The sequence below is a fragment of the Chiloscyllium punctatum genome, chromosome 24 (genome assembly GCF_047496795.1).
Source record: "Chiloscyllium punctatum isolate Juve2018m chromosome 24, sChiPun1.3, whole genome shotgun sequence".
Classification (NCBI taxonomy): Eukaryota; Metazoa; Chordata; class Chondrichthyes; order Orectolobiformes; family Hemiscylliidae; genus Chiloscyllium; species Chiloscyllium punctatum.
In genome coordinates, this window is record NC_092762.1 from 57,484,813 (window position 1) to 57,556,634 (window position 71,822).

Genomic DNA, 71,822 nt, shown 5'->3' on the forward strand with positions numbered 1-71,822 from the left:
GCACTGCTGCATTGGAGGCTAATACAAGGTTAACTTATTTAATTGGTGATCTTTGAGGGATTTTGGGCTTGTTCTACTGGTGTTCTTGTCACAGATGATCTAATTCTTACCACATGGTTATTGGTGGTGTCTTACTGCATGCAGATTGGCTGGTGTGTAGTCAAACATTTCAACAGTGACTGCACATCTAAAAGTCCTCATTGGCTTTCAAGTATCTAGTGCTGAGATTGTGAAAGGTACAGCACAAATACCGATCTTTATGGTTTATCTTGACTGTTCTAAGGATATAATAGGATGGTTTGGCCAATTTGGATCAGTACCAGACTGGATATGTCACTGGGGAGTGTTTTGTTTAGATTTGGATTGTCCAACCTTTTCACAAGGTGAGGCCACTTCTCAGTTTTTCTCTTATCCAGGGAAACAGTGAGCAAATTTCAAAAACACAAGGTTTGACCCAATAGTAAACATGCATTCTGAAAAAAAATGGCAAGTAATATGTCAATAATTTCAGTTAATGAGTAATTAACAAAAATGGCCACTAAAAAGGTGACAAGAAGCAGATCTTTGTTATAAAATCTTTACTTTCCAAACTTGTTTAAAATCAAACAGAGCTAAAGAGAGACAGACTTGGTCCCAAGGTTTGATTCCCAGAGAAGGACTTGGGGATTGGCATAAAGCTAAGGAGTTGGAGTTAACTAACACTGACCTTGAGTTCACCTCTGGTAGCATACGCTTTGAGCTGGTCATGGAAGAATGCATTTGATGATGGGAGATTTCCTCCTCTTCCAGCCTGCTTTTTGGATAGGTGTTTGGGCAGGAGAAGGGGAAGGTTTGTGTCTGGATCTCTCCTGCACATAAAAACACTCCCTCGCTGCCTCCCATGCACCCTAACTTTCATTCAATGCTCCTCACATTCTGTCCCTCTCTTCCACTATTTCTCTGAGATACACACACACTCTTTTTCTCTCTCTCTGCATTTCTCATTTTCACACACACTCACAAGCTTGGGAAACCTGTTCCACTTTCTTGAATGTGGTTCCACAGGGATCTGCGACTATTTTAGAGGAGCTTCCTTGTCCCACAAATTGCCCCCAGCCTCAATCCAGACCACTCTCACCACCTTGAGCTTGATCCCCTATCCTTTCCACTGTTTCCTATGCATTCAATCAGAGGGGCTTCTCTCCTGCATTTACATTTAATGGGCTGAAAAGTGAGAAGATCAGCAATAAGTGTGGAATAAAACAGGTTCTGATTGTCAGAGCGGTTCTACCACATGTTTTCAACAAGCAATGTAAATTTCTGTGTGACCATTTCTGTATCTTAGTTAAGGGTTCTTTCACAAGGCCATGTCAAAAATCTCAGCAAGCTGCCGGGTGGACATGCCTAATTCAAATCTTAGGTCAAATAATCTAAAATCACTTGGCTCAGTCAGTGGCACTCTCACCTCTGAAGATCAGGAGTTCAATGTGCACACCAGGTCTTCAGCATTGTAATCAAAGTTATGCAATATTGAGGGAGGTCTGCATTGTTAATAATGATTTATTGCAGATTTGATACCCTTTCTTAGATGGACCCACAATAATGTGAATCTTCCTGATATCTCAGCCAACAATCCTCTCTTCCTAACTGCACAGTGTGGATACCTTCGCCATATGGACTGTAGTGGTTCAAGAATGTGACTCAGCATCACCTTCTAAAGTGAATTTAAAATGGGCAACAAATGCCAGCTGAACCAGTGATGCCCACATTCTGTGAAAAATAAATAGGACATTGTTGCTTATTGATTCTTCACAAATTGGCTCTAATGCCTGCAAGACAAGAAACTACATCAGAATAATTCTTTGCCTATGACGTGCTGCATAAGTGGAAGCATTTTAATGAAGTTTCTCTTCCTGACTGTAATAATTGCGGTTAGTCTATTCAAATAATTGAAGAAATATATAATCCTCTCAGTTCATATAATGATTAATTAATATCATTTCCTCCCTCCTGTCTCCAGGATATTTTACAGTTTAGAGGCAATTAGATTCCAGTTTTATATTTAGTCCTATTTAAAAGCTAAACCATCCGGAAATTCTGCTCCATCTGTGCCTTTAATTATCTAGCAACCGTGTGGCTGATTTTATCTAGGAAGTGGCTGACAATGCAACACTTTTCTCCATTAAGACCCCTTGGATACTGATGGGTCACATTCCTGGAATCCCTTCAAAATGTAGAATCATCATTCCAGACTGTCACCTTATAATTTGGTTGAGGCACTTGAATAAATTATCTCATCCAAAGTGTCAATTAAGATTAAATAAGGTGAAACTCTTGAAATATGAGTGTTTGTACTGACTATACAAACAAGGAGGAGGCATAAGCACAATGGCCCCATTGTTTAATAAGATCATTCCTGACGTGATTGTAACCTCATATTAGAGCCTGCCTATTCATAATAGCTTTTCATATCCTGGCTTGCCAGGAATTTATTCATCTCTGCCTTTAAAATACTTTGATACAGGGGGAAAAAGGCCTCATTTTATATTAAATGTGTGGATCCTTATTTTTAAACTGTGATTTCTAAATCTAAATTCTCTCATGACAGGAAATGTCCTCTCTACATCTAACCATGTTAAGACTGTATGTTTTCATCAAGTCACCTCTGGGTCTTCTAAACTCCAGCAGACACATGGCCACCATTTCCACGAAAGTTGACCTGTCTATTCCATGTATGAGTCTGATAAACCTTCTCTGATTGTTTCCAATGCATTTACACCCTTCCTTAAATAAAGAGACTAATGATGTACACAGTATGCCACATACAGTACCCCGTGTAATTGAAACATAACCTCTTTATTTTTACATTCAATTATGATACCATGTTATTAGCTTTCCTAATTTCTTACTGTATTTGCATACTAGCATGTTGTGATTCATGCACTAGGACACCCAGATCCCTCTGCATCTCAGAGCTCTTTAACTCTCACCATTTAGATAATATACTCCTTCCTGCCAAAATAGACTATTTCAAATTTTCCCATGTTATTCTACATTTATCAGATCTTCGCTCACTCAATTTAACTCTTGTAAATATTTTTGTAAATTCCTTATGGCCTCTTCAAAATGTTCCTATCTGTGTGTGATCAGCAAATCTGGCATCTATCCCTTCAGTCAGGACATTTATGTAAACAGTTGTGCCCCCAGCACAGATCCTTTTCATCACATCTTGTCAACCTTGCGATGACCTTTTTAGAACTATGTTGTTTCTTGTTAGCTAGCTAATCCAAGATAGCAGTGGTAGGGAGAGTAGCATTTGGCTTCTAAGTGCAGGTTTCTCAGGCTCAAAACAGTGAGTCCAGCTGCAACCATGTGGATTCAACAATGTCTTTCCGTCTCTTGGTTTTGGTTGCCCTGGTGGGAGTTTGGGGCCCCCTGTATCTCCATTCTGTCTTCATCTCAGAAGGCAAAGTTGAAAGATGAGCTAGCACCCTTCAGTTGACTCAGAGCCAGGGCCCATCCGTTGATGTTCAGCATTGGAGGAGAGGTGGGTCGCACGCAGTGTGACCGCCTCCAGCTCGGAGGCAACGATGCCAATGGTGGCAGAACAGGAGCACATTGCCCCCAGGGACGATGTCGGACGGTGGTGACTGGAGGAGTAGAGAGGGTGAAGGCTATAGAGAGGGAAAGATGTAGATTAGATTACTTACAGTGTGGAAACAGGCCCTTCAGCCCAACAAGTCCACACCGCCCCGCCGAAGCGCAACCCACCCATATCCCTACATCTACCCCTTACCTAACACTACGGGCAATTTAGCATGGCCAATTCACCTGACCTGCACATCTTTGGAGTGTGGGAGGAAACCGGAGCACCTGGAGGAAACCCATGCAGACACAGGGAGAATGTGCAAACTCCACACAGTCAGTCGCCTGAGGCGGGAATTGAACCCGGGTCTCTGGCGCTGTGAGGCAGCAGTGCCACCGTGCCGCCCACCGTGTCGCGTACTTTTGAAGCTGTTTCAGTCTCAGTAATATCAATTCAATATTAATTTATTCACGTTTTTACTATTTGTGCAATTGATTCAGTAACTTATTCTGTAATCCAAGATGGCGCCAGAACATGGTGACATTATATACATTTCACTGTACGTAGGTACAAGTGACAATAAATCTAAATCTAATATTCTATCAATATAGCAACCCTGTACGCCATGAGGTTTTGTTTTTCACAATAATCTTCAATATAGTACTTTATTAAATGCCTACTGGAAATCAAAGTACAATACAGCAGGAAGAGGGTGTGGTTGTTTGAGGTAGTTGTCAGCCGTTCCAAGGTTGTAGGGGGTCAAGGAAGGTGTAGTTGTGGGGGGTGATAAGTTAGGGAGTCAGCTTTATATTTACCCAGAGGTTAGACCAGGTTTTTTAGACATCTAATTTACTCTGTTTAACTATCACCTTAATAAAAGTGGCGTCGTTCAAAAAGGTCAGAGGGTTCCATACTCAAGAGAAATGCTCATCAGAATTCCTGGACACTGTCCCCTAGTCTGCTTTGTCTGGGATTCTAAACACACAATTCCAGTCTGAGCTACTCCATTGACAGTCAGGCTTTTGGAATATCTGAGTTGTGATTTTCACTTTCACATACTGACTCTGCCTCAACACCTTGAACGCATCTACATATTCTGGCATTACATCTTTAATGATAACTTCAAAAGCTGTGCTTCTGGCAAATGTTAAGCTAACTGGTTTATAGTTTCCTGTTTTCTATCTCTCTCCCTTTTTGAATAAGGGAGTTACATTCGATGACTTCCAATCTGACAGGCCCTTCCCCAAATCGAGGGAATTTTGGAAACCTTAAAATCATCAACATCTTCGGAGCACTTGTTTTAAGACTGTAGGATGACACCTATCAGGACCCAGGTTTTTGTCAGTTCTCAGCTTTGACAATTTATTCAGTATCACTTTTCTGCTGACTGTAATTTTCCTGAGTTCTTCACCATGGTCCACTCTCATTTCCTGATTTATATTCTCTTCTGAAAGACTGATGGAAAGTACTTGTTCCATTCATCTGCCTTCTCTTTATTTTCCATTATCAATTCACCAGATTTACTTTTTATAGGATCAATTGTCACTTTATTAACTTTGTTGACCACACTGACCTTGCATTACCTGTACTATGACGACACTGACCAGTAGTTAGCCATATAAAAAACAATGTAAACCAAGCACCAGATGAGCCAGAACTGAGCACTTGCTTCCTGTAAGTTTACAAAGCTACAGCAACACAGACAGACTCAAGAAAATGTGAGACCATGTCAAAAATGTAACTATTGCCAGTAAACCTCAATGTCTCAACAACTTTTATCAGAACCTGGCCATGTGTAACTATTACACAAAGGCTCATTCCTCTACTGCTTTATATTCTTCACACCAAGCTACTATAAAGTATTTGCATCATAAGTGAATAAATAAAAGCAATTACAATAAAAAGAATGGGTGGTTAACACTGCTGCCTCACAGCACCAGGGTCCCAGGTTTGATTCCTGCCTCGGATGACTGTCTGTGTGGATTTCCTCCCACTATCCAAAGATGTGCAGGTCAGGTGAATTGGCCACACTAACTTGCCCATAGTGTTAAGTGGATTAGTCAGAGGGAAATGGGTCTGGATGAGTTACTCTTTGGGGGGTTGATGTGGACTTGTCGGACCGAAGGGCTTGTTTCCACACTGTAGGGAATCTAATCTAATCTAAGAAATAAACACAGTTAATGCTGCAAATACTCAACAGGTCAGGTAGCATCTGTTGAGAATGAGTTAATCCAATGTTCCTCACTTTAAAATATATTGTGACCAATTAATGAAAAGTTCTAAGCTTTATTTATTTTATTGAAAGCATACTCATACATTTCCCTTGGTAGGCCTGCATGGGTGGCTGTGGAGGGCACACCAAGTTAAATTCAGTATTGTTAACTCCTGAGTAAAAGAGAAGAGCATGATATTGGAAGTGTCAAGCAAGCTCAACCTCCAAAATACTTTAGTGAAATGATTCCCTGGGATAGTATGAGAAAGATTTGCATCCACATAAACGTCCGTTTCCATATGTGGACATTTTCCAGTCAGCATCCTGGAAACAGACCCTTGGGTACAACTTGTCCATGCCGACTAAATTAGTCCCATATGCCTGTGTTTGGTCCACATCCCTCTACAGCTTTCCTATCCATGAATCTGTCCAAACGTCTTTTAAATGTTGTGACCACCAGCATCCATCACTTCCTCTGGCTGCTTGTTCCATGTAAACATCATTCTTTGTGTGAAAAGTTGTCCCTTATGTCCCTTTTAATTCTTTCCCCTCTCCTTAAAACTATGCCCTCTAGTTTGCAACTGTCCCATCCTGGTAAAAAGACCTATTCACCTTATCTATGCCCCTCATGATTTTATAAACCTCTGTAAGGTCACCTCTCAATCTCCTATGCTCTATGGAAAGAAGTCCCAGTCTATCCTTATAACTCAAACCCTCCAGACTTGGTAGCATTCTTGGAAACCTTTTCTGCATCCACCTCAGTTTAGTAACATCCTTCCTATGCCAGGTCTGAGGGTGGTAAAGGCTTGGAGACACAGGTGACCCCAACCACACTCTGCACTACAGTGCCACTATCGTACTAAACTAGTGCTGTCGCACTACAGGCAAGTGACATCCAGAGTGCACCATTTAGTACCAAACTAAAGATCACAACAGAAAATGGGCTTAATCCATCTTGGCAAATGGCACTCAACAGGAAGCAGAATGGAATATAGTGTGAAGAAGGTACAAGAGAGAAATCTGCTACTCTTCTTCAAATATCACCTTGGGTTCTTTTATGTCCATTTGATTTGTCCTCTTGCCTGAGTGACAGCACCTCCAACAGTGCAGCACTCCCTTAATACTGCACCACTGAAGAGTCAGTTTGAATTAGGTTTCACAAAGATCTGGAATAGGGCTTGAACCTTTAACTTTCTGATTTACAATGCTCCCAACTGAACTAACTCTATATCAATTAATTTTTCAGTGCTAGAATGCACCAGGTACAAAGTTCAAGAGTCAGAGGTGATGCCTTTGGTTTACGAAGCTAATGATGGAATAATTTGTTACTACTTTGATAGCCCCAGGACTTGAAGGTCAAACATTAGATACATCTGTGAGTAAAGCCAGGAGAATAATTATTGTGGTTCCATTATAATTCTGGGTTTCTTTATATTTTCTTTACTAACCTCTGGTTATTAATTATAAACATGCATTCCAATTGGCTGGGAAATGAGACAGTGTCACCAATCAGGTAACCAATTGTGGGTGAAGGAGTTTAGGATGTTTGGAGGCCATTGAATGGCTGTCAGGAACAATTGCCAGCTTGAATTGCATTGCTTGCTGGGCTGTCCAAGGGTTTAGCAACAGCCAATCAGGGTGAGGAAGAGGTACCAGTTGGACAAACATTGACTGTGCCTGGAGGACCATCAACTTTGTGAAAGATGCTCTTTGGTCGATCTGAAAAGAGCAAGGAGTTGATCTTGACTGATTTTCCTGCTCCTTGGATGCTGCCTGACCTGCTGTGCTTTTCCAGCACCACTCTAATCTCGACTGAGTGTTGCAGACTGGCACATTCCAAGCTCATGCTGACAGACGCACTAAAGTTTGGGGCAGCTGCTGTCAAGGTGCAGTGGGGAAAGACAACTGTCTGAGGTCTTTTTGCCAAAATTAAATGAGGGTTCATTCAGTTATTGGACCCTTCCGATGCTTCAGATACATGTAAATATAACCTTGCACATTGAGAAATGCGTTTGGTTTGTTTGTGGGATAGTCACATTCCAATATTTGTTTCTATATATGCTACAGAACTATTTTTATGAATTAAGTATATTTTTGAAAACAAAACTTATTGAGACAGCAAACCAGGTTTGGTTATTATCGCTTTGTTGTTTATGGGAATCTGCATTAATTGGCTGTGTGTTTCCAGTTTTACAGCAGTGACCTCAATTCAAAACTGTAAAGCCCTGTGGGACTCACTGAATTTGCTATAAGGCAGGATGGTTTTATTTCCAGCAGCACCTGTGCTTTTGAACTGAGAGTGTTCCATCTTCTCTGATCTTGATTCCTGTCTAGTTTTGCTTCCAGGATTGGTGATCATCAGTATCACTTGAGCTGAGGGTGGGCTTGGTTCTGAAAACCAATCTCAGGTCATCCCACTGCACGATCCATGGTAAATTCTTATTTGCAGATGGCGATAGGCTCTCCTGAGCTGTCAGCTCCGTCTTGGCTATTTGGTAACTTTTCTGGGCTTAGCACATGTCACTCACTCCATAACGATAAGCTGACCCCGGTATTGAATCTAGCAGGGAGCACTGCACCTATCTATGCAAGCAGCTTATTGCTGTTGATCTCCTGTAAAACATACACTGGCCAAACATCAACGTGTACAGGGCTGAAGGATTGTAGCCACAGTCTACAACAAATTCCATATTATCTACTGTGAGAAGAACAAATAAGTGGGGCTTCCTGTGACAATTCTCCTGATAGAAGTTGGGAGGAACCTCATTTCAAAAAAGAATCATCATATATGTCATTAATTGCCCAATTCTTGCTACTAGTACGAGACAACTCAGATCCAGCCTTAGCTCACCTATTACTAAAACCCACATCCCGCGTTTGCTTATTCTACATTTGACAATTCCAGTGGCCTCCTATTTTTTTATCAAACATAAACTTGCACTCAACAAACATTTTGCCAGAAACGTCAATTTTCCTGCTCCTTGGATGCTGCCTAAACTGCTGTGCTTTTCCAGCACCACTCTAATCCAGAATCTGGTTTCCAGCATCTGCAGTCATTGTTTTTACCTGCTTGGAATTTAATTCAATCCAAATTTCATTCATCCATCATCCCTTTATTAGCTGAATTCATTGGCTCCATGTCTAACAATATCTCAATTGCAAATTCCTCACCCATGTTGAAAGTTCCCCACCTGGCATTGCCCTGTCCAATATGTGTGGCCTTCTCCAGCCTGAGAGATTCATTTCTGTACTCTTGCACATCCCTGACTTAAATCACCTCATATCAGTGGCTGTGTTTTCAGCTAACCTTGACCCTGAGCTTTGCAGTTCCTTCCCCAAACTCCTCCTCTCACCTTTAAATTTCCTCTTTACCAATTTTTTAACCATTCTTGGCTGTTTGTCCTGATTTCTTCTTTGGTAGCTTGGAATAAAAAACCGTCAAAAAATATTTGTCTTGCGATCACTCTTATTAAGCACACCCCAAAATGTTTCACTATGTTAATGGGCTATATCAATCTAACCTGTTGTTGGTATCAGTTGATATGACAACATACAGTCCGGATGGGACCATTCGCCACAGCAGATTCGCCGCTGCCGATTAGCCACTGCCCTTTCACCGCCAAGGATGCTTAGCCACTGCCCATTGGCCACTGAAAACGATTCGCCACCGCAAGTATTTGTAATTCATTTTTATATATAAACCAATAAAATTATATTTATTTTACCTCTTTTTTTTATCAATATGTAGAATGTAGTTGTATAAATAAAGGGGACTGAGAAGTGTGAAAGTACAGGTGGGAGGGAAAACAATCAGTACATATATATATTTCCAGCGGCGAATAGTCTCCAGAGGTCAAACGACCCCAGTGGAGAAACGCTGGTGACGAACCGGCAGTGGCTAATCATTGGCAGCAAATCTGCTGTGGCGAATCATCACCAACCCCGTACGGTCAGATTATTTCAGAAAATGTTATATTACAGAATTAGAATATCATGGAATTTGAATGAAAAACACAAGTATTTTTAATTAATTCTATTTCAATTATTTGTTTTGGCAAATGGTCCTTACACACAATACAAAAACTCCACAATATCAGAATTGCTGCACATTCAGATCAAGACTATTTGAAAGTAAATGTTATACTCAGTAACCATCACAACTTGAGTCCAATGGTACACTGGGTTACAAGAGAATATTCTGTCCACTCTTCTGATCATAGAACACAGAACATTATAGTGCAGTACAGGCCCTTCGGCCCTCGATGTTTCACCAACCTGTGAATCTAATCTAAAGCCCACCTAACCTACATAATTCTATTATCATCCATCTATTTATCCAATGACCATTTAAATGCCCTTAAAGTTGGTGAGTCCACTACTGTTGCAGGCAAGGCATTCCACACCCTTACCACTCTCTGAGTAAAGGACCTACCTCTGACATCTGTCCTATATCTATCACCCCTCAATTTAAAGCTAAATCCCCTCATGCTAGCCATCACCATCCAAGGAAAAAGGCTCTCACTGTCCATCATATCTAATCCTCTGATCATCTTGTATATCTCTACTAAGTCACCTCTTAACCTTCTTCTCTCTAATGAAAAACAGCTTCAAATCCCTCAGCCTTTCCTCATTAGACCTTGCCTCCATACCATCTTGGTCCAACTATGCCCTTCCCTCCTGGTCTTGGAGATTAGAGTCCCCAAGTACAGGTTCCACTGGCATAACCACCCAACCACTTAAAATTATTATCCTCTATGTGATAGCCCGGATAGAGAGTGCAGGAAGGTTATTGAATTGTACGCTGAATTATAATACAGTCCAAACCTATACTCATTTACCGTCCACAGACATATCCTTTCGACCAAGATCTCTTGATTGATATTGATTGTGAGTAAAAACTCTAACTGATTTCAGTTTTTCCTAAATCAGGGCTCAAAGATCAACTGTGCTGCCCCAACACTGCACTGGCAGAGATCAGCTAAATCAGTGTGAGCTGCAGATTAAATCTATTAAATGTGACAGACTCAGTAGTATAGTAAATAGTTGGGGCAGCAAAAGCAGAACTAGTCCCTTAAAGTCAACACACTTTAGAATGAAATCAAGGAAACTATTAGACCTAAGAGATGAAAAGGACACATATAAAATCCCTCAAAGGGTACAGAAGTTGCAGATCATTTTCTTTTTCATTGGCTGAGGTATTTGTCTTGGTCTTGACTGACATTTGAATCTGTGAGTCATGTGCTGGATTCAAGCAGTGCTTGTTGGTGTTCTGTTAGGATTACTCAACAATGCCATTGATAGTAATAGGACTATCCTTCCCTTTATATCCGACAGGTATGAAGCATTGCTGTCCTGTCCTGAGGAAAGAAAATAACAGGACACCTACAGGTTCATTGTCAGAAAGACTGGTTAAAACTGGAAATGGCAAAATACTAAGTACATAGTATACCGTCTCACAAGAAAACAAATGTTTGTATTCATTGTCTTTGAGTTCTACAATCAGTCTCTTGCCCTCACTAATTAATGTGTTAAAGTCTTTCTTTAATAAACTGGTACAAAGTTCTTCAATATTGTTCCTCTTGATGCTTGTGTGTCAACAAGATCAGTGCAAGGAATTCAGAGATTTAAATTGAGCAGTGATCTCCTCAATGGTCTCTTTGGTCATCAGCCCAGTAGCTTCCGCTGACAGTCGGCTCTGGTTCTGCTGCGCCCGGGTGGATTTCTTCCTGTAGCGATATAAACTACTGTAATCCTCAAGGTCATTTAAACTATTGCAGGAATGTAGAGAGGATGGTAACAGGGAGTGAGTGAGGTATGAGTCATGGATTAACAGCTGTGAAGGTTCACTTGCTGAGCTTTGCAATGATCCGTAAATTGAGATGTATTCATTCTGATGCTCTGATCCATGCAGGTTGAGTTTAGACACAAGAGGTTTTCCAATACTGACTACTTTCTTCTCCTCTATGGAATCCTCCATCTCTTTATACTGATATTGAAGGCAGATGGAAAAGCTCAGCTCTTTCTAAACAACAGGGAAGTAAAATTCAGAAAGTTATTAATTTATATGATTTTGTCCCTAGTTTACTCTGACTTGCTTGCCCCTGTGTCTTGTCAGGACTCAATCTCGCCCTCAATATGTATTCAAGTTGCCATTAACACTGTGTGCCTAGATGGTGAATGTCACTGGGCTAACCAGTCTGACAGGGTCATTGCCCACATACAGAGAAACAGGAGCAGGCTGAGCTTGTTCTGCCTTTAAATCAGATTATGGCTGATCTGTGATTTAACGCCATTTTGCCCTATATCCATAGCAATTCATATTTTTTGAATAAAAGTCTATCACACTCAATTTTAAAATTAGCATCATCTCCCAACTACAGAGAACTCCAACCTTTGCATGATTACTGGCTCCTGATTTCATTCCAGAAAGGTCCACTTCTGACTTTTAAGTTTCTGATCCATGACTCCCCAGCCGAAGGAAATATTTTTTCTCTATCAACCCTATCAGTTCCCCAAAACATCTGAAAATATTGTGTGATCGCTTTGCTGAGCACCTTTGGTCTGTACACAGTCAGGTCCCAGACCTTCCCGTGGCTTGCCACTTCCACACACAATCCTGCTCCCATGCCCACATGTCTGTCCTTGGCCTGCTGCAATGTTCCAGTGAAGCTCAACACAAACTGGAGGAACAGCATCTCATCTTCCGACTAGACACGTTACAGCCTGCCGGTCTTAACGTTGAATTCATCAACTTCAGATGATTATCCCATCTCGACCCCTCTGTTTTCATTCTGCTCTGTAATTTTATTTCATTTATTTTATTTATTTATCTTTTTTAAATATATTTTTCACTGTTCTGTACCTCTTATTTCTTGATTGTCTCTTCTTCTCTTGCACCCCACTCTCTCATTACCTTTTTCCTCTCCTCTTCCCCCATTGCTACCTTCCTCCCCTGTTTTCCATTTTGCCTCTACTTCACCTATCTGCTCTCCTCCCCCCTCCCCCCCCCCCCCCCCATATTTTGTCACATAGCACTGGCTTCAGCCTTGGTCATTCACAGCTCCTAATCTCCCGATAATCTCTCTATGCACTGTCATTATCACCTCTTTATTGCTACCTTTGCTTCTGGAGCCATGACTCACCTTCTCTCAGCCTCGTATAAATACCTCCCTATTTCTCCCTTTTTTAAGCTTTGATTAAGGGTCAGTTAGATTCAAAATGTCAGCTCTTTTCTCTCCTTACAGATGCTGTCAGACCTGCTGAGATTTTCCAGCATTTTCTCTTTTGACATCTGAGAATACATACTGCTAAGCCTTCAGTGAATATAACCTTAGTTTTTGTAATCTCTCACCATAAATTAACCCTTGGCACCATTCTCGTAAATTTATGCTGCAGTCCAGTCAAGATCAACATGTCCTTCCTAAATTGAGGTGACCAGATTTGAATATTACTTCAGGTGTGGTCTAGCCAGAACTCTGCGCAGCTATGATTTCTAAGCTCTTGTTTTCTAAGGACTCTAGATGTAAAGCCCAGCACTTCCTCAGAATTTTTGATTCGTCTTTGTACCTGCCCAAACATTTTAATAACTTGAATGTATGGACCCTAAGTTTTTTGGGGCTTTCATTGCTTTCAGAATTTTCACCATTTCGAATGCATTCTGTTCTACTCTGTTTGGATCCAAAGAGGAGTCCTTTTATTCCATCCAGGCCCCTCATAATTTTAGACACCTCAATCAAATTAAATTAATCTCCTCAGCCTCCTCTCTCCAAACAGAAAACATGCCCAGCCTTTCTACTCTTCCTCATGGCTAAAGTTCTCCAGCTCTGATAATGTCCTCATATATCTCCTCCAGTACAAGCACATCCTTCTGTGATCCAAACAGTGAGCTGTACTTTAGCTGTGACCGAACAAACACTTTAAACCTCGCAAACATCCCTGTTCTTATGTTCTATGACTTGGCTAATAAGTTAAAGTACCTTGTATGCCTTCTTAACTATTTCTTTTAATCTGTCCTAATACCTTTATGAAGGGGAAATCATGCCACATAAATTTATTATCGACCTTTGAGAAGATGACAATCAGGATTGATAAGGGGGAATCAATAGATGCATTATATTTGGATTTCCAAAAGGCATTCAATAAGATAATGCAAATTAGGCTACTTAACAAGATAAGAGCCCATGGTGTTGGAGGTAGCATATTAGCATTGCTAGAGGATTGGTTAACTAAAAGGTGATAGAGAGTTAGGATAAAGGAAACAATTTCAGAATGACATCCTGTAACTGATGGAATGCCACAGAGGTTAGTTCCAGGGCCACAATTGTTTGCAAAATATATGATGTACTTGGATGAGGGAAGTGAATGTACTATTGCTACGTTTGTTGACAACACATAAATAGACATAAAGACAAGAGGTGAGGATGACGCAGACTCGACAGAAGGATACAGACAAATTAAGTGATTGGACAAAATCTTGACAGGTAAATTATAATATGTGGAAATGTGAGGTTAAGTATTTTGGCAGGAAGAAAAGAAGAGTTGAATATTATTTAAAAGTGTAACGACAACAGACAGCTGCAGCACAGAGGAATTTGGGGTCCTAGTTTATGAATCACAAGAAGTTAGCATCCAAGTTCAGTGGATAATAGGCAAGATAAATATACTGTTGGCCCTTATTGCAAAGGGAGAAATATGAAAATAGTGAGGTCTTACTATACAGGGCACTAGTCATACTACACCTGGGATACTATGAACATTTTGGTTCCCTTATGTATGGAAAGATATACTAGCATTGGAGGCAGTGCTAAGGTTTACTGGGTTGATTTCAGTTTTGGTGGGATTTTCTTATGAGGAAAAGTTGAGTTTATTAGGCTTATACTCATTGGACTTTAGAAGAATGACCTTACCGAAATATACAAGATTCTTGGGTCGGAGTTGAGACGGGGGGGGTGCAGCAGTGGTGAGTGTTTTGAAAGGTCTCCTCACTGATTTCAGACAGAGATGAGGAGGATTTTTTTTCTCTTAGAGGGTAATGAATCTGTGGAATCCTTCATCACTGAGGACTATAGGGGCTGGGTCATTAAGTATTCTCAAGGCTGTTGTAGGCAGTATTTAACCAGTAAGGAAATTAAGCATTATGGGGATAAGGTAGGAAAGTAGAGTTGAGGATTATCAGATCAGCCACAATCTAACTAAATGGTGGAGCAGACTTGATGGGCCAAAAGGCCTACTTCAGCGACTAGGCCTTACAGTCTCTTTTGATTGAGCTTTATTTACCACTTTGTCCAACGGACCAATCAATTTATGTTTTCCTGAGGCCTGCACCTTTCTTCTTCTATCTAATGGACTGTGATGTTGAACTGGTAATAGTGTTCCTTTGTTTTTCTACCTTATAGTAAGAAGGATTGTAATGTTTAACTTTTTTTAAACTTTATTTTCCTTATTTTCATGCTTTGTATCTAAGATTCTGGACCTTTATACCTTTGTACATAAGACGGTGCCTTATGTGGTGACCTGCAAACTTTTCACTGTACTCATAAGTACATGTGACAATAAATCTAATTTAATTCAATTAATCACTTGACTAAACTGGGACTTTCTTCGTCCATACCGCACTGATGCATTTACTTATTGAGTCAATAGTGGGCAGCGGGCTGCAAAATTATTGGTTTTATGGTTAGCTAATGTATCAGCTTGGCCCCATTGATGGCAGTCTTGAGGCAGGAAGTCATGGGTTCACGACCCACTCAAGAATATAAAGTGCAGTCTAGCCTGGCATTACTGAAAGAGGGCTTAATTAAATATGTAAAGACAACAGACAGATGCAGCACAGAGGGATTTGGTGTCCTGGTGTGTGAATCACAAAAAGTTAGCATCCAAGTTGTGTGGATAATGGGGAAGGCAAATAGAATGTTGGTCTTTATTTCAAAGGGAGAAATATGAAAATGGGGAGGTCTTACTAAAACTATACAGGGCACTAATCATTTGGATGAGATATTAAACTGATATTCTGTCAGCTGTTTCAAGGTACATTAAATATACCATAGGACACAGGAGTGTCCTGCAAAGCAATATTTCCATCCTCCTCCCGTACATTCCCCAAACCGAAACAACTTAGTGAGTCAGGCCTGTCATTCTTTCTTTCTATTGCGACTCTGTATCAATGCTGCTTTGTTCATTGAGACAAGATAACGTGCAATACAATACAATGGGCCTTGCTGATGTTATATAAATGTACATTGGCTGTTTAGAAAGCGACAATGGAGTGATTGCTTACCCTTAGTTTCTGCAGGCTACTCAGCCTGGTGTACAGGCACTTATCTGGATAGTCAAAGTTCTTGATGGTGAAGAGGATGCTGCCTGTTTCCTCAGGGCATTCTTTGTTTGTGTGTTTGAGATCTACGTCCAAGTCCTACAATTCAAATAGTTCAAAAGGAAAATCATTTAGAGCAACAGCACTTTGCCTTTAAATGGGATCATCCCATTAATGTAGCATCAAAACATAGAAATGGCAACATTTCAGATTTGCTATTTATTGCATTTTACTCCCATCATTCTTCTGACAGTGCTGACTCTTTTACTGAGGTACAGTTAATCTGTAACTCTGTTACTTCATGGCTAATCCTCAGGACCTCAGGCACTATATTTTACTGTCAATGGGATCAATGGATAGCAAAGAGGGGCAGAAACTCAGTCACATATTTTCTCTGTCTAATCCAAAAGCATTGAAATCAACAATAATCTCAGTCTGCTCCAACGGAGCAGCTACCTCAGCATAGACTATGGATCAACCCTGAACGTGGTTATCTGTGCAGCCAGGAACTATGTACCTGTTAGGATCCTGGGAGAATGAGGAAAGTACAAGCTTCCTAAAAAAGACAGGGACTGAGGGCAAATTTTCAGACTGGTAATTGTCTTTAGTCCCTCTGTACTCTGGTTCATCTCTCAGTAGCACCAAGGTAAAAAGAGGTAAAGGTCACCTCTAAATAATTATTATAGTAATTGTGCACACCTGAAAGTTGGATGCATAAGTTGTCACAAACTGTGAATACGACATGATCATTCTGGGTATGGAAACCTACCTCCTCACCAATATTGGAGTAACGTCCATTCTCCAAATCACCCATAACCAACAACAAAATATTTGATTTGAGCTGCCTCTTAATTCCTTCCACAGAACTGAAGCCCCCAAACTTCAAAGACACAAGTATAATGTGAAAAGGGATCATTGTCTACTGACCCTGGATGCACCCCGTCCATGTTGTACTTACAATCCACAAGTTCAGCATCAATGCAAAGTTTTGTTCCAGTGCTAATCTTGGAGCTTGCACTGGGTTTGAAAGGTGCTGGGAAAACACAGCAGGCCAGGCAGCATCCGAGGAGCAGGAGAATTGACGTTTTGGGCATAAGCCCTTCTTCAGGAATGAGGCTGGTGTGCCAAGCGGGCTGAGATAAAAGGTAGGGGGGGAGGCAATTTGGGGGAGGGGTGCTGGGAATACGATAGGTGGAAGGAGGTGAGGGTGAGGGTGATAGGCCGGAGAGGGGGTGGGGGCGGAAAGGTCGGGAAAAAGATTGCAGGTCAAGAGGGCGGTGCTGAATCCAGGAGTTGGGACTGAGATAAGGTGGGGGGAGGGGAAATGAGGAAGCTGGAGAAATCTACATTCATCCCATGTGGTTGGAGGGTTCCTAGGTGGAAGGTGAGGCACTCTTCCTCCAGCCGTCGTGTGGTCAGGGTCTGGCGATGGATGAGGCCAAGAACTTGCATGTCCTTGGCAGAGTGGGAGGGGGAATTAAAGTGTTCAGCCATGGGGCAGTTGGTTTGGTTGGTGCGGGTGTCCCTGAAATGTTCCGCAAGTAGGCGGCCTGTCTCCCCAACGTAGAGGAGGCCACATCGGGTGCAGCGGATGCAGTAAATGATGTGTGTGGAGGTGCAGGTGAGTTTGCGACGGATACGGAAGGATCCATTGGGGCCTTGGAGGGAGGTGAGGGGGGAGGTGTGGACGCAAGTTTTGCACCTCCGGGTGCCGGGAGTGGAGGTTGGGTTGGTGGGGGGTGTGGATCTGACGAGGGAGTCACGGAGGGAGTGGTCTCTCCGGAATGCTGATAGGGGTGGGTAGGGAAATATATCCCCGGTGGTGGGGTCTGTTTGGAGGTGACGGAAATGACGGAGGATGAAAGGATGTATCTGAAGGTTGGTGGGGTGGAAGGTGAGGTCCAGTGGGGTTCTGTCCTGGTGGCGATTGGAGGGGCGGGGTTCAAGAGCGGAGGTGTGGGAAGTGGAAGAGATGCGGTGGAGAGCATCATCGACCATGTCGGAGGGGAAATTGCGGTCTTTGATTTTAGCTCTTCACCTTTCCCAAATTCCCTCCCCCCTACCTTTTATCTCAGCCCACTTGGCACACCAGCCTCATTCCTGAAGAAGGGCTTATGCCCGAAACGTCAATTTTCCTGCTCCTCGGATGCTGCCTGGCCTGCTGTGTTTTTCCAGCAACACATTTTTCAACTCTGGTCTCCAGCATCTGCAGTCTTCACTTTCTCCTGATTTTGAAAGGCTAAACTAACTGAAGAAAAATGGAACAAGACTCCCTGCTACTCGAGTCTGACTCTGCTTCATTCTAATACCAGGTCAGAACCTAGTGTTAGATTTAGGTCACATTTACATTATTATTGGCTCATCAGTAAGAAACAAAATCATTTCACACTAAAAGAGTAATTGCATTGTGAATGACCTCATAAAACAGTGCTGTGGAGTGTCCTGTAAAGTTCCTTACCTCTGAAAAATCAGCCAATCGAGCTTCACATTTAGTGATGTCCTTCTGAGTTTGCTCTATTCTGGTATAAATAATCATAATGTTTGAAAATTCAGCTGCAAATCCCAGACGAACTGTGACTCCACATTCAAAATGCACATACCTGCTCTCAGGAAGAGCTGGAAAGAGCAGAACGATAGCATAATGAACATTCTGATCTCATTTAGATGACATTATTTCTCCTAAATCCTCAACCTCACCCCTTGATATCTCCCTTTGGCATTGAGACTTATTGTAATGACATCACATACATCCAACTCTTCACCTTTCCCAAACTGAGCATCTGAGGACAGGATATTGGGGAATAAATGCTTCTTGATAGTACTGTCAACAACACCTTCCATTATTCTGAAGATGTTTAAGAGTAGGTTTGTGGGGCAGTAACTGGATTTGTCCTGCTGGGCAATGGACATACCTGAGCAATGTCCCACATTGTCAGGTCGATACTAGAGCTACAGTAGTGCTGATACAGGATGGCTGGAGGTGCAGCAATATCTGGAGCACAGGTCGAGAGCAAAACAGCTGAAATGTTCTTAGTGCTTGTTGTGGTTCTGTTCGCCGAGCTGGGAATTTGTGTTGCAGACGTTTCGTCCCCTGTCTAGGTGACATCCTCAGTGCTTGGGAGCCTCCTGTGAAGCGCTTCTGTGATGTTTCCTCCTCCACTATAAATGCCGGAGGATACATCACAGAAGCGCTTCACAGGAGGCTCCCAAGCACTGAGGATGTCACCTAGACAGGGGACGAAACGTCTGCAACACAAATTCCCAGCTCGGCGAACAGAACCACAACAACGAGCACCCGAGCTACAAATCTTCTCACAAACTTTGGCCAGTCATCTTACTGCAGCTGGATGACATTTAATTTCAAGTCAACTAGGTGTCTTAAGGGCTTTTTTGTGGAGCAGTGGTAGTGTCCCAACCCCTGGACCGGGAAGTCCAGGTTCTAGTCCCACATGCTCCAGAGGTGTGTAATAACTTCTCCCAAAAGGTTGATTAGAAAAATAGGTCAAATAGGTGTCTTTGTCGCTGGAGACATCTGGAGGGAGACTGGGATAGATCACCCACTCAGCACTACTGGCTGAAGATAGCTGTAAAATTCTCAGCCTTGCTGGATTAGACCACAAGTGAGGATAGGAATGTTCATGGAGCCTCCAATGCCTGTAATTAATTAACTGACTATGGCCATTCTTGATTGGCAGGACATTGAGCTTGGATCTGACCCATTGATTGTGTAGTTATTTACTCATCGATTGTATCCTGTGTACAGAAGCACATGCAACACAAAATGGAGCATTAACAGGAGTAAACACTCTTTCATACCATGAGCTTTGGCCCACTGCAGGTTCCTCGCTGAATATGCGTCCTGATGTTTGGGTGGTTTAATAAGATCTCTCAATGACCGTCTCTCTGACAGACTGCTGCGGATCTCCAATGCTTGTCTCCCCTTTGTAAGTTCACACTTCCCCATATCTGAAATCACACAGAGGAAAAGCGATTAATTGGGAAGTAAAAAACTATGAGGTAAACAGATACAGTGAATAGGAAGTACTGTTTATTATTGCACATAGGTTTAAAGTAATTGATAGAAGGATTAGAGGGGATTTGAGAAGTTTTTTTACTCCATCAGGAAATGGGGTCAGGAATTCATTGCTTGTTAGGTAGGGTGAGGCCAAAACACTCGTCACATTTAAAAGTACTTAGGTATGCACTTGAAATGCTGTAACCTACAATGCTCTGCACAAGGTAGAAAGTGGAATTAGCTGAATGGCTCTCTTTCACCTAGCATAAAATGATGGGCCGAATGGTCTCTTCCTATACTGTAAATTTTTTATGGTTTTCTAAATACATACACAAAAGTTCCAAAGCAGGTAAAGGTCATTGGTCTAATGGTACTGTGTTAGATTTTGCTTTTTCTGCGGCCAGACAATTTGAATCAAATTTTCCACTCTGCTCTCAAGAGTTCATCATCCTCTTTATTGTCTCCTAGCTACTATCTAACAGTACCTATCTAATCTCATCTTGAATACTGACATAATATGGTGGAGGGATACTAGAAGAGAGTCATGATGCCAAATGCTGCATATAGGTCAAGAAAAGAGAAACATCAGTTAGGATGTCATTTGGGACTTACATAAGAACGTTCAGTAAATGCTAAACACAGTAATCTCTCATTCATACATAAGACCAGGTCTCTGTGACCATTACCTTTAGTCTGTCTACAAGTTTTCTCAGCTTTTGATGAAAGTTACCTGATCTATCCTCTCAAGTGAGTCATTTTGCACTGAGGGGCACTAAACTTCTGCATGTGTTCTGTTATATCACACCAAGAAAATCAGTTTCAAGACTAGGATGTAGAAGATAAAATCAATAAAAACAAAAGAAAAACCAAAATGAGGAAACATGTCTTGTTTAAAGTAGGGGAGAAAATTATCAATATTTGAGGGGAATGAGTGTAAATTGAAGTTAAACTGAACAATTACCAGAGGAACAAAAACAGCAATTGCTGGAGAAACTCAGGACGTCTGGAAGCATCAGTGAAGAGAAAGAAGATCACTCAATTTCCAAAGTCAACTCTTCTTTCTCTCCACAGATGTTACCAGATCTACTGAGTTTCTCCAGCAATTTGTTTTTCTTTCAGATCTTTAGTTCTTTGTTTTAAATTACCAGAGAAATACAGGATTATATGAAAATGAGCAGAATGGGAATTATTTCAAGTAGAAACTGATGGCAAGAGTAGATTAGATTTCCTACAGTGTGGAAACAGGCCTTTCGGCCCAACAAGTCCACACCGACCCTCTGAAGAGTAACCCACCCAGACCTGTACATCTTTATGATTGTGGGAGGCAACCAGAAGAAACCCATACAGACACAGGGAGAATGTGCAAACTCCACACAGGTGGGAATTGAACCCAGGTCCCTGGCACTGTGAGGTGGCAGTGCTTACCACCGAGCCACCGTCTCACCCTGGAGAAAGAGCTTTCTCTTTGGATCATGAAGATGTAGGCTTGAAGTCTAGGCTGGGGGGCACGAAAGAAGATAATGCAGGATACTGCCAGACCTTCTCAGTGTCTCCCGCACTTTCTGTTCTAATTTCACACCTCCAGCATCTCCAGTAATGTGCTTTTATTTTACTCAAATCCTCATGCAGAGAGGTAGCAACTGACATTACTTATAGAGACTCAAAACAGATGAGAAATTCAACCTTAAAGATATTGTAATGGGGAAACAGAGGATGAGGTGGGCAGGTTAACCAGAGTAAGTGAAACAGTGAAGCTTCCCAAATAAAGCAGCATTGCTGCAAAGACAGGGAAAAGGCATGTCATGGGCACTTCCTATTAAAATGGGAAGAGTAGTAATATGATTTTTTAATAAACTTGATTTTGGAAGAAAAAAATCATTTACTAGTTTAAAGATTCAAAACACAAAAGCTCTGCTGAATATTTAAATGGACCACACCTGCTGCTGAAGTATAAGCAGCAGGAAGCAAGCCCCAAGTGAAGAAGGATGAGAAGTGACTTGATAGAGGTTTACAAGACCATGAGAGGCATAGATACAGTGAATAGTTAGAAACTAGGGTAAAAATGGCTATCACAGGGGAGCATAATTTTAAGGTGATTGGAGGAAGGTTGAGTTGAGATGTCAGAGGTCGGTTCTTTACACAGTGTGTGGGTGCAAGGAATTCACTGCCAGCGGTGGTAGTAGAGTCAGAGACATTAGGGACAGTTAAGCGACTCTTGGACAGGCACACAGATGATAGTACAATGTAGGGTATTTAGCTTAGTTTGATCTTAGAGTAGGATAAAAGGTCTGCACAAATCGGGGGCTGAAGGGCCTGTACTGTGCTGCATTGTTCTAGGTTCTATAAGTGCACTCCAAATTAATATCAATCATTTGAACAAGACACAGAGCCTGTATGTGTAAAACTGTACCCGGGCACAGGAGGGCACTTGTGGAGGACGGCATGGATACCACAATTCTGGAAGAAACTGCTTCTCCTTCACTACATCAGTGTCCACAGGGACACTCCAGAATCACCTCGTGAATCCTCAAAAACCCTTTCCTTTTTGCGTGGATAGGTCAAATCTAATTCAAAATCCAATTGGAAAATAAGGTCAGTAATGTTTATTATTCCCTCCCAAACAAACACCAATAATGGGCACAACATCCAGTATCAGAATAACAGACAGACAGATTGTCTGACCCAGGCCAACCGGGAGGTGAGATATAACAATCTGGATAAGTACAGTGTGATCATGAAGGACAATTAAACATAATAGTAAAAGCAATGGAGGAACTTTGGGAGTCTGCAGGGTGGTGAGGAGGGAGTGAACTGACAACCTATTTAAACATATCCTGCTCGGTGTGGCTCAGTATCTGGCTGAACTTTGTCCTAATTACTGGGTGATTTAAACTTTGTGTAAATTCAGACTCACCTTCTGCAACTTTATCCAGCAGGACCGTGATTTTTTCATCCTCCAATAAACGCCTTTTCAGGAAGTTGATGAAAATCCCATTGGTGAGCTCACTTTGGCTGATTTCATATGCTTCTGCATCAGGACAACTGGAAAAGTTCATCAAGTACACGGCCACAGATCATCAACAATCTCAAATAATGAACAATTCCACAGACTTCTCATACAGAATGAGAATGAGAAAATATGCGGATTCAGGTCTGATTGACGCAAATCACAAGTCTCCATCACTGGTGGTGCCCATTAATTGTCCTGGTGTCAGGAACAGAAACACCACCTGTCCTAATGTCTGAGATAGAAACACCACCTGTCCTAATGTCTGAGATAGAAACGCCACCTGTCCTGGTGTCTGAGATAGAAACTCCACCTGTCCTGGTGTCTGAGATAGAAACACCACCTGCACTGGTGTCTGAGATAGAAACACCACCTGCCCTGGTGTCTGAGATAGAAACACCACCTGTCCTGGTGTCTCAGACAGAAACACCACCTGCCCTGGTGTCTGAGATAAAAACACCACCTGTCCTGGTGTCTGAGATAGAAACACCACCTGTCCTGGTGTCTGAGATAGAAACACCACCTGCACTGGTGTCTGAGATAGAAACTCCACCTGTCCTGGTGTCTGAGATAGAAACACCACCTGCACTGGTGTCTGAGATAGAAACACCACCTGCCCTGGTGTCTGAGATAGAAACACCACCTGTCCTGGTGTCTGAGATAGAAACACCACCTGTCCTGGTGTCTGAGATAGAAACACCACCTGCACTGGTGTCTGAGATAGAAACTCCACCCGTCCTGGTGTCTGAGATAGAAACAACACCTGTCCTGGTGTCTCAGATAGAAACACCATGTGCCCTGGTGTCTGAGATAGAAACACCATCTGTCCTGGTGTCTGAGATAGAAACACCACTTGTCCAGGTGTCCGAGATAGAAACACCACCTGTCGTGGTGTCCAAGATGGAAACACCACCTGTCCTGGTGTCTGTGAGAGAAACACCAAGTGCCCTGGTGTCTGAGATAGAAACACCACCTGCCCTGGTGTCTCAGATAGAAACACCACCTGCCCTGGGGTCTGAGATAGAAACACCACCTGCCCTGGTGTCTCAGATACAAACACCACCTGTCCTGGTGTCTGAGATAGAAACACCACTTGGCCTGGTGTCTGAGAGAGAAACACCACTTGGCCTGGTGTCTGAGACAGAAAGACCACCTGTCCTGGTGTCCGAGATGGAAAAACCACCTGTCCTGGTGTCTGAGATAGAAACACCACCTGCCCTGGTGTCTTGAGACAGAAACACCACCGGTCCACGTGTCCGAGATAGAAACACCACCTGTCCTAGTGTCTGAGATAGAAACAAAACTTGCCCTGTTGTCTGAGACTGAAACACCACTTGCCCTAGTGTCTGAAATAGAAACACCATGTGCCCTGGTGTCTGAGATAGAAACACCACCTGTCCTCGTGTCTGAGATAGAAACACCACCTGTCCTCGTGTCTGAGATAGAAACACAACCTGCCCTGGTGTCTGAGATAGAAACATCACTTGCCCTGGTATCTCAGACAGAAACACCACCTGCCCTGGTGTCTGAGATAGAAACACCACTTGCACTGGTGTCTGAGAGAGAAACACCAAGTGCCCTGGTGTCTGAGATAGAAACACCACCTGTCCTGGTGTCTCAGATAGAAACACCACCTGCCCTGGTGTCTGAGAGAGAAACACCAAGTGCCCTGGTGTCTCAGATAGAAACACCACCTGCCCTGGTGTCTGAGACAGAAACACCGCCTGCCCTGGTGTCTGAGATAGAAACACCACTTGCCCTGGTGTCTCAGATAGAAACACCACCAGTCCTGGTGTCTCAGATAGAAACACCACCTGCCCTGGTGTCTCAGATAGATACACCACCTGTCCTGGTGTCTCAGATAGAAACACCACCTGCCCTGGTGTCTGAGAGAGAAACACCAAGTGCCCTGGTGTCTGAGATAGAAACACCACCTGCCCTGGTGTCTGAGATAGAAACACCACCTGCCCTGGCATCTCAGATAGAAACACCACCTGCCCTGGTGTCTGAGATAGAAACACCATCTGTCCTGGTGTCTCAGATAGAAACACCACCTGCCCTGGTGTCCGAGATAGAAATACCACCTGTCCTGGTGTCTGAGACAGAAACACTACCTGTCCTGGTGTCTGAGATAGAAAATACCACTCATCCTGGTGTCTGAGAAAGAAATACCACTTGCCCTGGTGTCTGAGATAGAAACACCACTGCCCCAGGAGTCTGATATAGAAACACCACTTGCCCTGGTGTCTGACATAGAAACACCACCCGTACTGGTGTCTGAGTTAGAAACACCACTTGCCCTGGTGTCTGAGTTAGAAATACCACATGCCCTGGTGTCTGACATAGAAACACCATCTGTACTGGTGTCTCAGATAGAAACACCACCTGTCCTGGTGTCTGAGTTAGAAACACCACCTGTCCTGGTGTCTGAGACAGAAACACCACCAGCCCTGGTGTCTGAGATAGAAACACCACCTGTCCTGGTGTCTGAGATAGAAACACCACCTGCCCTGGTGTCTGAAATAGAAATACCACATGCCCTGGTGTCTGACATAGAAACACCATCTGTACTGGTGTCTCAGATAGAAACACCACCTGTCCTGGTGTCTGAGTTAGAAACACCACCTGTCCTGGTGTCTGAGACAGAAACACCACCAGCCCTGGTGTCTGAGATAGAAACACCACCTGCCCTGGTGTCAGAGATAGAAACACCAACTGTCCTGGTGTCTGAGATAGAAACACCACCAGTCCTGGTGTCTGAGATAGAAACACCACCTGCCCTGGTGTCTGAGATAGAAACACCACCTGTCCTGGTGTCTGAGACAGAAACACCACCTGTCCTGGTGTCTGAAATAGAAACACCACCTGCCCTGGTGTCTGAGATAGAAACACCACCTGTCCTGGTGTCTGAGACAGAAACACCACTTGCCCTGGTGTCTGAGATAGACACCCTGGTGTCTGAGATAGAAATACCACTTGCCCTGGTGTCTGAGATAGAAACACCACTGCCCCAGGAGTCTGATATAGAAACACCACTTGCCCTGGTGTCTGACATAGAAACACCACCCGTACTGGTGTCTGAGATAGACACCCTGGTGTCTGAGTTAGAAACACCACCTGTCCTGGTGTCTGAGTTAGAAACACCACACATCCTTGTGTCTGAGATAGAAACACCACCTGTCCTGGTGTCTGAGTTAGAAACACCACCTGTCCTGGTGTCTGAGATAGAAACACCACCTGTCCTGGTGTCTGAGTTAGAAACACCACACATCCTTGTGTCTGAGATAGAAACACCACCTGTCCTGGTGTCTGTGATAGAAACACCACCTGTCCTGGTGTCTGAGATAGAAACACCACCTGTCCTGGTGTCTGAGTTAGAAACACCACCTGTCCTGGTGTCTGAGTTAGAAATACCACATGCCCTGGTGTCTGACATAGAAACACCATCTGTACTGGTGTCTCAGATAGAAACACCACCTGTCCTGGTGTCTGAGATAGAAACACCACCTGTCCTGGTGTCTGAGACAGAAACACCACCAGCCCTGGTGTCTGAGATAGAAACACCACCTGCCCTGGTGTCAGAGATAGAAACACCACCTGTCCTGGTGTCTGAGATAGAAACACCACCAGTCCTGGTGTCTGATATAGAAACACCACCTGCCCTGGTGTCTGAGATAGAAACACCACCTGTCCTGGTGTCTGAGACAGAAACACCACCTGCCCTGGTGTCTGAAATAGAAATACCACATGCCCTGGTGTCTGACATAGAAACACCATCTGTACTGGTGTCTCAGATAGAAACACCACCTGTCCTGGTGTCTGAGTTAGAAACACCACCTGTCCTGGTGTCTGAGACAGAAACACCACCAGCCCTGGTGTCTGAGATAGAAACACCACCTGCCCTGGTGTCAGAGATAGAAACACCACCTGTCCTGGTGCCTGAGATAGAAACACCACCTGCCCTGGTGTCTGAGATAGAAACACCACCTGTCCTGGTGTCTGTGATAGAAACGCCACCTGTCCTGGTGTCTGTGATAGATTCACCATCTGTACTGGTGTCTCAGATAGAAACACCACCTGTCCTGGTGTCTGAGTTAGAAACACCACCTGTCCTGGTGTCTGAGACAGAAACATCACTTCCCCTGATGTCTGAGATAGAAACACCACCTGTCCTGGTGTCTGTGATAGAAACGCCACCTGTCCTGGTGTCTGAGACAGAAACACCACTTGCCCTGGTGTCTGAGATAGACACCCTGGTGTCTGAGTTAGAAACACCACCTGTCCTGGTGTCTGAGTTAGAAACACCACACATCCTGGTGTCTGAGATAGAAACACCACACATCCTGGTGTCTGAGATAGAAACACCACTTGCCCTGGTGTCTGAGATAGAAACACCACCTGTCCTGGTGTCTGAGACAGAAACATCACTTCCCCTGATGTCTGAGATAGAAACACCTCCTGTCCTGGTGTCTGTGATAGAAACGCCACCTGTCCTGGTGTCTGTGATAGATTCACCATCTGTCCTGGTGTCTGAGATAGAAACACCACTTGCCCTGGTGTCTGAGACAGAAACATCACTTCCCCTGATGTCTGAGATAGAAACACCACCTGTCCTGGTGTCAGAGATAGAAACACCACCTGCCCTGGTGTCTGAGACAGAAACACCACCTGTCCTGGAGTCTGTGATAGAAACACCACCTGTCCAGGTGTCTGTGATAGAAACGCCACCTGTCCTGGTGTCTGTGATAGAAACACCACCTGTCCTGGTGTCTGAGATAGAAACACCACCTGTCCAGGTGTCTGTGATAGAAACGCCACCTGTCCTCGTGTCTGAGGTAGAAACACCACCTGCCCTGGTGTCTGAGATAGAAACACCACCTGTCCTGGTGTCTGAGACAGAAACACCACCTGCCCTGGTGTCTGAAATAGAAATACCACATGCCCTGGTGTCTGACATAGAAACACCATCTGTACTGGTGTCTCAGATAGAAACACCACCTGTCCTGGTGTCTGAGTTAGAAACACCACCTGTCCTGGTGTCTGAGACAGAAACACCACCAGCCCTGGTGTCTGAGATAGAAACACCACCTGCCCTGGTGTCTGATATAGAAACACCACCTGTCCTGGTGTCTGAGATAGAAACACCACCTGTCCTGGTGTCTGAGATAGAAACACCACCAGTCCTGGTGTCTGAGATAGAAACACCACCTGCCCTGGTGTCTGAGATAGAAACACCACCTGTCCTGGTGTCTGAGACAGAAACACCACCTGCCCTGGTGTCTGAGTTAGAAACACCACCTGCCCTGGTGTCTGAGTTAGAAACACCACCTGTCCTGGTGTCTGAGACAGAAACACCACCTGTCCTGGTGTCAGAGACAGAAACACCACTTGCCCTGGTGTCTGAGACAGAAACATCACTTCCCCTGATGTCTGAGATAGAAACACCTCCTGTCCTGGTGTCTGTGATAGAAACGCCACCTGTCCTGGTGTCTCAGATAGAAACACCACCTGCCCTGATGTCTCAGATAGAAACACCACCTGCCCTGGTGTCTGAGATAGAAACACCACCTGCCCTGGTGTCCAAGATAGAAACACCACCTGTCCTAGTGTCTGAGACAGAAACACTACCTGTCCTAGTGTCTGAGAGAGAAACACCACTTGCCCTGGTGTCTGAGATAGAAACACCACCCGTCCTGGTGTCTGAGATAGAAACACCACACATCCTGGTGTCTGAGATAGAAACACCACTTGCCCTGGTGTCTGAGATAGAAACACCACCTGTCCTGGTGTCTGAGATAGAAACACCACTTGCCCTGGTGTCTGAGATAGAAACACCACCTGTCCTGGTGTCTGAGACAGAAACATCACTTCCCCTGATGTCTGAGATAGAAACACCACCTGTCCTGGTGTCTGTGATAGAAACGCCACCTGTCCTGGTGTCTGAGATAGAAACACCACTTGCCCTGGTGTCTGAGATAGAAACACCACCTGTCCTGGTGTCTGTGATAGAAACGCCACCTGTCCTGGTGTCTGAGATAGAAACACCACTTGCCCTGGTGTCTGAGATAGAAACACCACCTGTCCTGGTGTCTGAGACAGAAACATCACTTCCCCTGATGTCTGAGATAGAAACACCACCTGTCCTGGTGTCTGTGATAGAAACGCCACCTGTCCTGGTGTCTGAGATAGAAACACCACCTGTCCTGGTGTCTGAGGTAGAAACACCACCTGTCCTGGTGTCAGAGATAGAAACACCACCTGCACTGGTGTCTGAGACAGAAACACCACCTGTCCTGGTGTCTGAGACAGAAACACCACCAGTCCTGGTGTCTGAGGTAGAAACACCACCTGCCCTGGTGTCTGAGGTAGAAACACCACCTGCCCTGGTGTCTGAGACAGAAACACCACCTGTCCTGGTGTCAGAGATAGAAACACCACCTGCACTGGTGTCTGAGACAGAAACACCACCAGTCCTGGTGTCTGAGACAGAAACACCACCTGCCCTGGTGTCAGAGATAGAAACACCACCTGTCCTGGTGTCTGTGATAGAAACGCCACCTGTCCTGGTGTCTGAGGTAGAAACACCACCTGCCCTGGTGTCTGAGATAGAAACACCACCTGTCCTCGTGTCTGAGGTAGAAACACCACCTGCCCTGGTGTCTGAGATAGAAACACCACCTGTCCTGGTGTCAGAGATAGAAACACCACCTGCCCTGGTGTCTGAGACAGAAACACCACCTGTCCTGGTGTCTGTGATAGAAACACCACCTGTCCTGGTGTCTGTGATAGAAACGCCACCTGTCCTGGTGTCTGTGATAGAAACGCCACCTGTCCTGGTGTCTGAGATAGAAACACCACCTGTCCTCGTGTCTGAGGTAGAAACACCACCTGCCCTGGTGTCTGAGATAGAAACACCACCTGTCCTGGTGTCAGAGATAGAAACACCACCTGCCCTGGTGTCTGAGACAGAAACACCACCTGTCCTGGTGTCAGAGATAGAAACACCACCTGTCCTGGTGTCTGAGACAGAAACACCACTTGCCCTGGTGTCTGAGATAGAAACACCACCTGTCCTGGTGTCAGAGATAGAAACACCACTTGCCCTGGTGTCTGAGACAGAAACACCACCTGCCCTGGTGTCTGAGATAGAAACACCACCTGCCATGGTGTCTGAGATAGAAACACCACCTGTCCTGGTGTCTCAGATAGAAAGTCCACTTGTCCTGGTGTCTGAGATAGAAACACCATGTGCCCTGGTGTCTGAGATAGAATCACCACCTGTCCTGGTGTCAGAGATAGAAACACCACTTGCCCTGGTGTCTGAGACAGAAACACCACCTGCCCTGGTGTCTGAGATAGAAACACCACCTGCCCTGGTGTCTGAGATAGAAACACCACCTGCCATGGTGTCTGAGATAGAAACACCACCTGTACTGGTGTCTCAGATAGAAAGTCCACTTGTCCTGGTGTCTGAGATAGAAACACCATGTTTCTGGTGTCTGAGATAGAATCACCACCTGTCCTGGTGTCTGAGATAGAAACACCACTTGCACTGGTATCTCAGATAGAAACACCACCTCCAACTGGTGTCTGAGATAGATGACCATATGCACTAGTGACTGAAACAGGACGACCAGCTTCCATGTCATCTGGGATAGCGCCATCATCAGCACTGGTGTTGGTGATAGGTCCACCTCATGCACGCAAAATTGGACTACCACCTGATCTGGCGCCTGGGTTAGGGTTACTATCCGCACTGCTGTGCAAGATAGGACCACCGCATATACTCATATAGGAGGTAGGACCACCACGTTCATTGATGACTGACTTAGCCCTACCACCTTCACTGGTGACTGGTATACGACCACCACCTTCACTGGTGCCTGTGATAGGTCCACCAGCAGTACTGGAACTTGGGTAGGACCACCAGCAGCACTGGTGCTGGAGATAGGACCACCAGCTGCATTGGTGCCTGAAATAAAGCTACAAACAGGACATCAGTCGAACAGATTATTGAGGTTTGAATCTTGCTAAGCACACGATCAGTAACCAGACTTCAAAAAGTATTACCCATAAAACAGTTAGGAATGTCTTGAGTTTGTGAAAGGCCCTTTGACAAGCAGAGCCTGATACTGTTATATGTCTAAGAAGCAAAACTGTACACAATTATAAAATTAGATTGGCTAAAATTAAAGATGGCAAAGAATTACTGCTTACGTGGCATAACCATAGACAATATTTGCAGTGACTCTCAAGGCTTCCATTTGCGGAATGATTTCATCATGCATGTTCCTGAAAAGGAAAAGTTATTTAAAAAAGTTCTTATTCACAGACCTCTATTATCAGCCCCAATTTGTATTGCACCATCATCCGTTTTCTATTTTAATCATTCCTGTCTTCTGACCTCTCATGGTCATCTGTCTTTGTTCTTTTCAATCATTGCTGTCCTCCCTCTGTCTTCCTCACAGGTCAACATCCCAAATATCTTTCTCTTAACTCTATCTGATTAAAAATCTGCTCCTTTGTCACATCTTCCAGTTCCAATGAAAGGTCGTCAGCCTGAAACATTAACTTGCTTTTGCTGAGGGTGTTGTCTTATTGGGCGAGTATTTCTAGTATTTTCTGATTTTATTTCCTGTAGCAGTATGCCTGAAGTTGGTTTATCTTTCTTTGAGGTTTATGTTGATCAAGGTGATACTTGTGATAGGGAAATAAAACGTCTTTGCACTTCAGGCATATTCCCCAGCCAATTCCTCATGGGCATCACAACAACTGTACCCGGGAGGCCACAGGATGAGCTGTAAGAGAACCGCAGCCTACTGAAAATGATTGTGTTTTTAAGCTCTTTGAAGCCCAAATGTGGCTGTGAAAAAAGGCCTGTGAAATGGTGGGTGTTCAGGTTCCCCCCTCCCCACCTTTCTCAAACCACCTGCTCAGGCATTCTCATAAAACCCCCCAAACATGTTCACTTCAGGGCCTCAGGAAGTCTGAGGCAATAACATGGTGATACACAGGGGAAAGGTTTGCGAAGCACTGATCAAATCTGTACCACATCAGCCCTGGAAGTGTTTCATGGGACATTGTCTCCTCTGTATCTATCCCAGCATGTATTTGCCCTGAGTAGCTACACCATTCCCCACTGCTGCTGAACATAGAGAAGTTTAGCAGAGGGATTCTAAGAAACAAATTCTTCTTTCCTGCACCTTTTGCGACACATGTCAAGGAGGAAGACGTTTAGGCCAGTTTGCTTCTCCTGCATCAGCTGTAGAATGTTCTGGACACACAAGCAGTGTTCGGATGTGAAGGAACCTGGAGCATCAATTGGAACCATGAAGCTGTTCCCATAGTTTTCATATCCATGGCCAGCATAGTAAAGCAAACCTGAGGAGAAAGCCACAAGGTCAGCTTCTCTCCATAAGGATAGACAGTCCCCTGGGTTCACAGCCAATTTCCCCACAACAAGGACACCTTTTATCACCCTCTAACACCTCACCTTTCCCCAGCAACAGGGCATACTGTGTCACACCCAATTAATCCCCCATCAATCACACAACAGATCTCACGTGAAACACTGAACTATGCTCTCCATCAAAATAGACCTCTTCTGCCATGCCCAAAACACCCCCAACAAAAGACTGCCCAAAACTCCTTAAATGATACATAACCTGTGTCCCACCCAATTGAATCCCTCCTGCACAGACTCATATGAAACACCAACTCCTCTCACACCACCCTCGAAGTCATACCAAGTCCCTCCATCACATTTCAAGAAAGAGTTGGATAGAGCTCTTAAGGATAGTGGAATTAAGGGTTATAGGGATAAAGCAGGGACAGGATACTGATTGAGGATGATCCGCCATGATCATAATGAATGGTGGCGCTGTCTCGAAGGGCAGAATGGCCTACTCCTGCACCTATTGTCTATCCTATTCCTTTGCCAATAGCACAGACTCAAAAAGTATGGTGCTGGCAAAGCACAGTTGGTCAGGCAGAGCTTATGCTCGAAACGTCGACTCTCCTGCTCCTCGGATGTTGCCTGATCAGTTGTGCTTTTCCAGCACCACATTTTTTGACTCTGATCTCCAGCATCTGCAGTCCTTACTTTCTCCCAATAGCACAGACATCTTGTGTCACAGCCACCTTCACTATCCTGCACCAAGACAGACTCCCTGCTAGTGTGTCAGCACCGTTGTCTGAGGAAGAGAGTGTTTCTGACTAGGATCTCAAACCCAGCAGCAAGCTACAAGGTAGCAGTGTTATCAGCCTTCCAGCTCGGGTTGAAAGTATACACCAAATACCTGCAGTAATAGCACCAGCAACACCTCTTCATACTCAATGACAGGGATAGGCATACCAATATCAGGACAACATTCTCAGCATTAAGGTCCTGGTTACTGTCTATAAGCTGCATTGGACAGGCTGCACAGTCCATATGCCTGACACAAAACTCCAAAAACAAGTTTTCTATTGCAAACTCTGTCACAGCAAGCAGTTACAAGGAGACCAAAGGAAAGATTTTCTCAAAGTCCCCCATTGAGACAAAGTAACCTCCCCACTGACCCACGGCAATCCCTCGCCCAAGACCACCCAACATGCATAAGTATCAATAAAATGTTGCGTATTTGAATATTCCCAACAGGCCAGGTGAAAGGCTAGCATCAACAGCAGTGGGAGGGTTTCAAAACCCTGAGGTGACTCAACAGCCTTCCACCCTCACCCATGTCAGGGTGTCTGAATAAGACATTGGACTGTTTAGTCACCTCAGGACTCACAGCAACCAGAGGGAAAGAGGGTTTCAGGACCATAACACCAGGATCACCCTCAGACATAATTAACTTTTCATTATAACGTGTTTTTATAAAGAGGATGTACAGGCAAAAATGGCTGAGAATATACATTCTGAGTAATGTCTGACAGACGTGAGGGAAGTTGCAATGAGAAAGACTTCAAAGGGAGAAATGCCTTGCAAACTGAACTGAAATCTCCTGTGAGTTTTCTCAGATGGGAGAAAAGGATACAGTCTAGGAATGAGGTATCTTTGCGTTCTCCCCTTTAAAGAATTCACAAGAACTTCACAGCCAGTTTCAACTCAATCTGTGTGTGCTTGTAGACTAAGGTGTGTACTGAGGATTGTAGCAGAGAAAACTCCTTGTCGTCCATGCGCTGTAGGTAAAAATAAATAAAATCTCTCTTTGCTAGAAGCCAGGGAGCAAGTGAAACTGTAGTCTAAAGGAAATAGGGCAAAACTATGCAACTGACTTTCAAAGCCACAACACCCCATCGTCTAATCTACACAAACTCAAAGACTGATGTGCATCTTTTTAAAAGACTTATATCTTTTTTGGACTCACCTCTCATTTTTAATCTATGTGTATTGCATTACTATTTCTTCTCCCATTCATTAACTAATATATTAACACAAGAAATCCTGGTTAAACTGGCTCATTTTAAAACATAAATTAATTTGGGTCTGGGGGAGAGAGAAATCCATAACCCACTTTTAAATTAACTTCATTGAGACCAATGAGGGGACGGATGAATAAAGAAAGGGAGCCAGTTCATCCTTCCCCACCCCTGGAGCTTAATCATTTGCCCTGGAAACGCAATAAATAGGGGAACTGAACTCAGGAGCTCATGATAAAAGTCACTACCAAATGAGACAGCCTGTTTATCACAACTGGCTCTGAGAATTAAACTTCAGAATATTCAAAACAATATACAGTACTACAGCACTCAGTTAAGAAGCATAGGATCACTATCCAACAATTCTTTTTAAAAGTAAAGGTGTGAGCACAGGTTGAGAACAGGAATCAGTTTGCCTGCATGATAAAATACTCGGGCAACACTCCAGGAATGAAGAGCTAGAATCATAGCATTCTCACAGGGTACACAGAGACCATTTGGCCTATTAAGTCTGCAACGTCCCTATGTACAGTATTCCATCCAGATGCACCCCCTCACCTATCCCTGTAGCCCCGCATTTACCAAGGTTAACCCACCTAGCCGACACAAACCTGGACACTATGGGGCAATTTTAGTATGGCCTTTCCAACTACCTGCCCATCTTTGAACTGAGAGGAAGCCCACACAGATACTGGGAGAATATGCAAACTCCGTACAGACAGTTGCCCTAGGCTAGAATTTAACCTAGGCCTCCAGTGCTGTGAGGCAGCAGTGCTAACTACTGAGCCACCTTTTAGCTAACTGGAATGCTTCAGGGTCCATGGAACTGTGTCTGGCTTCAAGGGAAAGAATTTGCAGTTAAACTTTCATGAAGAGGGAACTTAGTAGAATCGGATTTGGAAGCATTAATTTGTCGGTACCATAAACTCCCTTGTCAAGAAGTAACAAGAATTCATTGACAGCTCTGTGCATCTCGAGTCTGGTGAGGTCGAGGAGGGACACAACCTTGAAGTCGAGCTGACGAAGGAGGTTTGTAAGCTCATGCACATCCACCATTGGAGCCTTCAACTGCTTATGATGTAAGTAATTCATGTTCCCCATCAGCAGAGCCACCTTGTCTGTTGCTGAAAGAAACAAGGAGTGAGTGACCATTTGTACTGTCTGTAATGAAGCTGATCAGAATCAGCAGTACAACACTTCAGGCTTTCAGTGTCAGCATTGAACATTTTCAGATCAGGTGTAGCATAGGTCAGATTCGAGAATGAAGTTCACCCTGGAGATCCAGCCAAAAACTGATATTATAATCAACATCACAAAAAATGATGTGATTTGGTTACTATCACACTGCTGGTTGTGGAATATTGCTGCTGGCCAATTGACTGTCATGTCTCTAACAATATAACAATGATTAGATGTCAAAGAGAAATGCACCTCATTGCTATAAGTTGCTTCAATTCATTCCAGATTGTGAAAAGGACTACATAAATGCAAGCCCTTTTTTAAAAAAAATCAGTCCTTGTATTTATAGTGGGAGTTGGTTGACGATGTTAACCCTTTAGTGTTTTTCCTGTGGTGTCCCATTTCTTCATCCATCTAAGCCTGAGGCTGTGCCCAGCGTAGCCACTTCCAAAGAAATATTTAGGTGTGCACCTGTCAGTACTGGCCCATTGCCCACTTATACACCAAGGTACAGTAGGCAATGGGCAAGGTGCTGGAAAATGGGACTGGAACAGGAAAGTGCATATTTTTGACTAGCATTGACTCTTTGGGTCAAAGGACCTTTTCTGTGCTGCAGATCTCTATGACTTCCTATTACAGCCACTCCTCAGGAACAGTCCTGGTGGGAAGACTCGAACAACTATCCAAAGGCCTACTGACCAGTAGCCATTTGTGTGGCAAGATCAGGTTCAATGTTGCCAAGGTCCAATATTCTGTTGAATCCCACCATCCAGGTTTACCCAATAATTAGTGAACAATGAACTTTCTGGCAATAAAGTATGATTTGAAAACTGTACAAGTTTACCATAGAACTCGACAGGCCAATGGAAAGCATTCAGCTGTGTTCCTGGACTGGAACCTGTGAGGAAATTAACACAAAATAAACTAATCTTTTACTGAAAACAGTGCAAGAAAATGGGTCATCACCGACCAGGGATCAGACTGTCCGGATTCAGACGCTGACTGACGGTCAGACCCTTAACCGAAATCATTTTAAGACCATGCTTTGGTTTGGAGGAAGCTGTGCAGTAAATGTTAAGATTGGACCTAAATTCTGATCCTATATTTCCCATTTTCATTGAGTAACTTTCATTATTGAGATTTTCAAACAGATTTCTTCTCAGTAAAACAAACTTCAAAACTTCAAAACTTTAAAACCGCTTTTCCCACCTTGTCTGATTCCCACCCTGTTCAATAATATGCTCCCTCCAACTTTCTGTTCCAGCCCCATCCCAACCTTATCTTTGACTTACTTCATTCCTGTCTAACCCAGGCCAACTCCAGTACCTACGTTATCTCAGTCTGTCCCATTCCATCTCCTCAATGCTCTGTTCCATCACGTTTCACTCCTGTGCTGCCCTACATGTTTTCACACAAAGATGTTATCTCAGTTATTCTTGTGCTTAACAGTGTGAATTACAATTCACCTTATGTTAATTTTTGTTGAATCCCTACAAGATGTAAGCAGGCCATTTGGCCCATCAAGTCCATACTGACCCTCTGAAATGCATTCCACCTAAACCCACCCCCCAACCTATCCTGGTAACCCTGCATTTCCCATGGCTAATCCACCTAGCCTGCACATACCTGGAAACAATGAGCAATTTAGCATGGTCAATCCAGATAAGCTGCACATCTTTAGACCGTGGGAGGAAACCAGCCAAACTGGAGGAAACCCACTGACATGGTGAGATTATGCAAACTCCACACAGAAAGTTGCCCGAGGGTGGAATCAAACCTGGGGTCCTGGCAGTGTGAGGCAGCAGTGCTGATCACTGAGCCACTCTGCTGTCCTATTAGTTCCAGCAAAACTCCAACACCAAAATGACACCAGTAAATACAAACCCAACATCAGTATCACTCAGAGGTATCACACAGAAAGCTATTCAGACAAAAACAAACAAGGCAAGGAAAGATGTTAGGATTGGTGACAAAAGGCTTGGTCAAAATTCTCATTTTCAAATAGAAAAGTGAGTTAAAAATTTGGGAAGCATTTCAGAGCTTGGAGATCTGAAGGCATTTCTGCCAATGGTTGGGCAAAAGAGTTTAGATGTACAAAATTACATTAAGAATCACACAATACCAGATTATAGTCCAACAGGTTCATTCAGAAGTACAAGCTTTCAGAGTGCTGCTCCTCCTGCCCCAGTAAGGTGCAGTGCTCCAAAATCTTATACTTCTAAATAAACCTTTTGGACTATAACCTGGTGTTGTGTGAATTTTAACTTTGTCCACCCCAGATGTTCTGGTTAAGGGAAATAGTTACATGGACAGATACAGGTTGATTAAAGTCAGTATCCATTTCTTAGGGGAAAATTAGGAGAAAACTAACTTGCTGGAATTTTTATGAAGAGGCAGCAGAGAGAGCTGATGAGGGCAATATTGTTGACATGGCGTTCACTGACATCGAAAGGTACTCAGTACACAACAGACCATGGAATACAGGTGACAGCAGCAGCAGGCTATAAATTAGCAGGAAACAGAATAACATTAATGGATATTTTTCAGACTTGTAATAGTGTTCCCTAGGTTCAGTCTGGGGACCCTTGTTCTTCCTGTTTCATATTAATAATATTGACCTTTGTGTACAGAACACAATTTCAAAATTTGCAGATGGTGCTAAACTTGGAAGTATTGCAATCTATGAGAAGCATAACGTTGAATTTCAAAAGCACATTATGAAGTTGGTAGACTGGGTGAACAGGTAGCTGATGATGTTTAATACTGAGAAATGCAAGGTTACTCATTTTTGTAGAAAGAACATAGAGATAATTTCTGAAGCTTTATTCATAGGTACTTAAGAGTAAAAGAGTAAAGAGGTTATGTTGATATTGTGTAAGACACTAATTAGATCTCAGCTGCAGTACAGTGCCCAGTTCTGATCTCCACACTCTAGGAAGGATGTGACTGCACTGGAGAAAGTGGAGAAGAAATTTACAAGAATGATTCCAGATGTAAGGAACCATTCTTATGAGGATAGAATAGAGAAGTTAGTACTATTTTCCTTGAAGAAGAGAGGATTGACAGGAGATTTGTTACACTAATGGGGAGGAGGTAGGAGAATGGCACTACGTGAAGAGATCATTTGGAGAGCTGGTGCAGACACAATGGGCCAAATGGCCTCCCTCTGCAATGAAATTACTTTGTAATCGTGGGACGTATGAGGCTATGAAGGAATCTACACACAAAAATAAAACGCTTAATTTGGAGACCCTGTGATTCTGGGAGATACTATCTGGTCAGTGAGCCTGGCAGTTCCAGATGATCAACATGTGATGAGAAACTGGCAACAAAATATTAGGTGAGTAAAGCCATTACCTTCATCAGTGCCCATGAAAAATGCCCCATTGAAGGATGTATTGGGTCCTTAAAGGATAAAGAAGAATTTGTGACATTGGTAAATGCAGACAACAATGAAGATTATGTTAAAGTAAAACATTCTCAAATAAACACTGACATGATGGTGGTGAAAGTAAGTACAGTAACTACAAACAATCTCAACATGAAGATCATAAATTTTATTCAGGCGTTAAGTTGATAGTGAAAGAGATTTGATTTTTTCCAATCAACATTAAAATGTTATTATTTCCCCATTAAGTGCAGCATCAAATCCTAAACTGTGCCATGCAGAATCCAAAGACTCTGAGGTCAAATTTGATTTTAAGAAATGTTTTTCATAATATAATCAGTTCTCAGGATATGACTAAAGATAAAGTCTCCATTGTCCAAGGTCCCTCTCTCATCAGACAGATACAACTGGTGATGGTTCAACCAAAGGTTCACCATGCCTCAGGCCAGGCCAAAGGCAAAAGGTGGCACCTTCATGGTGACCTCAGCCAGTCTGAGAATTGAACTTGTGCTGTTGTTGACACTCTGCATTGGATACCAGCCATCCAGCCCAATGGAGTTGAGCTGCCAGTTGTCATTTCTCAGGGCAACCAGTGCAGTAAATGTGGCCTTGAAGGCATTAATCACATACCAAGTATGAAAGTGAACTGGCAGTGTGAGGCAGCAGTGCTGACCACTGAGCCACTCTGCTGTACTATTAGTTCCAGCAAAACTCCAACACCAAAATGACACCAGTAAACACAAACCCAACATCAGTATCATTCAGAGGTATCACACAGAAAGCTATTCAGACAAAAAACAAACCAAGGCAAGGAAAGATGTTAGGATTGGTGACAAAAGGCTTGGTCAAAATTCTCGTTTTCAAACAGTATGGGTATGAGTTGTCACCATTTTAGAATGTCAACAGTGTCCAACGCAAAGAGAGGGCATGTGTTAAATACCTATGTATCTTCACAATACAACGTCTATCACCTGCTTGATCCCTGAGCCCAATTACATGTGAAAAATGCACTTGTGTGGATAAAAGACAGAGGACACCTACTGAAGTGAGTGTATATGTTGTGGCTGAAAAAGAGGATTGAATTATATTCTGAGTATAGGCAAAATATTATTTTTGAAGCTGAAAAATGGGGCCATCTTACACAACAGGTTAAATTATATGCCATGATTTATTGTAATTGTGTTGAACATACCTATCTCCACAGTAACAACCTTGCTCCAGGCCTCGTGGTAGAGATTGAACACATGACAGCAATAGTCTCCACGGTCAGCAGTTGTAACTCCATTAATCTAGGTTTAAAGTTAATAAGAAGGAAGTAAGTACAGTACACTTTTGCCTGTTTAATTATTGATGCCACCATTGGTCATGTTCTTTCAGGCAGTCAGTCCAGTCAGTCCAGAACCAGTTCAGTTAATCAGAAGGTTGACCCCAACTCCTTCCCATGGAAAGTGGCTATCCTATGCCTATCCATTGAACTATAACATGGAGCTAGTCATACAAAGCAGCTTACAGTACTGAGGTCCAAGACATATAAGATCGCCAACAAAAAGTTACAACTTGCCCAGGAGCCTCAGGTTTTCAATCTTGCATTCAAGTTGGTCACTCTCATCGCAGTCTCTCTTCATGTCACTCACCATCCTGACCTGAAAATATATTGCCTTTCCCTTCAGTGTTGCTGGGCCAAACTCGTGGAACTCCCTCCATAACGCCATTGTGGATCTAACTATACCAAATGTAATGCTCTATTCTAGAAAGAAGGGAGGCAGAAAACAGGAAATTATAGACCAATTAGGTTGACATTTGTCATGGGGAAGGTGTTAGAATTGATGGGCAATTGGGAAATCTCAAAATAATTGAGTACAGTCAACATGGTTTCAAAGAAGGGAAATCTTGCTTAACAAACTGAAATTCTTTGAAGGATTAACTTTGTGGTGTGGATAAAGGGGGTGTACTTTCCTTGAATTTTCAGAAGGCATCCGACAGGGTAGCACATAGAAGGTTACTGTGTAATTCTATACGAACACATGGATCAAGTAGAGATAATTTACAGAGAGAGAGAGAGTTCAATGAATTTTTCACTCAAAAGTATCAGGCTGTGAAATACATTACTATGGAATATATTGATAACGATATAGATGGAGGGGTACGATATAATTTGATATATTTCTGAAAGAAGAGAAGAGAGAGATTGAGGAATCTGGTGAGAAGGTGGGTTGAAGGAACCTTGTAAAAAGATGAGTAGTTGGGTGAAAGTGTACCTGGTGAGAAGTTGGATTAAGGCAATTAGGTTTTTGGATCTAATGGATGTCTCTTGTTTTCCAATATGTCAGCATAATTAGTGCTGGCAACATATTGGTGCATGACTAGTCAATGATAAAACAGACTCTTTTGCCTTTGTGAACTACCATCCTATGTGCAAACTCTTTCTGGTCAAAAGTTCTTAAACATGTTGTTACTTTCCAAATCTATTCCCATCTTACTGTGAACTCAATGTCTGATTCTTTCCTCTGAGGTTTCTGACCTTATTGATCTTCCCATATCAAAGTCTCACATGACACTTTACACAGCTCTAACAATCGTATCCTTCCTCATTGTTTTGATATGGTTGACCATACTGTCCTCCTCTATCACCTTCACACTTTTGGCCATCTGGAGGGGACTGCATTCACCTGACAATCCATCAAAGCCAAAGAATCACCTGAAATGGCTTTGCTTTCCACTCCTGCATCATTATCTCTGATATCGCCTCAAAATTTATTCTTGGTCCTATCCTACTTCTCATTTACATGCTTCTACTTGTCAACGTCATCTGAAAACACAGCATCAGTGTTGTCCAGCGCGACCCAGCTCTAGACCGTGGCTGCTGAAACACTTATTTCTGCTTTGTTTTCTCAGGATTTGACTATTCCAGTATGTCAGCCTCCAATTATCTGCTCTTTGTAAATGTGAAGTCATCCAACTTTACTCTTGCTGAAGAGTCATGTTGGATTTGAAATGTTACCTGTTTCTCTCTCCACAAATATTGTCAAGACGTGCTGATTTTCTGTTTAGAATTCACACCATATCCTGTTCAGCCATCATCTTGCTCTCTCTGACCTGCTTTGGCTAAATAACCTTGATTTTAAAATCCTTTTTTAGGCTTGCTCCCTGGTCTTGCCCTCTATAACCATCTAAACCTGACGATCCTCTAAGATATCCTCTATTTCTGGTCTCTGTGGTATCCCTGGTTTTAATCATTTTACCACTGGTGGCAGTGCCCTCAGCTCCCTAGGCTCTAAATTTTCATTTTAAAACTGCTCCACATTACTTTTCACCTTTAAGATGCTTCTTAAAACATATTTATTTGTCCAAGTCTTGGTCTGACTGCCTTCACATCTCTATGTGTCTCACTGCTATATCTTATTTGACAACACTCCTGTGGAGTGCCTTGTGATCTTTTACTCCACTAAAGGTACAAATTAAATATAAGTTGCTGTTTCAACAATTAATGAGTGAGTTGAATAATGGCTCAGTCCAGGCAATGCGGCAGCAGAGGAATTTATTGCTGTAATTCTTGAGAAAAGTCTCCCCTCTATTTGAGTCATACATTGACAACATAACCAGTCACCAGAAAATGATCACTAACCTTCAGATATGGTTCATTTGCCTCAGGCAGTATCCGGTTGTTCCGAAACCACTGGTACTTTGGTGGAGGTTCACCAACGGCGTAACATGGAAGAACCATGGTATCCCCTTCCTTCAGGGTCAGGGAGCTGGGCTGCACTATAATGTGCACCCTGCTCAAAGACAAGCAAACTCCACCTGCTGCAGGAAAAGCTAAAGAAAGATTCCATTGTGAAGGGATATGACAGATTAACTGTGCTCAATCTCACCTAAATCAGACATCAGACAATGTTGCTGGGCTAGCAGGGAGAAGCACCACTCACTTTGTTACTCAGCCACACATGTCAGAAGGCTCTGGGCTGGATACCTCATCCGTTTTGTGTTGGTTGATTTTCCCATGTTTGTGAGAGGAGCAGGGGCTGCTACAATTGGTCTCAATGCGTGAAGTGAGGGTCACTCTGCCTGCTTCTGATCACAATCAACTGAGCTGTACTGGTCAGAACCCTGTGGTCACTGGCTGAGAAAGGTGTGAATGCTGACTAGACTGCTGGTTTCATGTGGGGTAGGATCTCTCTTCCAATATCGCCCTAATCCCAAACATTTTATATGATTTAGCAGGATATCTAATCAAGTCCGATCCCAGTCTCACCCGAAGCATTAAAAGGATCCTTCCATTCACTAGTGATAACTCTCATTCACTTTGATGTCCTTAAGTCCAGGTACTGCACGCCAATGGTAGTATCTAACTCAGAGCAGTCTTGTTCTTGCTACCTACTGAGAAGAACAAAGGTGCATTCTAGAACTGATGAACCACTGATTAATACTGATCTAACACCTAATTTCATTTGGCTTGAACAGACATTTAGAAAGTGACAGTTGTGTACATACATAGGCATAGGAACAGGAAAACAGTAGCAGGCCATTCAGCCCTTTTCAGCCTGCTCTGTTATTTATGCAATCACAGCCAATCACCCACTTCAACGTCTTTTTGCTACACCATCCCCATATCCTTTTATGTCATTGCTAATAAGATATCTATCAATCTCTACCTGAAACATACTCCGTGACTGAGTTTCCACAGCCCTCTTTGATAAAGAATTCCAAAATTCACAATTTCTGAGTTAAAAAAAGTTGCATCTTGGTTTAAGTGGCTTCCCAATTATTTTGAAAATATCCTCTTGTCTACACTTTCCAACCAAGGTAAACATCTGATGTTTACCTGTCCTTTTAAGTATTTTTAGGTTTTGATGAGATCATACCTCATTCTTCCAAAATCTAGAGAATGTAGGCCTGGTTTGCCTAATTTCACTTCATGGGACAGCCCTACCATCATGGGAAGAAATCTGGTGAAGCTTCCTTGTACTCCCTCAATGCCAATATTATCTTTTTCAAGGCAAGGGGACCAAAATTGTATACAGTCCTTCAGGTACGGTCTAACCAAGATTCTCTGCAATTGAAGCAAGCCTTTGCTATTTTTGTACTCAAATCATACATGATAAACGCTCTTATATATATATTGCTTGGTCCCAAGGACTAATCTTTGTGGTCCTCTGGTAGTCACAGCCTGCCAATGTGAAAATTACCTGTTATTCCTGTTTTCTGTTTGTCAGCCAATCCTTAATTTACTTCTTATCTCATGCATTTTAATTTTGCCAACTAATTCCTGTGGGGGATTTTATCAAAAGCTTTTTGTAAAATCCAAGAATACAATGTTCACCAACTCCACTTCATCAATTCTATTAGTCACATCCTGAAAAAAACCCCAACACATTAGTCAAATGTGATTCCCCATTCATAAATCCATACTGATTGTGACTAATATAATTATTATTATCCAAGTTTTCATTTGTTACATTCTTTATAAAAGATCAACAAATTATCTACTACTGATGTAAGGTGAACAGGTCTGCAGTTCCTTGTTTTTTCTCTCCTTCCCTTCTGAAATAGTAAGTTGACATTTATCATATTCTAATCTGCAGGAATCCATTTGGTCACCAATGCAGCCATTATCACCTTGGTTACCTCTTACAACATTCTGGGATGTCGAATACCAGTTTGTGGGGAATATCAACCTTCAGTCCCACTAATCTCCTTCAATTCCTCATTGTCCCGAGTAAGATCATTAATTCTGGAAGATTTCTTTTAACTTCCTCAGTGAAGCCAGACACAAAGTAATCATTTAACTCCTCTGCCATTTCCGTATTCTACCTTATAAATTCTCCTAAGTCTGTCTGTAATGGACACACATTTGTCTTAGCCATACATTTCTTTATTTTGTATCTATAGAAGGTACAGTCTATTTTTCTAACTTATATTCATATACTATTCTCTATTACTTTATCTGTTTCTTGATCCTCTTTGGGCATACTCTGGAATACTCCCTATCATCAGGTCTACTACTATTTCTTGGTACTCTATAGGCCTTTCATTTTAAACTTATACAATCCTTAACCTTGTTAGCCACTTATCTGGTTTTTTCGGGTTTTGATACCTTAAAGAAATATATAGTTACTATAAAATGTAATAATCTTTACAGAATACACATTGCCTATTTCATACCCTTTAATATGTTTTCCCAAGCCACCTCAGCCAATTTGTTTTTATTACCTTCATCCCATGTTATGTTCAAAATCAGCACACTAGTGATTGATCTACCTCACTTTCAAACTTAAGTGTAAAATTCTATCAATTTTGGTAACTCATTCCAAAAGGCTGTTTTACAACAATATTATTACTTTACCCTTTTTTATTAAATAATACTAGATGTTTGAGAGTTTGGAGATTTGTAGCTCAGGTTATGGATCAGGTTGTAAGTTTGTTCACTGAGCTGGTGAGTTAGTTGTCAGAGGTTTCATCACCATGCTAAGTAACGTCATCAGTGAGCCTCCAGTGAAGTGTTAGGTGTTCTGTCCCACTTGATATTTATCTGTCTCAGGTTGTTGTGGTGGGTGATATTCTTTCCAGTTCTGTTTCTGAGAGGTTGGTAAATGGGGTCCAAATCAATATGTTTGTTAATGGAGTTCCAGTTTGAATGCCAGGCCTCTAGGAATTCCCGTGTATGTTTTTGTTTAGCCTGTCCCAGGATGGATGTATGTCCCAGTCAAACTGATGTCCTTTTTTGTCTGTGCGTATGGATACCAGTGATAGTTGGTCATGTCTTTTTGTGGCTAGTTGGTGCTCATGTATCCTGGTGACCAGCTTCCTGCCCATTTGCCAAATTCAATGTTTGTTGGCAGTCATTACAGGGTATTTTGAATATTTGTTCATTTTGCTCATTGTTGGTACAGGGTCCTTTAAATTCATCAGGTGCTGTTTCAGTGCGGTGGTAGGTTGTGGGCTACCATGATACCTAGGGGCTGGAGTAGTCTGGTCATCATCTCTGAGATATCTTTGATGTATGGGGATGGCCCGAGTCTCTGGGCGCGTTGTGTCTTCCTGTTAGGTTTGTTGTGCAGGAATCAGTGGACTGTGCTTATTGGGTACTTGTTGTTCTTGAATACATTGTATAGATGGTTTTCTTCAGCTTCTCGTAGTTCCTGGGTGCTGCAGTGTGTTGTGGCTCATTTAAATAATGTCCTGATGCAGCTCTGTTCATGGGCGTTGGGATGGATGCTCCTGTAGTTGAGTATCTGGTCAGTGTGTCTGGCTTTCCTGTAAACGCTGATGTGCAGCACTCCATTGGCTTTGTGCTCTACCGTGATGTCTAGGAAGGGGAGTCTGATGTTGCTCTCTTCCACTTTGGTGAACTTTATACTGATAGGGATGTTGTTTATGTGTTTGTGGGTTTCTTCTAATTGCATTTTGTGATGAAAAAGGTGTCAACCACATAGCGGACCCAAAGCTTGGGCTGGATCGTGGGAAGGGCTGTTCATTCTAACCTCTGCATAACTGCTTCTGCTAAAAGTCCTGGTATTGGTGATCCCATAGGCACCATTGATTTGTTTGTGGATCTTGTTGTTGGAGGTAAAATGGGTTGTGAGGCATAGGTCGAAATAGTTTGAGAATGCTGTCCTTGCTGATGGAATTGGTGCTGTCAGGTTTGTGTCCTTGGTTCGTTTAGCAGTGAAGCCAGTCTTTCTTTGGCGAGGGTAATGTTTATTGATGTGAATAAGGCAGTCACATTGAAGAAAACCATGACCTCATCGTCCTCTACCTTGGTGTCTTTGATGATGTTCGGGAATTCCTGGGTCAAGGGGATGGAATGGATTGCGTCTTCTACTAGATGTTTCAGTTTGTGTTGCAGTTCCTTTGCTAGTCTGTATGTCGGTGTGCCAGGAAGTGAGACTATGGGTCTGAGGGCGGGGAGGGGGGGCCCCTTGTTTACGTACCTTTGGTAATCTGTATAAATGGGGCATAAATCTGTATAAAATTTGGATACTTCAGGTTTCATTGTTTGGAGGTCTGTCTTGTTCATTTCACCAGCTTTGTGTAGTTTCCTCAGGGTTTGCTGTAATGCCGTTTTCTAGCTATGGAGTCAAGTCCATCGCCACCTGTCTTACTTTTTTGTCTGTCTTTCCTAAACATTGACTATTCCATTCCCAGTCTTGGTCATCCTGCAACCATGTTTCCATAATGGCAACTGTACCTACTTGTTTACCACTGTTCGTGCCTTTAAATCCTCTATCCTGTTAGGAATGTTGCATGCAGCCAGAGTGCCCATAATTTTATCGTTTTGACATTATTGCATATTCAAGCTTAATTGAATATTGCCTTCATTTTCCTGCTTTCTAATTGTATTTGCCACTTTTCTACTCTCTATTACCAGTTTTACTTCTATCTAATTTTAATGAGCCCTCAGGTTCCTATCCCCTGTCAAAGTACCTTAGAATCCCTTTGGAAACTCTTAGGAATAAACTTCAATTATAAGATATATCAAGCAACCATGTGTTGGAAGGAGTGGATTTCAAGTTTAAAGAAGCAGGTAGCAACTCTGATGGAAAATGACAGCATTTAGATACAGGATATGGAAAAGAGGAAGGAACCAGCAGAGCTAAGAATACCAAGCAGCTATCACAGGTGGTGTAGTCACTTCACAGTTTCTTAAAGGGAGAACGATCTTTTACTCTAACTGAGATCAACTAAATCAGCAACAGACAGGCACCAAAACTAGGAACCTCCATGCACCACATCAGGTACAACATTTACCCAATGAGAAAAACTTTCTCTCTGTTTGCACATCATTGTAGGGGGGAAATTACAATATTTTCACCACGTTGTGCACAATTCCAGTTCAACTTGAAAGGAATCTGACAATCAATGCGTAAATTCCGGGCATGGTTTAATGCCTAAAACCAATCACACTTTTGCTTTCCACCATCTTTTACAGAGGTTCAATATTTAAATTTGATCAAAATAGGCCTTGTGCATAAAGTTGGCCATGGCTGGTCAACATTGTGAGATTGCAACAATTGTGCTAGTTTGTAAAGGCTCTTCAAATTGAGTTTGCTTACTTGAGAGACAGACATGGCAAGTACATTTGAAAGCGTTTTCTCATAGACGGCCCCTCATTAAGCTGAAGAAGCTATAGCTTCCACAGGCAAGGGGAGGATTGGACTTCCCAGATTTTAGGAAATATCAGTTAAGTTTCCTATTAAGTTACATAGCTGATTGGGTCTTGTCTGATCCTCAATCAATCTGGCTGGACATCGAGGCTTCTCAAGTAAAATGCCCACTTATTAACCTTTTATTTTCAGACAAGAGGAAAATCATTACAGATCACTGTAAAAACCCTATAATACTTAACACAATTAAAGCTTGGAATATAATGCGGCAAAATGAGGGCAACTCACATAAAACATCCCCCTATGCGCCGTTAGTGAGAGCATGGGGATTCCAACCAGGGTTTACAGATGCCACTTTTAAACTCTGGAGATCCAGGGGTATCTCATGTCTAGGGGACCTATTTAAAGATGGGGTCCTGATGTCTTTTGAACAGCTGCGTCAGAAATTCGGATTACCTAATGGAGACCTCTTTCGATACTTCCAAATTTGAGATTATATACAGAAGAAGACTATGTTATTAGATAGTCTTTATAAATCAGATAGAGAATGTAGAGTACTACGACCAATGGGGGTATCCTCCATCAGTACTATTTATCATTTACTACATGATGAAGTATCGGGAGATATGGACAATCTGCTTAAAACATGGGATCAGGATTTGGGACTAGAAATCTCTATAGAAACGTGGAATGACATTTGGGAAAATGCCAGAAGAATCACCATCTGTAACAGAACTTAGGCTATCCAGCTGAAGATACTTCATAGGGCCCATATAGCACCAGATCGATTGGCAAAATTTAAGGCAGGAGCATCTCAAATGTGTCCCAAATGCAAAAGAGGTGGGCACTCTTATACATTGCCTATGGACCTGTCATAAGATCCGTAGATACTGGACTAAAGTAGCAAGTACCCTGACAGAAATTTTAGGAATGGAAATTAAAGTGGACCCTGTATCTCTCCTTTTGGGCTTTTTGAACTTACCCTCCCTGGATATGCACGGGAAGAGACTATTTTCTATTCTCTCTTTCTGTGCAAGGAAAAATATTTTGGTAAACTGGGTGGCTGAGGGCCCCTCTGGACTTTTTGGCACAGATTAATTATGGAATGTATTCCCCTTGACTTCCTTACAAATATGGTGCACCGAAAGACCGAATTATTTCATAAAATATGGCAGCCCTTCTTGAATTATATGAATACAGATATTTCGGCTATCCTAACAAGGGCTTTTATTTAATTGAGATTACGAACCTGGCTGGTCCGGGGCCCCTTGGGATAGGAATGCCGCACGAATACAGGTTTTGTTACATTTGATGTTAACACATTCCGAGCATGTATCTCACTACCCAATTTCTGTGTTATCAGTTGGGTTTTTCTTTCCTTTCTCTTATTTGAATAATGTAAGAGACTTAATTATACACTCTGGTTAGTTGTAGGTTAAATTAGTAGTTAGTTGAGTTTTTTTCTCGGTATTTTTCTTTTGTTAAATTTTTAAATAAATTATTATTTATTTAAGATTTGATTGTATATCAATGTTTGTACTTGGGAGTTTTGTTTATTTTTGTAAACTTGTAAAAATGTTATATTTCTAATAAAAATATCTATAAAAAAGAAAGCATTTTCTATGACATGATAATTAATGTACAACAAAACTTAATACATGTCAATGGAATTAGTAAATGTTTTAGTTTAGTTTTTATTTAATTTGCCTTTCCATTAAATTGCTCACAGGTAAAGAATTGGGAACAATTATTAAGATGTTTATTTTTGGTGATAAACCAATTTTCAGTTGTCTAAACAAAATGGTCTCAAGTTTCAACAGATAAATGCATCAAGACCTTCTAAGTAATGGAAAAAAATTACCATCTTTAATGCTGCCTGATGGAAGATTTAACTTTTGATTATGGAAAAGAATTTTAATGGAAATGAAAATGGAACCTAGCCAGAAAAATTTCAAGTATATTTTTGATACATTGGGTGGAATCTTTTGTTTTCATCAGGTGTCTTGTTTGCTTGCTCAAAAGGTAGTGAGACAGCTGACCTGATTTTTCAGAGAAAGCCCCAATGTATCTTCCTCCAAATGGGCACTTTTGATGGCAGTTGTGGACCTCTCTCCAAAATCACATCCCGGGGCAGGAAATCCTGCCAATGAGAGGCTGGTACCTCTTGCACTTGGCAGCACATTTGAGAAGGCCATGGCTGTTATGGGAGGTCAGCCAACGTCATGAAGACCAAGAGGTCGGGCAAGTGTCTTTTTAGGAGGATTGTGTTTCAGGGATTGGGGATTGTGGAGAGAGGAGCAAAGAAGTTGGAAGCAAGGGAAAAGGTGGCTCACAGTGGTCACATAGTGATTTGTATCCACTCCCCTCAACTATGCACAAATTAGTGCAGACTGAAGGAAATGCCACTCCACCAATTAGCAGCATGCCTGCACTGGTTTACCAGTCATGGGGGCCAACTCTTTATTGTCTCACCTGGAACTGGGGTAATTGAAACCCTGGCAGGATTAGGAACTTAACTAATCCTTAAGTGGTCATTATTAGATCACCCAAGGGCATCAACTGGCGGTGGGCAAGAAGGTTGACCTGGGGCTATCCTAATCAGAACATGATTTGGGCAGAGTGATTCTGGGATGCTATCAGGCTTGCTATTTCTCAGACTGGAAGATTCCACACAATTTCCCCATTGTGGAAACTCTGCCCCCAGAAAATTTTGAACCTACCTGTTGTTGGACTGCTGGCAACTCGGAGTTGGACCCATTTGGAATATGAATACTGGGTTCCACAGTGAACCCTACAGACATACCAGTCATTATCATCAAGGTCAACACAGTTAAAGAGAAGCTCTGAGGAGTTTCCACCCTTGACCTAGACAAAACAATTAAAGTTTGGAATGATATTGAATTTTGTATCAATTAATATGACAGCTGAGTGCAAGAAGAGAAATATGAGAATAGTCATCTACTGATTGATCCTATTCCTCCCATAGCCTTGATGTAATCCACCACATCACAGATGCTATCCCCACCATTTAACATCCTCACCATGCCCCATACTTGACTTGTGCACAATGTTTTTTTATCTTATCCACTGCCCATATACAACAAAGGTTTGCATTTATTATCTCAAGTATAAAAAAACCCTAATGAACTGCACATCACAAAATAAAATATGGCACCAAACTACATGAGGAGATACAAGGGCAGAAGGCTAATTAATTAAACAGGTAATTTTTAAGGAGGGCTTTGAAGGATGAAAGTGAGATAGAGAGATGCAGAAATTGAAATGGGGGTTTTATAAATGATGCCAATCAATGTCCCTTCTGATTATTTTCCTGTGTGCTGACCTCTGAGATCAAAAAAGCCATTCCATCAGCATGAATGGGACATCCAAGTAACAGCGGTCGCACAGCTCAGAGGGATCACTGGTGCTGATGGAAGCTCATCTTGATATCAGATGTATCATACATGCAAACAGTCTGATTTAGTCTCAGACAGTTTAGAGATAGTGGAGGTGGAGAGGTAGAATTGGATCTCATACATGTATATATGGAAATTAAGGCTGCGTCTTTGAACAATGTTGCTAGCAGCACGTAAATGAAAAATCGGACTGAGCCAAAGTTAGAGAGTGGGAACAGAAGTCGGTGCAGGTGATTTCCTGGATTCAATTCGATAAGAATGGAATTTAGTGAGTACATTCCCAGCTGGATGCCAGTAGAGAAGTATTGGAAATGATGGTGTGATCAGTTATGTTAAAGGCCGCACACATGTTAAGGAGAGGCTTGGGCTATTTGCCAGTCCCACTTTTGTGATCTTGAAGAGAGTCATTTCAATGATGTTGCAGGCCAGAAACCTGATGGAGGTACTTAAACGTAAACCACATCACCATGGACTTTGCCTCACCCATATCACATTGGACCAATCTCTTTTTATTGCTTGCAGAATAAAGGCCAATGTCTCATAATAATCTCAAAGTTAAAAATCACACAACACCAGGTTATCGTCCAACAGGTTTATTTGGAAGCATTAGCTTTCGGTGCACTGCTCCTTTATCAAGTATTTGTGGAGCAGCATAAGACACAGAATTTATAGCAAAAGGTTACAGTGTCATGTGGCTCAAATGATATATTGAATAAACCATATATTGTTGTTAAGTCTTTCATCTTTTAGAATGGGTTGCAGGTTTCGGTTCATTAATATGTAAATCCAAGAACTTCACTTAAGTCACATTCTCAAAATAACTTAAGGTTTTATAAAAAAAAAGTGACATCTTAGCTCAGACAATGCATTAAAGGTGTGAGGTTAGAGTCTGTCTGTATCCCAAGCTTGCACACACACAAACACATACTCTCTCATGTACACTCACACTCACAGGCACACAGACTCTCTCTTTCTCTCACATGCAAGCACACACACATATAAGTCTATGGGGTGAATTTGTACTTGCAGAATTATATTTGTAGATACATTCTATTTTGCTCAAACATTGCACAATCTGCAAGCAGTCAATACATATAATATTTTGCAAATTCCACTTTGGAAATAAAACCAGTCTGACTCAAGACTGGGATACAGACAGACTCTAACCTTACACCTTTAATGCACTATCTGAGCTAAGATGTCACTTTTCTTTTATAAAACCTTAGGTTATGGATGTAGGTTTGCTCACTGAGCTGGAAGGTTCATTTCTAGATGTTTCACCACCCTACTAGGTAACATCTTCAGTGGGCCTCAGGACACCACTTTGACTGGGACAACACATCCATCCTAGGACAAGCCAAACAAAGACATGCATGAGAATTCCTAGAAGCATGGCATTCCAACCGGAACTCTGTCAACAAACACATCGAGTTAGACCTCATCTACCACCCCTGAGAAAAACAACAGGAAGTGATTTCACCACAGGAAATGACATCACCACAGGAAATTACATCATCAACCCAAAGAAACCCAAACATATAAATAGAAAGCAGGAATTATCAGCAGTGCTTTGTCTGAGGCCCACTGAAGATGTTACCTAGTAGGGTGTTGAAATGTCTGGAAATGAACCTTCCAGCTCAGCGAGCAAACCTATATCCAGAACCTCAACCTAAGCTACAAATCTTCTCAAAACTCGCTAAGACCTTAGGTTATCTTGAGAATGTTACTTAAAAGAAACTCTGGGATTTACATATTAGTGAATTGAAACCTGTAACCCATTCTAAAAGATGAAAGACCTAACAACAATCTATGGTTTGTTCGATATATCATTTTAGTTGCATGACACTGTAATCTTTTACTACAAGTTCTGTGTCTTATGGTGCTGCTTCCCAACCACCTGATGAAGGAGCAGCGCTCTGAAAGCTAGTGATTCCAAATAAACCTGTTGGACTGTAATCTGGTGTTGTGTGATTTTTAACTTTGTCCACCCCAGTCCAACACCGGCACCTCTACATCATAATAATCACAAGTGATTATCTTCAGCTGAACCTTTGCAAGTCTAGAATTTTTTTAAATAAGATATATCTCTGTCCTGTAGGTTATTAAAAGGATCTTGCATATTCCAAACAATATGAAAGACTTACTTTGGCAGAATGTCCTGTGAGTTTCTACATTGAATAAAAGATGGCTGAGATTATCACTCTTACCTCATGCTTTCCTCGAAACCATTGATAGCCAAGACCTGGAGGCCCGATAGCTTGGCAGCAGAGAGAGACCCTGTCTCCTACAATAGCACTTTGCTGTTTGGGCTGTACGATGATTTGAAGAGTGTCCGGGGTTGTGGTAAGGCCAGGCATCAGCAACCCTAACAAAGCAAGACTGGAGATGTCAAGAAGCAGTCCTTGCTTTCACCATATCTCACTTACTTCAATGAGCTCCACTTAAAGCATTTCTTTAGTCAATTTAGCAGCATCTAATTCAGTTTGGATTAATCCATAAATTCTGCCTCTGCTTTCCTGGATGACAAATTATTCTAAATATTTTTCACTCTTTGGCTGGCAGATCTATACCAAAGTGTATTTATTGTTGAGTTGTTGAGATTTCACCAGTGTCCTCATTTCCCCTTCCACCACCTTATCCCAGTCCTAAGCCTCCAACTCAGCATGGCCCTCTTTACCTGCCCATCTTCTTTCCAATCTGTCTCCTCCACCTCCTCTCCGACCTATCACCTACTCCCCGACTTTCATCCACCAATTGCATTCTCAGCTACCTTCCCTCCAGCCACATCCCCCTTCCATTTATCTCTCAGCACCCTGGCCCTACAAGCCTCATACCTAATGAACAGCTTATGCCCAAAACATCGATTCTCCTGCTCCTCGGGTGCTGCCTGACCTGCTATGCTTTTCCAGCACCACACTCTCGACCCATGACACCATCATGGCAAGTTTGAATTTCTTCCCATCATGACTTGCAAAGGTTGAGGAGTGACCTTACAGAGGTTTATAAAATCTTGGGGGGTATAAATAAGGTGTCTTGCAGGTGGTGGACTGCATTCTTAAATCAGTTTTGGTAAAACACAATGGCTTTCTTGACCAGTTCGTACATTCATTAAGAGTTTGATGGAAGTCAGACTACAACTACACATAGTCTAGACTGATAGGTTTCCCTCCGTAATTAATGTAACAGTTTTGCAACAATTTCAAAGCCAGTCTTACCAACATTGAGCTTCTATTTCTAAACATTTAAAATTCTGATTCAAGTTCTCAAATTGTCACTATGGGACATGAACTCTTTATTCTGGAGTATGAGTCCAATCTTCTATGTTAGGCCAGTAACATGACAACTACACACCTGTGACTAGCTAGATGAAGGGCAAGGAGCAGACAGATGACCCAGGAGTACTCAGGAGCTAGAACATATCATCAGACACATTGCTGAGGCCGAAGTTCAAGCGATTTAAGAAATAGTTCCTGTTGTACAGGGGTACTCTTGGAAGGATATGATAAAATGGGGTTAATGGCTTTCATCTGAACTGATCTCACATTGTCTGCTGGCTGTCGTGTCTTGATTCACTTTAACTATATCCCACATGGCGCAATGTATGCCCATGAAAAAAAGTTTCAATTCCTAGTTTCAAGGGAATAAGCTTGCAGAATATTTCTTGATGCTCTTTCAATTCCTCTATTTTTCTTTACTTTTCCACTTGTAATGCTCTGATTTTGTCTATCATATGCCCGGCATGGGATGGGGTGCTGCTGTAGAACAGAGACACTTAGGGCCTTAGGTACATAATTCTTTGAAGTTTGCATCATTAGTAGACAGGGTGGTTAAGAAGGCATTTAGCATGCTTGCCTTCATTGCTCAGATGTTTGATTATAGGAGTTGGGACGTTGTGTTGAGCTTATACAGGACGTTAGTGAGACCTTTTCTAGAGTACTGATCGTCCTGTTATAGGAAAGATATTATTAAGCTGGAGAGGGTTCAGAAAAGATTTACCAGGATGGTATCAGGAATGGAGGGTTTGAATTATAAGGAATGGGTGTATACGCTGGGGCTTTTTTTTGGCTAGAGCATAGGAGGTCGAGGGGCGAACTTACAGAAGTTTATAAAATCGTGAGGGGTATAAATAAGATGAATAGCAGATGTCTTTTCACCAGGCTGGGGGATTTCAAGACTAGAGGGCATACCTTTAAGGTGAGAGGAGAAAGATTTTAAAGACATGTGCGGCAATTTTTTACACAGAGGGTAGGTTGTGTGTGGAATGAATTTTCAGAGGAATTGGTGGATGTGGGTACAGTTACAACTTTCAAAAGGCATTTAGATAAGTACATGAATAAGAAATGTTTGGAGGGATACGGGCCAGCACAGGAGGACGGGACTAGTTTAATTTGGGATTATGGTCAGCATGGACTGGTAGCACTGGAGGGTCTGTTTCCGTGCTATATGACTCTATAAAATCTATCTATCTATATATATTTTTGTATTTAGAGAGTGAAAAAGGGAGCTATGACTCAGCAACGAATTGCCTTCAGGCAGAGAACTCATGCTGTTGACGATATCTGGCACATGGAACAACCCACGAGTGTTTAGATTAGACTCTAAGGAAACTTACTCAGCTAGAGATTATGACTTTCTGATGAATTAATCTTTCCACTTAGCCCTATGAAGAAAAGCTTGGATTTACACACTGTTTATAGCCACAGGACATACCAAACAGCTTCACAGCCAATGAAGCATGTTTAAAAAAAATCTGTAGCCCCCACAACAAGAAGGGAATGCTACATTTGTTGCCACCTCAATTGTGGGTCATGAGGGTTTACAGTTCAGCAATGACATCAGTGCCACCAACTTCCTACTTGAGTGTGCTGGCAGGAAATAGTGGTGTGGGTAATGGACAAATCTAAGCACAAGCTCCCACAGAAAACAATGTAACAGTAACCAGATAATTTGTAGACAGAATAGGTACAGGTTCACAAAATCTAGGCTTTGGGGTGCATTGTTGACTGGGGTTCAACCAGAAAAGATGATTTATTATTGTTGGGTTTCCTGTCATTTCCCCTGCTTTACATATTAGAGCTTGAGCCAGTAGATTTATCTGCAGCCACATGGGAAGCATTGTAGTCCCCAGTTCTACACTTGCTAACTGCTTACTAGTCAGAAACCTTGGAGTACTAGGTGTCAATTAATAAGTGTGTTACAGATTTTTGGTTTGGTTCCAGGTGTTATCTTGGAGGTACTGAACCCAAAGAGAAGTTGTTTATCATGTTCATCTCTCGTAGAGACATTCACGCTCAGCATCAAGTAAAAGCAAGATTGCATTTATCTGTTGATAAGATTAGATTAGATTACTTACAGTGTGGAAACAGGCCCTTCGGCCCAACAAGTCCACACCGCCCCGCCGAAGCGTAACCCACCCATACCCCTACACCTACATCTACCCCTTACCTAACACTACGGGCAATTTAGCATGGCCAATTCACCTGACCTGCACATCTTTGGACTGTGGGAGGAAACCGGAGCACCCAGAGGAAACCCACACAGACACAGGGAGAATGTGCAAACTCCACACATTCAGTCGCCTGAGGTGGGAATTGAACCCGGGTCTCCGGCGCTGTGAGGCAACAGTGCTAACCACTGTGCCACCGGATCAATTTCAATCTAACAGACACAGGAGCAGGTCATCCATCATCTTGAGTCACTTGCACCTTTCAATTAAATCTTGGCTGACCTACATCTTAACTCCATCTGCCTGTTTTGACTCCATAACCTTTCGTTGAGTTAATCATGAAGTAAACAGAATTTACCGTTAGACAGAGTTTAACAGACATGAACATGTTCTTCAATTTAATTGCAGCAAAGAAAAGCACCCAATATTATGAGACTTCGTATCTGTAAAAACTGAGGTAATTTTACCCAAAAATTGCCCATAGTGTTAAGTGCATTAGTCAGAGGGAAATGGGTCTGGGTGGGTTACTCTTCGGAGGGTCGGTGTGGACTTTTGGGCCGAATGGACATTGTAGGGAATCTAATCTAATCTGAAAAGATAGCATTACTCTGCTGAGTATTGGTTTCCCTTTAAGGGTGTAAGGTGTCTTTCAACAAATAGTGGAGTAAGAATGAACTGCTGCGTCTGATGACTGCCGCCTCCAAGTTCCCACACTCTGCTCCAAATGTTTCATTCTGTGTTATCTCCATTATCTGACTCACCCGTTGACATTATGCACTGTACTGCCTCTGTATGGTCCATCCTATGTAGACAACTGATTAGATGGCTCACTGAGCAGCCACGATCAGCCAGTAACTGGATAAAGTAGCGGCTTGGGCTTCCATCTGGCTCAAGAACCTTCAGTGAGCAGATCTCCAACTCCTTCTCACTGTTAATAGAGTTTCACACAAATCATCAGTCAAATAGTCTAATTTTATGCTGTAATATTCTATGATATAAATATAACTAGAAAACATTCAGGATAGGAAAAGCAAACCCTATCCCTTTTTTAAAAAGATTTGAATCCCATCAACCAATCACATCCTTTAATTTCATCTTTCTGCCATGTTCTTCAGCTCCATAGACCCAGCACAATTCATTAGTTTTTATTCAATTGCTATTTAAACTGTCCATTTCAAAGCCCTTCCTGATAAATTGCATTACGTTTTGTAAGAAGGAATTTCCCTTTCTTTTAGTATCACATTTGTATTCAGTGTCCTAATATTTTATCCTTTCAATACACTGATAAGTTAATTTGGAGGTGGAGGTGTGGTGGAGTGGTAATGTTGCTTGCTCTAGGCTGAAAGCTCTGGGTTTCAGCCCACACCACAGCTTGTCGGCCATGGAAGGTGAGCCTGTAATATGGCCAAGCAGGTTTATTGTCGACCTGATGGCAGGCTCTGAGAGTGGGACAATATCCTTGTCAGCTATCCTGCAGTAGGTGATGACAAACCTTTGCAGCACTTTGCCCATAAGAATAGTCCAATCTGATGGAAGTCCATAGCCCAAACCTCGGAAATGAGGATAGGAAAAACACAGAGAAGGCAGAACCTGCATTGATAACCAGAAAAAGTGAGCAATATGGGCAGATCATTCAGCTGCATCAGCCCAGGCTCCGACCTTTGCTCTAAACCCTCAACTTGATAACCCTCCTTACTCCTTTATAATCCTCAGAAACCTCCTCTTTGGTCACACTTTCAGTCAGTACACATCACCCAATGTGGGCTTACCTGCACTTAAACCGTCTGTCTGTGCCAATAACTTCAGCCAGTTTCCTCCATCCCTTCTTGGTGCAGTTGTCCAGAAATATGCTGAGCCTCCTCAGTGTCTGTTCTCCAAGACCACTTAATAGCAAACTCTGGTGGTCCATGGTTTCACCTTCAACCTTTCAACAGAATGGCAAGGATTGTTGGAAACGCATTGAAGAGGCAATCATGATAACTATGTCACTGTCCAAACAAGTACAAGTAAGGGATAAAGAAAGAAACTTGAAGCACATACTGAGCAGGACTATTCTGTCCTATTAGTGTCATCAAATCTAAGCTATGAAAGAGTGGACAGGGAAACATTATTTTCCTTGATGCATTACTCACGATTGTTAGAAATAAGGAGTGAAGTTAGAAGAATCATTTCTCAAGATAGAGTGTGTTTGTTCACAATAGGATATTCATGCAGAGTTATCTAAAAGATAATGTAATTTGGATCACAGAGGAATAGTATAGAAGAATATGGGGCAAAGGGGAGACAAATGTGTATTACTTGAAGGATCAACGCAAGCAGCTTCCTAATTTACTAATTTGATGGGTCGATCATTCTTGAGGTAATAACTTATAGACATTTGTACAACACAAGTTCAAAAGATACAAATGGATTGTTGGAAATAAAGGACATGTCAACTATAAACAATGAGAATTGTATGCTCAATATTAAACGGGATGGCATTTTGAATTTAGAAATCTAAAAATAACAACCAGAAATATTTTAAACAACAACTGGCTTCAACTTGCAAAATGCAACTATAAAATACATCAATTACACATCCAAACCTATTAGACTGACACCAAAAACCAGAGTGCTGTTCTTCTTTAACTGAGTATTTCTAGCAATTACAAACTACAAAAAAGATTTTAAGACGTGTACCTAGTTAACTGGTCTGAAAGCTGTCAAAATCCTGGTACAGAGGGTCCCCATGAAGGCCTATGGCTGGTTCAGCTCCACATTGGTTATAAATTATTCACAGGATCACAACTTGTCACTGTATTGAAAAATAGCTACTCGCTACACAAAAAGGAGAAGTGTATACAGGCATACAAACATGCAGGCATCTGCGGATGTGAAACTCAGTTACAGATATAAAAACACTCACTTCTGCATTTCCATTTAAATGTTCCCCAAATTCACATGCTGCGCAGCAATCTGCTTCCCATAAAGCAGGTACTGTACTAAGGTAACAGAATCAAATCTTCCACGATGCTTTTACACACTTTGTCTTTATTCTTTCATGGGATGTGGCCAACATCCCTAATTGACCTTGAACTAAACTGAGTCAACCATATTTCGGAGGATCTGGTGTCATACGTAGGCCAGACCAGATAAGGATGGCAGATTTCCTTCCCTAAAGGACATTAATGAATCAGATAATTAGTAAACGGACGATGGTTTTGAAGACACAATTATTTAGACTACTTTTGATTTAGACTTTGTTCATTAACTTTCATTTGTGGTGTGATTTGAATCCATGTCCCCTCGCATTAGCCTGAACTACTGGATCACTAGTCTAGTGACATTGTCATTACTCCACCATCTCCCCAAACATGCAAATAATAGATTTAATCACTGTTTCTAATTGAATTAGCTGATCTCATTCCAGGGCAGAGTGGACAGGGGAGGCAAGACATGTCAAACTCAATATCCCATTGAGCAGGATTGGAAATCTCTGAATTTGATCCCTGTTCTGTCAGGCACGCATGTTGAGAATAGTGGTTTCATTTTGAATGATGTCCTGACTGAGATAATCTAAGTTGGCTCAGCACAGCATTAACCAGTTGAGTCTCTGTAGACAGATGGAAAATGAATAATAATAACTAATTTCAGAGAAAGTTAATACAGGCAGAATGAATCAGGAGCTCTCAAGCACAGTTCCTTCATTGCACAATTGTGAAAAGCTCAGAAATGTGGAAAAAAAACAACTGTAACTTGTCCATTCATTTCAGGCACTCCAATTGGCTGATAATTTGCAAGTCCAATATGACTAAACCACAAGTTAAAACAGAACACTTTGGATAGCAAACTTTAGGAAGTTTGTTAAAGAAAAAAGTATAACTAAACTTGGGAAGATTACTTTACCAGCTTCAACCGGTTTCTCAGTTTGTTGAAATGTAGGCCACGTTCACACACTCAAGTTGTTGGTTAATAGAATAGAATCCCTACAATGTGGAAACAGGCCATTCAGCCCAACAAGTCCACACTGACACTCTGAAGAGTAACCCAACCAGACCCATTTCCCTGTGTTTACCCCTGACTAATTTACCTAACCTACATATCCCTTAACACTATGGACACTTTAGCATGGCCAATTCACCTCATCTGCACATCTTTGGATTGCGGGAGGAAGCCAGAGCAAATGAGGAGAATGTGCAAACTCCACACAGACCGTCACCCAAGGCTGGAATCAAACCCAGGTCCCTGGTACTTTGAGGCAGCAGTACTAACCACTGTGCCACCCACCAATGATCTTGATGCTGAGTGGAGATTTACAGGTGGTTCATACTGCAGAGTCTTCAATGTCTGACTAATCACAAAACCTGACTTTAACCTATGGTGGGCCTTTACGGCAGATCAGAGTCAAGCCAGATACTTTCGAATAAAATCATTCAGAGATGCTAATACAAATGTTTGGAGCAAGTGGGACTTGAACCCAGGTCTCCTTGTCCAGAGGCAGGGACACTACCACTGTATCACAAGATGCCACAGAGTCAGGTGAGCGTTGACAATAATTGATTCTAGCTGTTGTTATGAGGTTTTTTTTTTAAATAAATAGATGATCTGGTTATCAGCATATTGCTGTATTTGGGAACTTGTAGTGTGGAAATTTTCCGATAACATATTTCTGAGTTATCTTGTTCAGAGATATTATTTACACACCTCTGGAATAAATGTGACTTGAACTCAAATTTCCTGGCTCAGAGGTAGAGACATTACTCACCTCCACCCACCCCGCCCCCCCCCTCCCCAACCCCCCGATCTTTTAAAAATCAACCTGATGGAGATGCTGATGACATATGGCTGGGACAGGATGGACTTGAAGCCAGATGTTTTAGATTCAGAGGTAAGAACTCTATCACTGCACCACAACAGTGCAATGATTCTAATCAACCTGCGCTGGCATGCTAAAACACAACCCAGGTGCAGGTGAAACTTGAACTGAGATGTCCTGGCTCAGAGGTAGGGACCCCACAACTCCGTCACAGAAGCCCAAAGATTCAGACGATTGCTGACTTAATTTTGTTTTGTACTTCACTCATAGCACATGTGTGTAGCTGGCTGACCAGCATTTACTGACCCCTGCCTAACTGCCCTTGAGCTGCCTTCTTGAACTGCTGTAGTCTTGAACCTTCTGTGGACTGACCCACAATGCCATTCAGGGAGGGAACTCCAGGATTTTCACCCAGCAACAGTCAAGGAACTACAAAATATTTTCAAGTCAGGATGCTGAGTGCCTTGGAGGGGAACTTGCAGGTGGTGGTGTACCCTCATATCTGCTACCCTTTTCCCTCCAGATGGAAGATGCCATGGGTTTGGAAGGTTCTGTGTGAGGATCTTTGGTGAACTTCTACAGTGTATCTTCTAGATAGTACTCACTGCTGCTACTCAACATAGGTGGTGGAAGGTGTGGATGCTTATGAATGTGGCGTTGATCAAGCAGAACTGAATGGTTTCAAGCTTCTTGAGTGTTGTTGCAGCTGCATTTGTCCAGACAAGTGGGGAGTATTCGATTACACACCTGACTTGGACCACCCCTGGAGGCGAGGGGGAGGGAGAATAGCTCGGGATGCAATAGGTAGATGAGCGTTGTGGGGTGATGGTGATAGGCTGGAGCAGATAGGTGGGAAGATTGACAGGTAGGACAGCTCAAGAAGGCGGTGCCAGTTTTAGTATCGGCAGGTGCTGCCATCAAGGGTGCCCTCTCTCGCCACTACTATTTACACTGGTGATCCAGCCACAGGTGGAAGCCATTCGGACAGATCCCAATACAACTGCCCCAGATGTAGGGTCAGGCAGGAATAGAATTATCCTCTATGCAGATGATGTCCTTCTCTTTTTAACTGATTCAATGACATCGTGCCCTGCTTAATACAACTGATTCATCTATTTGGTTTGTTTTCAGGGTATAAAATTAATTTCATGAAATCAGAGGCCATGCCTGTGGGGGGTCTTACTAGTATATCCACCTTTGGGGATGGAACCCGTTTCCCCTTCCACTGGTCACAGGGAGGTTTTCTGTATTTAAGCATTTTTATGACCCTGGTTTTTGATCAATTATATAGAGCCAACTACGATCAGCTACTAGAGAAAATCAGGCAGGATCTTCGACGTTGGGAAGATCTTCCGATATCTTGGTTGGACAGGATAGCTCTGGTTAAGGTGAATGTTCTTCCTTGCTTGTTATATCCCATGAGAATGCTCCCTTTGATGCTGCCAAAGCAAATACTGTGCTGGCTTTACAGCTGAAAGTGTGTTGCTGGAAAAGCGCAGCAGGTCAGGCAGCATCCAAGGACCAGGAGAATCAACTTTCGGGCATGAGCCCTTCTTCACGCCCGAAACGTTGATTCTCCTGCTCCTTGGATGCTGCGCTTTTCCAGCAACACATTTTCAGCTCTGATCTCCAGCATCTGCAGTCCTCACTTTCTCCTAGAAGGCTTTACAGCTGGTTTGGATCTTTTATTTTTTTAAATTTTTTTCACTCATGTTGCGTGCGTGCAGGTGTGAGACACAGTGAAAGATAACAGGTGTACAAATCTTTATTCAAATTTCCACCACTAGGAAGAAAGGAAACACCAGGGTGGCCAGTGACAAGCAGTGCCCTTCTCAGAGGGCATTGCTGCGTGATCAAACAGTGAAGGGGAAGGCAGGGTTTAAATCACAATAGAGTTGGAGGGGGAAATAATACACTCCACCAACTGCGGTGCCCACTTTTCCCTGAAAATCTCAAAGGTGTTAGCGGACCCCACGTACTCCTTCTCCAGGGACACCCGGGCTCTGACATAACCATGGAAGAGGGGCAGGCAGTTGGCCATAATGACCCCCTCCACAGCCCACTGCCTGGACCTGTTTATGGCCAGTTTGGCCAGGCCCAGGGCTTAAATCTTTTATTTGGCATCATAGGTGGTCTCTTATTAAGCTGGATAAATTGCAGCTTCCACAGGAGAGGGAGGATCAAGATTTTCTGGATTTTAGGAAGTACCAATTGAGTTCCTTGTTATCCTATGTGACTGAATGGGCCTGTCACGATCCACGATCAATTTGGCTCAACATTGAGGCCTCCCAGACAAAATGCCCCCTCATTAATTTGTTGTTTATGGACAAGATGAGAACTGTTATGGATCACTGGTAAAAACCCAATTGTCCTAAACACAGTTAAAGCACAAAGAATGATGCGGCAGGGCGAGAGCAATTTACAAAAAACTTCCCCTTTCACTCCCAAAGCAGGAACGTCTGGATTCCCACCGGGTTCAATGGACTCTGGCTTTAAGCTTTGTGAGTCCAGAGGAATCTCCTGTTTGGGAGATCTATTTGAAGAAGAGATCATGATGTCCTTGAACAGCTGAGTCAGAAGTTCGAGCTACGTAGGAAGGATCTCTTTTGTTACTTCCAGATTAGACACTTCGTACAAAAAAAAGACTACATTAATGGTTAATCCCTACAAATCGGACATGGAGAGGAGAGTGCTCCAGTCTATGGGTGCCCTCTCGATTAGCACACTCTATCAATTGTTAGGTAGCAATGTTGCGAAGGACATTGAACAGCTATATAAAACCTAGACTCGAACTGGAGGTGGAAATCTCCTCAGATATGTGGAAGGATATCTGGGAAAACGTTAGGAAGATTTCAATTTGTAATAGGACCCAGGCTGTTCAACTCAAGGTACTCCATAGGGCTCACCTGGCACTAGAACAGCTTGTGAAATTCAAGACAGGAGTGTCCCCAATGTGCCCCAAGTGCAAAATGGAGGCTGGAACTCTTACTCACTGCTCATGGTCATGCCACAAGATCCACAGGTATTGGGATGACATAGTGAGTGCTTTGGTAAAGGTTTTGGGAACTGAGGTTCGCTTGGATCCGATATCCCTCCTTTTGGGTCTACTAAGTCTCCCCTCCCTGGATGTACATGGGAAGAAATTGTTTAATATTCATTCTTTCTGCGCGAGGAAGAACAACATTCTAATGAGATGGTGTCAGAGAATCCCCCAGGACCCTCGAGTTGGCGTAGGATAGTCATGGAACACATCCCCCTGGACTTCCTTACGAATACAGTACCCAAGAATACAGAATTGTTTTACAAAACATGGCGGCCCTTTTTGAATTATATTGATGTAGATATATTGGCTATATTATCCAAGGCCTTTGTTTAGCCGTGAGGACTGTGTCTGTCAGATTGGGGGCCCCTGGAAGAATCCCTAACAAATACAGGTCTACTTGCTATTGCTCCCAGTGGTGGGCAGCTGTAATGAGATTGCGCTGAGTGCAGTAATTTAATTGAATATCATTTAAGTTACCTTGTTATAACTTGGTTTAATTTTATTTCATGTGTTTTTTTTGTTCTTTCTCCTGGGTTATTTATTGAACTTTAGTTTTTATAGGGTTTTTTGTGTTTCTGTAGTCTGGAGTAATAGTTTGTTTCCTATTATTATAAAGTTGCCATACTATTTTGTATTGGATTAGTAAAAAAACCTAAAATATTTTTTCAATAAAAAATGCAGTGCCAAGTTGTAGGGTTGGATCTGGGATAAGGTGAGGGGAGGGGAGATTAGGAAACTGGTAAAATGGACATTGATCTCGTGTGGTTGTTGGGTCTCAAGGTGGAAGGTGAGGTGTTCTTCCTTCAGGCATCGGGTGGCTAGAATTTGGCAGTGGAGACGACCCAGGATTCACGTGTCCTTGAAGTGGGAGGGGGAGTTGAAGTGTTCAGCCACAGGGTGATGGGGCTCTTTGGTGTGCGTCCCAGAGATGTTCTCTTAAATTTGTAGTAGTAGGGGAATGGGTCTGGGTGTGATACTCTTCGGAAGGTTTGTGTGGACTTATTGGACCAAATAGCCTGTTTCAATAGTGTCGGGATTCTATGATAACCCAAACTGGACATTGTTAAGCAAGTTATTTCCCAACAATCAACAATGATTAGATTCTTAACTGTTTTTAATTCCAGATATATTGTTGAATTTATTTGCCATGGTGGGCTTCAAAACTGCCACTCTGACCTGGTCTGGTTTAAATATTACTCCAAGCCCCCAGCAATACAGTTGACTCTTAATGCGCTCTGAACTAGTCTGTCAGTTCAAGCAGCAATTAGGGATGGCCAATGAAATCTGACTCAGCCAGCCAAGCCCTCATTCCATGAACAAGAAAAGACTAAGTAAGATTCTTGTGGTAGTTGTAGTATCTATATGTCTAAGCCAAGGCCCAGGTCAAGTCCCACCTGCTATAGAGGTCTGAAATAACATCCCTGAACAGGGTGATTAGAAAATATCTAAAATAAAGCTAACCTCTCTGAGGGTCAATGCCCAAAGACCCTGCACTCTTCTCAGGGTTAATATCCAGAGTTTGTACCCTTTTGAGGGTCAAGGCCAAAAGAAACTGTACCTCAGATCATCAGAACCTGTCAGCACGAGGGTTCATGCCCTATGAGAGTCAGGGCTATTGGGATTGGAAATAAGAAAATAAGAGAAAAAATATCTTTGTAAATTGCTATTTTTATTCTGCATCATTCATCAGTAAATGAAAATGTGAAGCACATTTTTCCCAAGTGTCACATTCTGAATCACGTCACCCATGTTCAAGGAAGACAGACACAATTCCTTTGGAACACAGACACAATTCCTTCACAATACACTCCTGTGTGTTTGATTGTTGGTTTCAGCACAAGTAGCTTAAAAATGTGCTGCTGGAAAAGCGCAGCAAGTCAGGCAGCATCAAAGGAACAGGAGAATCAACGTTTTGGGCATAAGTCCGTCCGAAACGTCGATTCTCCTGCTCCTTTGATGCTGCCTGACCTGCTGCGCTTTTCCAGCAACACATTTTTAAGCTCTGATCCCCAGCATCTGCAGTGCTCACTTTCTGTGTAAGTAGCACAGGGTGTCTGTGATTTGAATTCTCTCCTTCAGACTGCAATCCTCATTGTCGGGAAATGGATCTCCAAGTCCAATATCCTTAAGATTTTTCTAGATTTTCTTTCCTTTGTGAACTTTGTTGTGTTGCCACATGTGCTGTTTTCTAATCAGTTTCCAGTATTCCCAAGATTCCGGGTCTAGTTCATCCAAACTCTTTGGTGGACCAAGGTGCAACCTAAACAACCTACAAAACATTCATTTATTAAACAAATCCATTTATTGTCTGTGCAAGGCAATCACAATAAACCAACGCCAGCTCAGGGGCTCCCCCTGATGGGGTAAAGAGGAGATTCATTGCAGCAAGGAGCTGAAGAAGTCAGCAAGACTAAAATTAAGTACACACTGAATTAGATGATGTCAGAAAAAAACAACTTCTCAGTGGAGAGAGGATTTTTTTTTCAAAACTCTAGATTGTTTATCTGCCCCTGATCAGGGTCATGGTCCCTATAATCTGGCAAAGGTTCCCAGAATGTTCTCAGGGTGCTGGAAATTCCATAACTGTTGCCAATCCCAAGATGTAAGCAAACTGAGTGACATTGTGGATTCCTACACAGGACTCGAGAGGCAACCAAAGAAGGTAGGGGTTGTGTAAGGGACCACATTTCTTTGAGTGAATGACATCAGTCAATCAGTTGAGTCTTTTTCGTTCCCTTGATAATTAGCAGGTTTTAAGATTAACTTGATTGACTGAATTCAGGACCCAGGTTCAAGTCCCATCTGCTCCAGAAGTGTATTTTTAATCAACCTTTCAGAGATGCTAGGTAAACCCTAGCAGTTCTCTCACCAACCTCCTGTAAAATTCAAATTAATTGTGTAAGATCATAAGTAGAAGTATACTATTCAGTCCATTACGTGGCATTTGATGACTGATCTAAGTGTGGGTTTAATGCCATTATTTTGTCTGTCACCATGCAGTTCCCCTCGTGAATTGGAACCCACAAAAGCCAGGTTACTCTTCAAATAACGTAATCACTAAGCTACCATATCTGTTGAAACACAAATATCAATAGATATTACAGAAAATATCAATATCACATTCTTACAAATTATATTCACGTTCATGTTTCTTGGCACAGTGAGGGATATTTAACACTGACAGAAACTGACAAACTAATCAGGGTCAACTTGACATATTATCAAGGCACCTACAAGAATTTTTAGTTATGAAGAGAGGTGGGTTAGACTGAGGTTGTTTGCTTTGGAGTAGAGGAGACTGAGGGGAAACCTGGTTTTGATATTTAAAATTAAATAAGGCATAGATTGGGGTAGACAGGAAGAAACATTTCCCCTTGGTGGAGGGGGACACAAAAGTAAGGTAAGGGGCAGGATGTTTCGAATTCGTTTTATCGTACTCACAGAAGTACGATAATTTAATGGCACCATCTTAGGTACAAAGGTATCTAGCTACAGAATCTTAGGTACAAAACAGAAAAATAAAGAAAACAAAGTTTAAAAAGATAAACATTTTAACTCTTCTTATCAAAAGAGAGAAAAACAAAGAAGCCCTGTTAACAGTCCAACATCACAGTCCATAAGTATCTGTGAGAGGGGACATGAGGAAAATATTTTTCACTTAGAGGGTGGTAGGAATCTGAAATTCTCTGGCTATAAGTATTTTAGAGGCAGAGACCCTCTTAACATTTAATAAGTATTTGGATGTGTACTTGCGATTGCAAAGTGCACAAAGCTATGGGCCAAGCGCTGGAAAACAGGATTAGAATAATTAGATGGTTGGTTTTCAGCAAAACAGACTCGATGGGCCAGAAGGTCTTCATCTGCTGTATAGATCTTGATGATTCCAGGGGGGCAGAATCTGAATTAGGCCAATTAAAAATTGGGAAAAACTTTTCCACATAAAGGGTTAATAGAGTCTGGAAATCACTGCATTAAATCAGCCAGTTAACTGAAGAGCTTAAAGAGGAAAGATACACAAACAATAACAAAAGAAGCAGGAGCAGGAACTGATCAGTTGGTGTTTTCAGTTCTCTCTGACATTCAACACAATAATGGATAACCTTCTACCTCAATTCTGCCTGCTACACTGTCCCCATTATTGTCCTTAGTATCTAAAAACCCATCAGCCTCGGTCTTGAATCTACTCAAAAATTGAGAATTTCTGGAAATGAGAATTCCAAAAGGTCACAAACCATTTACTGATGTCTCATCTCAATTCCACGCTGATCCCTTACTCTGGAGATAATGCCCTATGAATCCCTAATTGAGGAAACATTTTCTTAGTACTGACCCTGTTAATCCTCTGAGATCTTACGTTTCCATTAGAAGAACTCTCAAATATATTCTTCCTTAACTGTACACATCACACCAGTGGTCTCATCAACATCTTATATAACAAGTGCTGGACACATCCATATCCCATAAATTAATTTTAAAAATCTGGACTTTAACCCAAACCTTTCAACTCAGAGACAGAGATACTATCACTGCATCATAAAACCCTAAACTTCTAAAAGGTGCTGCAGAGCTGCTTCTTTCATGGAAGTGAATAACTCCCTGGACCATTTCAGACTATTTAAGACCATCCGACGTGGAACCACAAAAGCAGGATTGGACGAGGATTGCAGATTTCCTTCCCTAGAGGACATTAGTGAGTCAAAAAAGTTTTACCACAATTCGATCATCACAGCTACTGATACGAGCATTTTAACTGAATTTAAATTGCATGACTGCTACAAAAGAGGATTTCAACTCGTGTCTTTGGATTGTTAGTTCAGACCTCAGGGTGATGAGTCCCTAAGCTAACCAATACGTTGTATTTCTCACTTTGTTGAACATATTCAAGTATATATATGGAGAAAAAACAAGGATTGGTTTAACAAAATGAAGTTATCATGACTAATAACAATGAATATCCGCTACAGACAATTATTGGACAAGAGGACAATAACCCCAAAACCATGACTATGGGCTATTACTACAGTTAGGTACCCATACGTCCACTCGATCAAGGGCCAAAGGAAGTAAAGAAAGCACAATAAGTATTCAGGTAAGTGACAAAACTCACCACTCAGGGTATTCTGCGTCTGGCCGCAGTTCTGGATCTTTGCCTTGTTTATAAATATTGACTCCCACAGCATGCGTGGTCAAAATTTCAGGATCCTTACAAACCTCTGGACCTTGCAGAGCTTCTTTAACTCCCATCTTTCCTTTCCCCTTGACAGCTGCAATGATACAAAGGAAATATCAAGACAGACTTAGCATCTTCAGGACCTTCTGAAGTATGAATGAAGTTAATGCACTAAGCTAGTCATTTGTTATGAAGTGGGGACATGGATACCACCATTACACATGGGAACACCACCCACCACTGTCTGAGCTATCATTTTAGCTTATAAACCCTGAAGTTATCTCAAGCAGGTGACTTAATAGTAGTTCTGGGATTTACATATTAAATGAACCAAAACTTGCAACCCATTCTAAATGATGAAAGACTTAACAGCAATCTAGATTTTTTCCAATATATTGTTTCAGTTGCATGACACTAATTTTTTTTTGCTATAAATTGTGTCTTATGATCCTGCTCTACACCAACGTGATGAAGGAGCAGCGCTCCGAAAGCTAGTGTTTCCAAATAAACCTGTTGGACTATAACCTGGTGTTGTGTGATTTTTAAATTTAAATTTATTATGAAAGCTGTGCATTCAAGTTGGATGGGGATTGCTTTCACCAATAGATGAATGACCCAGACTGGAGAAAGGCAGAGAGAGAAATCGGTGGGCCTGCTTGGTGTCGGTGTCTAATGATTCTGTGCAGTCTTGGGACTGCTCAGAATGTGGGGACATGGAGAAGTTAGGCTTTGAGGCTTCCTGAGGTGCTCCTGACCTCAGGATGGCGGGGGAGTGGGGGAGGGTGTGTGTGCTAGGTAGCCCAATGTGCTGGAAGGGGGTGGGCACTCTGTACCCAAATAATACCCAGTCTGCAGAAAGTATGATGCTTGCTCCAACACTGTGCACCCTGGGGCAAGGCGTGAAGGTGGGTAACAGCAACACTGCCCAGCCCTATGGGACTGTGAGAGAACCCGGCACCGACCACCCGGGGGGGGTTACAGGAGCATTCACGCTGTCTGAGGCCTGCTCTAGACGCTATGGAGTGTAAGCTGGTCCCGGCTGACTGGGGGTCCCGGCTGACTGGGGGGTCCGGGTCCCGGCTGACTGGGGGGTCCGGGTCCCGGCTGACTGGGGGGTCCGGGTCCCGGCTGACTGGGGGGTCCGGGTCCCGGCTGACTGGGGGGTCCGGGTCCCGGCTGACTGGGGGGTCCGGGTCCCGGCTGACTGGGGGGTCCGGGTCCCGGCTGACTGGGGGGTCCGGGTCCCGGCTGACTGGGGGTCCGGGGCCCGATTACATTGCCCGGTCCGGGGTCGCTAACCTGCAGCCTCAGGACAGGCCGATATTCAGGCTCACAGCCCGGGGTCTACAGCCTTACCGCAGCTTCAACAGAGGACTGCGCCTCCTCTACTCACCCGCCTTCTTGGCATATCCACGAGCCACGACCGGACACGCTCGGACCGACTGCAACGCGAGCCTCACCGAGCAACACCGCCCTAACCGACCACAGGCAGCGGCCATTACTCCCCGCCACCTCCCTGTCAATCGCTCACTGTCCCGCCCCCTCCCTGTCAATCACTCCTGCCCCGCCTCCTTCCTGTCAATCACTCTGTCCCGCCCCCTTCCCCGTCAATCACTTACTGCCCCGCCCCCTTCCCGTCAATCGCTCACTGCCCCGCCCCCGCCGTCAATCACTGTCCCGCCCCCTTCCCCGTCAATCACTCACTGCCCCGCCCCCGCCGTCAATCACTGTCCCGCCCCCTTCCCCGTCAATCACTTACTGCCCTGC

General features: G+C 42.7%; 4 protein-coding genes across 5 annotated transcripts; all 4 read right to left on the reverse strand.

Annotated features, from left to right (window-relative positions):
- Nucleotides 1–9,831: 9,831 nt before the first annotated feature.
- On the reverse strand, nucleotides 9,832–60,189 carry LOC140494568 (mucosa-associated lymphoid tissue lymphoma translocation protein 1-like). 2 transcript variants are annotated; one of them, XM_072593894.1, is made up of 17 exons: nucleotides 59,953–60,189; nucleotides 58,817–58,971; nucleotides 57,809–57,975; nucleotides 53,809–53,966; nucleotides 50,906–51,050; nucleotides 42,707–42,897; nucleotides 40,274–40,370; nucleotides 39,051–39,098; nucleotides 36,538–36,591; nucleotides 35,435–35,638; nucleotides 32,315–32,492; nucleotides 31,329–31,403; nucleotides 23,019–23,146; nucleotides 19,906–20,055; nucleotides 18,548–18,705; nucleotides 16,054–16,188; nucleotides 9,832–11,799 (listed from the first exon to the last, which is right to left on the reverse strand). In XM_072593894.1, the coding sequence occupies exons 2-17, from the start codon at nucleotides 58,954–58,956 to the stop codon at nucleotides 11,380–11,382; spliced, it is 2,448 nt and encodes an 815-aa protein (XP_072449995.1). In that variant the 5' UTR covers nucleotides 58,957–58,971; nucleotides 59,953–60,189; the 3' UTR covers nucleotides 9,832–11,379. The 2 variants fall into 2 exon arrangements, with proteins under 2 accessions (XP_072449995.1, XP_072449994.1); XM_072593893.1 differs by lacking the exon at nucleotides 59,953–60,189 and adding an exon at nucleotides 59,727–59,920.
- On the reverse strand, nucleotides 23,272–25,135 carry LOC140494569 (uncharacterized). Its single transcript, XM_072593895.1, has 2 exons — nucleotides 24,626–25,135; nucleotides 23,272–24,144 (listed from the first exon to the last, which is right to left on the reverse strand). Exons 1-2 carry the CDS (start codon nucleotides 25,133–25,135, stop codon nucleotides 23,272–23,274), a joined length of 1,383 nt encoding a protein of 460 aa, XP_072449996.1.
- LOC140494845 (uncharacterized) lies at nucleotides 25,257–30,599 on the reverse strand. The gene is made up of 2 exons (XM_072594522.1): nucleotides 27,930–30,599; nucleotides 25,257–27,899 (listed from the first exon to the last, which is right to left on the reverse strand). Exons 1-2 carry the CDS (start codon nucleotides 30,597–30,599, stop codon nucleotides 25,257–25,259), a joined length of 5,313 nt encoding a protein of 1,770 aa, XP_072450623.1.
- A 6,346-nt stretch (nucleotides 60,190–66,535) lies between the features above and the next one.
- mrpl54 (mitochondrial ribosomal protein L54) lies at nucleotides 66,536–71,596 on the reverse strand. Its single transcript, XM_072593901.1, has 3 exons — nucleotides 71,449–71,596; nucleotides 69,993–70,149; nucleotides 66,536–67,154 (listed from the first exon to the last, which is right to left on the reverse strand). Exons 1-3 carry the CDS (start codon nucleotides 71,552–71,554, stop codon nucleotides 67,022–67,024), a joined length of 396 nt encoding a protein of 131 aa, XP_072450002.1. The 5' UTR covers nucleotides 71,555–71,596; the 3' UTR covers nucleotides 66,536–67,021.
- Nucleotides 71,597–71,822: the final 226 nt, after the last annotated feature.

Coding starts and splice junctions, on each gene's coding strand:
- LOC140494568 (XM_072593894.1), bottom strand. CDS start 58,956: ATGGACCACCAGAGTTTGCTATTAAGTGGTCTTGGAGAACAGACACTG. Junction 31,404..32,314: donor CTTGACATGTGTCGCAAAAG/GTGCAGGAAAGA, acceptor TTTCCTTTTCAG/GAACATGCATGATGAAATCA. Junction 20,056..23,018: donor GCTGGATAAAGTTGCAGAAG/GTGAGTCTGAAT, acceptor GTGTGATTTCAG/ATATGGGGAAGTGTGAACTT.
- mrpl54 (XM_072593901.1), bottom strand. CDS start 71,554: ATGGCCGCTGCCTGTGGTCGGTTAGGGCGGTGTTGCTCGGTGAGGCTC. Junction 70,150..71,448: donor TGGATATGCCAAGAAGGCGG/GTGAGTAGAGGA, acceptor GTATCATTGCAG/CTGTCAAGGGGAAAGGAAAG. Junction 67,155..69,992: donor GACGCAGAATACCCTGAGTG/GTGAGTTTTGTC, acceptor AATGTTTTGTAG/GTTGTTTAGGTTGCACCTTG.
- LOC140494845 (XM_072594522.1), bottom strand. CDS start 30,599: ATGGTGTTTCTATCTCAGACACCAGGACAAGTGGACTTTCTATCTGAG. Junction 27,900..27,929: donor TACCTCAGACACGAGGACAG/GTGGCGTTTCTA, acceptor ACACCTGGACAG/GTGGTGTTTCTATCTCAGAC.
- LOC140494569 (XM_072593895.1), bottom strand. CDS start 25,135: ATGGTGTTTCTATCTCAGACACCAGGGCAGGTGGTGTTTCTATCTGAG. Junction 24,145..24,625: donor TATCTCAGACACCAGGGCAG/GTGGTGTTTCTG, acceptor ACACCAGGGCAG/GTGGTGTTTCTATCTCAGAC.